Raw genomic sequence first — 72,089 nt, forward strand, 5'->3', positions numbered from 1 at the left:
AAAATGGACTAAATGTGAAAAAGAAAGGGCTAACATGACTCAACAGTAGAACTCCCAGATGCTATAAAGAGACATTTTTGGATATAAACGTATGAATGAAATCACATTAAACAAATATTACCCCTGACATTTTTCACTCATCATTTTACACCTTTTCCTGGAATTTTCCATAGCAGCTACAATTCAATCAGTAGCGCAAGTATACCAGCAATTCAAAAAAAGTTTAAATTTTTTGGAAGTAAAATATGTTCCTGGTAAGAGTAACTAATTGCCCAATTGATTGTTTTCAGCAATTTTATTTCTTAGTAAGTAAACATTATTTTTATATGTCCAAATGTGAATTTGAAGCAAGCATTGAAAACAAAACTTCAGGAAATTCATAAAAGTTTGATATTTAAAGAACAGCCACTCCTTAGCTAGATGTTGATGAGTACTAGAAAACCTATAACTGCCAACAAAAACTATTGATACTACTTGAGAGAGAGCAGAGAATGCAAGAGATTCATTTATTCCAATAGACAAACTGCTTTCCATATGAAATGTTGACAGGATAGTCAGCACAGCAAAGAGTGCCATAGACCAGTGCATAGTAGCCTCCAATGGGAATACACAAAAAGGGCTAACACTACTTGAAAAAACACTCTGCAGCAGAAGATGCCCACACTTTTCCTAAATCAAGATATCCCAGCAGTCTGACCTGTGACAAAAGCTGCCACAGACATCACACAGACAGGGAATGTGTTTCTTTCCCCTAACCTCTGTCCTTTTTTTTTTTTTTTTTTGGTGCTGTAAGAGGATTTCTGTTTTTTTTGTAACCATCTAATTCACACGTTCCTGACCACACTGCAATTCAGAGGAGGGCTTGCCTCTAAACCAGACATCTGCACCTTTCTGCATTGAGTTCCACAGACAGGAAAGACTAACTCCACTTCCACAGGGAGTTGAAGCATTTGCTTGTTGGATTGAGAACACAAGTGACACCCTTTGGAGGCTTTGCTCTGCTTTCTTTCTATAGTTGCAGTCATAACAAGGATAACCTTATTCAGTGCCTTAGAACAAATGAAAAAACCGCGCTGCGAGCGCTTCCGTCAGCGCCCAGCAGGGACTCCGGGCCACATTCCAGCATTTGTTATTTCTGCAGAGGCAGCTCGCGGATCATTGTCTCACGCATCCTCCACAGATGCAGCACTCCAACAATTTCAGGGTTTTCTAACGCTGATGACTTTAGTAACCGGGCTTCAAGGGTGTTTCCAGAAAAATAGCCTCAATGGAAAACTACAGCAGTAGGGACACGTAGGGGTGGGAAACTGCAGCCCGTGAGGGGGGTGGAACCATGGAAGCATTTCACAATCTGCTCCTCTGAGTAACTGAAGTTACCACATCAACACAACAGGAATTTAAGAAAAATTAATCCAAGCCACTAAAAGAAGCTTCTGCAATACTTATAATTAATCTGGGTGTCACAGCATGTATCACAGTTGAGACGGCCACAAGACACAGAGTATCACCCTACAATTTCAGAAAACTTCAACCCATACAGAGTCACACCACTTCAGAAGGCTGCAAGCAGCTGCCCTTCTTGCTCTTTAGCCCAGCCTTTTAACCCCTCATGTCCATGCATTGCCCCTGTGTGCCCTCTGTTCCCTTTGTGGTTGGTCAGTGCCCCTGGGCACCCCATGGCTCATTGCTGTCAGTGCTGCTCACCTGCTTCTCACAGCTGTGCCCACTGGGGATGAGGCTCAGCCCAGCCCCACTCCCAGTTACCAAAAACTGTGCACCTACATCTGGTCACTCCAGAAATCACTTTAAAGCACCAACAATAGCACATTGTAATGTAGACTAACTATTTTAATATCGGTTTTTCACAGCACACAGCTTGTGTTTGAAGCCACGTAATATTTGAAATGAGCTTATCTGGAATTCTTGTGCCATAACAAATTATAGATAAAGGTTTTAAGCTCAATTATTCAAATGTGGTGAAGTTCCAAACACTAGTGTTAGCTAAATAAAGGTCTACTGACACAATCCTGTGCATTGTTAGCACACAGGACACATGGGGGCACCCATGTTCAACATGACACAAAATGCTCTCCTCAAAAGAGCTGCTTTGGTAGCAGGTCTTGAGTCCTTCCATCTCCCTTCCTGAGAAAAATATAATTGCTTTGTTCCATTTTATAATTTTATCCCCTCTTTGAAGGCTTTATACTTAAGCAAAGCCACTACAAGAAGTTTTTCTATAAACCATAATATTGTCACAATGTCATACTAAAAAGATTTTAGATGCAAATTTAAAAGCAACTTAAATAGTCATAAAAATAAGAGCTGAGATTGTCAGCAGCAACCATGTAAATTCACCTGTTCACCTGCTTTTCACAGCTGTAGCCCATTCCCAATTACCATAAACTGTGTACCTACACATGTGAACAACTAGAACTAACACAACCTCTGCATTTGCTGGGGGCTTTCATGTTTAGTCTAAAAACATATTTTGTGATAAAATATGACAAGTGTTCTCAAAGAATGAACACTACAAGAAAAATTGAGGTTGGATTTATTCCTACACAGATACCTTTTAATTTGGTTGGTTTTGGAAAAGCTTTTAAGAAAGTCTGCAGCCAGCAGAGCCACGGCTACGTACAAGCTGTCAGAGTGATTAAAGCTCTGTGCTCAAAGGGCACCATATAACACCTACACATGGATAATCCTTTTTACAGTGTCACAGGCATATTTGCACTGACTTGCTCAAGCAAGCTACACCCAAACTCAAACATTGCTTCCTGACACGCTGACAACTCATTGCTCTCTTCTATGGAACAGTTCTGCTTTCACATATCACAGAAGGAAATACTTTGCCTGTCCAATAAGCAGCAGAAACAAGGTGAGTACTCTGGGCATGGCCTGTAGACATGCACCACATTCAAGAGTGCATAGCTTACCACTTTTATTAATCTTGAGATTAGCTTTCTAATTGCTGGAAAAATTCATAGAGGAAGTGTAGTTTTGTTGGGTTCTTCTAGAATTTATGTTCAATTCACAAGATCTACTCCATAGAAGTGTTTAGAATAGTGATTAAAGTCCCTTTAGCTCACCATGAATAGAGAATATGCCATTGAAAGAGGAAGTAATACCAAATTAGAACTGATACATTCTGCAGTTTCCCCTTTTCTTGCAGGCTGTACAGCACATTGAAAAGCTTGAGTCTTTTACTTCTGAAGCAGATCTTTCCCTGTGCTTTTCATCTGTTCTGCTTCAAGTGAGGGACTTGAGCTCCATTTTCTTTTAATCACATGCACAAAGGACAAACAAGACTTTATACAGTGTACTCACGGTTGGAAAAGCAATTGAAGCTTGTTTGTTGTTGTAGTGTTTTTTAAGACAAACTATAACTTGAGTATTTAAACAGAAGTTGCCACCTTTTATTTCCTTAGTGTTGCACATGGTCTAACAAGGGAACAGATTATGCAATAACTGTTTGGAAGTCAGTCAAGCAAAGGACTGCTGGTTACTACATTATCAAATGATAGGGCCCGTTGTAGGAATTGAAAGCAGCAATTTCCTGTTCTATATTTGTTTCCTTCTAGACTTGCTATGTGAGTTAAATCATCTTTAACTCAGCAGATACTTCTTGTGACCCTGGTTGCTCAAGAAGTCACAGAGGAGTCAGCTAAATAACTGGGATAGCACATCCCTAAGCAGCAGCTGTCAGCTGAAGGCACTGTTAGCAGCATCCACAGGCATTTTGGTTTGAAAGACAGGCATCTGCCAAGGAAGGCAGGAACTTTCCTTGCCAAAGAAAATATGACCCACCTTCCCTCTGAATTATTATAACTTCAAAATTACAGGGCTTTCAGGCAAAGATATGGGAAAAGGAATAACAGCTTTTTACTTGTGCGTGTATATATATGTATAACAAGGCAAACAAACAACAACAAACAGAACCAGAAACCCAGTAACAGCCTTCTCTCGGCCGCTGGCACCTTCCCCTTTGGAGTAGTAATATGAAATAAAAGATGGGCTTATAGACTGCTACTGTCTGCTTTGTTTTCAATTGTAAAACAAGCAGTATCAAGTAACAAAGATCATGTATTTGTGCTGCCAAGTGACGTTTCTAATTGTGGTGAGGAGTTCAAACAAGAAAAACTCTAGTGTCTTCCTTTGATTTAACAGTGGTACCTGTGCACTGCTAGGGTTTCTTTTTGTTTGTTTGTTTTATTTGTGGTACAAATAATCAACAAAGAGTGCCCCAATTTTCATCCAAGTTCCATTTTAGTCCAGTAACTCAGACTGACAGTATTGCATTTGGAGTAATTTCTGATTTTAAGTTGATCATGAAGTGTTCATTTTGAAATCCAACATTTAACTGAAAAGTTGGCCCAGACTAGGATGATGACACCTGAATTCTGTTTCCTGAGGAGTTCAACAATTTCTGTGAACTATCTCCAAAAAATACATAGATGTCAGAGATCAGGTACCTGAATGCAGTAGGTTTGCAGTTGGAATCTCTTTGTAAGTGTTTGACATGGCTTTGATGATGCCAGTGTACAAAATGATTTGGTCATTTGGGGTTGAAGCATGTCTAATTCTTTAGTTACAAAGGTGAGATCAATTTCCTGGCTAAACCTTAAAGCAAAAGAAATGTCAACATCAACAGAAGGTCAACCTTGCTAAAATATGTGAACTTTTTCTTTTGTGCATCTTATCTGTAGGACTATCGACTTCTAAATATTTTTTTTTCTAAGTTGCCTTCTCTGCTTCTTAGAAGATTTCCCACTGTATGCCCAATTTAAAGACATTATTGAGTTTCCCTAAAAATACTGACAAGCAAGTTGCAGTACCCAGGATTTGATTGTGGGCATATAGTTAGTAATGACATTCTAATTAGATTTTGATACTTAAGCCTGGTGTGAGGAGGGTCAGTCTCTTTAATCGTGTTAGACTTTGAAGAGATTATGAGTGACTTTTTCCTCCTCACAGACTCTGCTCTAAAAGCTGCCTCTCTTTAACTGGATTGCAACACTAAATGTAACTTGATAAAACATTGGCACATTGCTGTATTAGCAAAAAAATCATACAGGCATATTTAGTCGTTTCATAACCCCACAACACTGAATTGCAATATGAAAAGACACCCCACACATAGTCCTGCTGAAATAAACTTGGCATAATCACAGACGTCCAGTTGAACAACTACTGTGAATTCTAACAGGATTTGTTCTCTCTGCAGACTTCATTGACAGAGGTGAATTAACCCAGAGATAAGACTAACTTCAGTCTCCCAACAAGTTTTCTGTAACTTGTTCCTTCTGTGTAAGTAAGAAATAATAGTAAAGAGCATCTCTGTCACTTCCACTGTCATTTTTGTTCTGACTTGGTGCAAAATTGGTGTTTCAGGAAAACAAAGGCCACTCTTAATATCAGAGGAAAGCTAAAGAGGAGGGGAAAGTGGGGAGACATAAATGCAATGTTTTGAGTGCACATGGTCTAGAACTTAGGACTTGGTATTCTTATATCACATACCTATCCTTCTTCCCCTTCCTCTCCAGAAGTACTCATCTTTACAGACACATTTCAAGTAACTAGATCTGAAAGTCAGAAGGTTTTCTGCATGAGACGGCAGAAGATGCAAACATCAGAATTGGACTTTGCCACTTAAGGCTGTACTGAGTTCCAAGACAATGTTTTCCACTCTCACTGTGCTTTCCTAGGATGTATAGCCTGACATTGAAGTAAAATACTTCTGTTTTGTCCAGAAACGATGTGGGGCTTATGCCAGTTTTCATTAATTACTGACACAACAGATGGCAGAAAGAATCAACTAGATGAAAGGTGGGTTCTGTCTCCAAACACAAGATGTAAATCAGGCCTGTTTGAAGTAGCTGCTTTTAAAATCTGAGAATAATAAAAAAAAAAAAAAACAGCATTGTAGAAATGATGCAGTACTCTGATACTAACATACCTGCTAAGATTTAAGATTTGCTCACAGCAGAGTCTTACACAGCTTTAACTTTAGTGTGTTAAAAACTGGGCATGAGAGATAAACAGTATCACCTAAGAGACAGGCTAGAAACAAGCCAGTCTCTCTCTCTTTTTCTCTCTGCTTTTTATTTTCAGTTTGTTCATTTAGTTTACTGACCACATTTTAGTTCACTGACCACTTCAATAGGCTCTTTTGAGGTGAGAAATATCTCCATAAATGCAAGCAATTTGTTGAAAATGGTAATGAGTAGAACCCATCTAAACACACTGTCATGAAAAACAGAGCTGAAGCCACTCTGACAAGAGTTGTGCTAGTTTAAAGTCCATAAACAATCAGCAGGGCCACACTTCACCCCAGCACAGCTGGCCTCTGAGGAGGCTGATTGTACTTGTCCTTGAAAGAGAAAAGAGCAGATAAGCCACAAAGAGTTATATTGTGGGGACAGCTTGTGTGGATCCTGGTGAAGGACATGAAAGCAGCCAAATAAAAATATATTCAGTCCTGACTGCAGCTAGCTTATTTTAATGGGAACTATTTACATATTCCACTTAGATCTATAATATCTCTGTAGTGAATTTCTTTTTTTTTTTTTTTTAAGCCTCAGAAATTGATTTCTTATTAACCAGTCTGGGGAGAAGGGACTGTTCGTTTAAGAGAAAACAAATCAAAATTTTAATCATAACTGTAAATTTTAAAGCAGGATCAAATTAATTGCTACATTTAGCAAATTGTTTCAAACATGTAACAGGAAAATCCTATGTCTTTGGATAAGTAGTATTTGGATAAATACTGCATTTATATGACTTGCTACCTTGTTCCCTGTAAAAAGCTTTGAATTTTGAATTTATGTCTCTTGGTTTTAAGCTGTGATTTTTATAATCCTTGTTGATTGGAGATTGAGAGTGGGTCTTCTACAGAAGTAACTGCCTGACCCAAGCAAAACTGAACTCTCAAAAACCAATTATGAGAAACTGAGGAGCAATAACAAGAGTGGTCCATAAGCTTCTTGACTTTGGGTTCTTTCTTTTTTAATTTCTACAAACTATTTTATATTCATGTACTCTGCTGGCTACTTGTTTACACACAGTGTGGAGGACTGAATTGTCAGAGAGGAACTGCTCATCTTTAGCATGACAACATCAAATACATCATAAGCATGTGTGATATAAATCACAGTCTGTAAAATACGGGCACTCTTGTATGAAGGCACATGGAAATCAGCATTTGTTAATGGAAGCTCACCTCAACTACTAAATAATATTTCAGTTTGCTGAAGAGAAGAGCTTTTCAAAGGTACTGCTTTTTGAAACTCCGATGTCTGGATTGTGTTGGACTTTCAGTCAGATTCACTGCCCTGACCTCCTGCAGACATATCAAGGACAGGTCAATCCCATCTTAGAGAAAATGAAGCTGGAGTTTCCCTTGCATCCTCCCTCTGAGAGTGATCCGTCCCCTGCACTATGACATCTATGGTTCAAATCTCTCCAATACTTTGCTGTGTTTGAACCATGGAGAGTTCTTTATGTCTGGAGGTGTATGGACAATATTGGCTTCTCCTAGCAGTAGTATTTTATTGGCAAGAGAAGAAGGTACATTAAAAGGACATGCCCCAGCTTGGAACTGGCAGGCAAAATATGTGCTGGATTGTCTGCTTTGGTTCTTAAAAAGCATCAGTTCATGAGGACTGACTTTGCCAGACATTTTAGTTCTATCTCATATCCAGTGCTGCAGTTTAAATAGGCAACACTTGACCCTGCTGCTAAGAAGCATGGCCTCATCCATCGCTTCATGGCTGGACAGCTGTTTGTGCCAGCAAAAAACGGGCAGGGGTTTAGAGGATGAGATGTGCCCATAATGGTGCTGGTCCTACCTGCACTATTTCAAGAGTAGAGAGAGAATTTTGGACAGACATTGCCGACCACAGACTCTGTTTTAGTCAACTGTCCACGAGCAGCGTGTATTCTGTTCAGAGAGCTTGGAATACAGACTGAGACTCAGATGGGGAATTTTCTTCCAAAAGCCACCACCTGCTGTGGGTCTGCCTATGCTGTCTGACACGGGAAATCCAGAGCGAGGGGGAACCACTTCCCAGGGAAAAGCAGCACTTTGTAGTGGCAGCATCTGCCTATAGAGGCCCTATCTGACCCGAGCCAGCGGCTGTACAGGGGGATAATTACCCCAGAATGGAATGAGAACCTAAGACCTCCCGAGCACAGCATGAGGCAGTTTTTCCCTTCCCAGGGGAACTACTGAAGAAGCAAACGTTATTACGGATGACGCAGATGAGAAAATGAGAAACGGGGACGGGGGAGGAGGAAAGTGGAATTGGAACTCTTAATCTCGCACGTTTCGTTGGCTATCCTCACATGCGGAGCACAGGGAAGCGCTCTGGAGCGGCGCGGGGCTGTCCGCGCACGCGGAACACGCGGAGCGCTCCCCGGAGCGGCGCGGGGCTGTCCGCGCACGCGGAACACGCGGAGCGCTCCCCGGAGCGGCGCGGGGCTGTCCGCGCACGCGGAACACGCGGAGCGCTCCCCGGAGCGGCGCGGGGCTGTCCGCGCACGCGGAACACGCGGAGCGCTCCCCGGAGCGGCGCGGGGCTGTCCGCGCACGCGGAACACGCGGAGCGCTCCCCGGAGCGGCGCGGGGCTGTCCGCGCACGCGGAACACGCGGAGCGCTCCCCGGAGCGGCGCGGGGCGGGGCTGTCCGCGCACGCGGAACACGCGGAGCGCTCCCCGGAGCGGCGCGGGGCTGTCCGCGCACGCGGAACACGCGGAGCGCTCCCCGGAGCGGCGCGGGGCTGTCCGCGCACGCGGAACACGCGGAGCGCTCCCCGGAGCGGCGCGGGGCTGTCCGCGCACGCGGAACACGCGGAGCGCTCCCCGGAGCGGCGCGGGGCTGTCCGCACACGCGGAACACGCGGAGCGCTCCCCGGAGCGGCGCGGGGCTGTCCGCGCACGCGGAACACGCGGAGCGCTCCCCGGAGCGGCGCGGGGCTGTCCGCGCACGCGGAACACGCGGAGCGCTCCCCGGAGCGGCGCGGGGCTGTCCGCGCACGCGGAACACGCGGAGCGCTCCGGGCGCGCCAAGGGCGGCGGCCAGCGCCCCCTGGCGGGCCCGGCAGAGCCGCTCCGCGGGGCCGCGCGGGGTGAGCGCTCCCCGCAGGGAAACGCGCTGCAAAGCTCCGCGTGTTCCGCGTGCGCGGACAGCCCCGAGCCGCTCCGGAGCGCTTCCCCGTGCTTCCACAGGAGCGTTTGTAACGACTCACTAACTAAATATTAAAGCTGCACCGTTCATGTTTTAAGTGTAATTCCCTATACCAACGGGTGAAGAGTTTAAGTCAGCTCTGTCACACTGTATTTTAGTTGCTATGTTCTCATCTCCTTAACAGAAAAGCTCCTACCATAGGAACAAGAATGGAAGATGACCATTCAGGTACCCTCACACAAGATGACTCAGATAGAAATTACCTCTTTTTTTTTTTCAGTGATCCTTTCTTACACCAACTTTTCCATGCTTTGTTTTCAGTGCTGTGAACAAAGTCTCAGAGGAACTTCTTACGAACCTTCTTCTGGATGTAATGAAGGCTTACATAACTGGAACCTATAAAATCCTCAGGGTCCCCACAATCCTGAATTAGTGTGGAGATTTTTAGTCCCTGACAGGGACTAATCACCTCTGAAAACCCAGACTACTGTATTTGTAAAGAGATTCACTTGGTTGCTTTGATGTTAAAACACAATGAGCCACAAACAGATTACTTGGGTCAGGTAACAGATGGCACTGAAATCCTTTTGCAAGGTAGAGTCATCATCCAATTGCGAAAAATTTCATAAGGAGAAGGTGTATCTATTTCTCAGAGTGCTTTAATGAGATCACATTTGGTAAAAGTCAGAGAACAAAAGATTTCATATTATTACTTCTATAAAAGAATGTTTGCAAATAGGTATTAACTATGAAAATTGCTGTACACTTGCACTCCATTACTCAGTGCTCTGAAGATGTAAAAATAATCTGTACAAATAGCACATAGTATTTGCAAAAACAAAAGCTTTATTTTCATTGGTTTGAAAGCATGACATTAATTTTGGCTTTCAAAATCAAAAAAGCAAAGACTTGTTAAGATGATAAAATACCCAATAGAGAGCACGCCCCAGAGGTATTTCCTGGCTGTTGTCTCAAAGGGATCCTGGCACAGATCAGTACCATCCTGATCCCGTCAGGTATGTCCTTTACAGAGAGAGCAGGCTTTAACTATAAAACTCCTATGAACAGCATTTTTATTAAGTTATTCAAGATAAAAGCCTGTATAGTTTCTCAGATTTGCATCTCTCAGACAAATTGGTCATGCTGTGATCAGTGAAACACCCAGGAGTACCACCTAGGCAGAGCCCATGGGTCAGAAATGGGTCAATCCCTACCTTTCTTCCAGGTCCCTGGGATGTTAGTTCACACCTGCCCCTGGTTTGGCTCACCACTCTCCCAGGCACAGAAATTTTGAGGGGGCACCAGCTTGTGAGTGTTCAATAGTCTACAGGTGCAGAGTTCTGCGTGGCTGGGGGCTCTGGCAGTGCCCCAGAGGCTTCACTCCCCAGACACACACCCAGCTGCTCTGAAGACTAAGCTGGCAGCTCCCCTGTGCAGGACTTGTGCCATCTGGGCGAGCACCAACACGGCCCCAGTCCCTTGGCCCTCACCTGGTGGGTCCAGCAGTGCCAGAGCTGGACCAGGGCAGGAAGGACCAGGGCAGGGCAGAGGCTCCCCCTGCACAATCCACCCCACACACAGAACAGAGAGCACGTTCAAAGTGTATGCAACGTTTTATTGAAAAAATACGAATGTTCTGTACATAAAGTACAACTTAATGGGTTTGATAAAATCTCCAGAGACTTATTGGTTAATATAGGTCTTCTTTTCTTCTTTTCCCTCTAAGGGCATAAAGCATACAATGAAGCAGCAGGTCCCTGTACTTGTGCAAGTGCAATCCCATCGCTGTGCGTGCAGCTTAGCACCTGGCTCTACACGGGACTCCAACATGCCCAATGTACTTTTGATGGATGGTCTGCAAGAAATTTAAAGCCTGGAAGAACTGCACAGGACTGGTCCTTCAACCCACTGGTGATTCAGAATTTATTGTGAGATCTCTGTTCTCCTAAACAGTCTGCATCTGCATATCCAATATTTCTGACAAATAAATACAAAAATAAATAGGGATCTGGCCTCACAGAACCTGAAGTCTCAGAAGCAACAAAACTTATAGCAAGCTACATACATAATTTCAACTATGTCAACATAATTTATTTAAATCTCTATCAATAAATGTATTAAAAGTATAAATTCTTACCCAATACTGAGAGTTTAGTTCTGGAAATAAACCCAGAAAAGGAAAGCTTTTTCAGTCCTCTCTTACTTCAGTGTGCTCTTAGAAAATGCTTTATAGCTGAACTTCAGCAGAAACTAGCTGCTATATAATGCACTTCTATCCCCCAAACCTAATATAAAAAGCTTTTTAGATCTTTTTACAGTAACTGGCTTTCATGTCCTAACTTTACATACAGTTACTAAAAATACTGCACATAGCAGTGCTGACTAAAAATAGGTTTAGTGTTAAAACTACATGCACAAATGCTGGGGTACCAAAGCAGAAACTGAATAATGTGGCAGCTTCACAAATTATGTTGCTAATTGGAGGGTGTAACAAATACTGCAATCCCAAAAGATATGTATGTTGCAAATGGAAAAACAATGAACAGGACTGGATGAGGAGAAAGTTAGACAAAAAACCTTTTCTTCTTCTCTGTTTAAAACTGGAATGTCCGTAATGGCCAAGAAAGTAAACGTAGACCAGGGTTAGAAGCTCCTAAATCAGGAGTAAATGGTGATGACTTCTCGGCCGCCGCCTCTCACAAGTAGTACCCTCTCCAGACCCTCAGTCAAGACTTCGAGAAACTCCATGTCTGTTTCAGTAAAGTCAAGGACAAAAAGCATCAAAAGCAAAATACACAGGGGTTAGACCAGGGCCAGCTCACAGCCCTCAGCTCTGGTCTCACTTAGTACAAGTACCCCTCTAAGGACCAAAACACTGTGAGTTTGTGGCACTTTTTCCTTTAAGCAATTACTACCTTACAGCCACAAGCCAGTACCCTCCACTCAGGGAACACTTTGTCACATATTACAGCTCAACAGCACTAGTGGCCAAATGAATTCAAGAGAACAGATTAAAGAAAAAGCTTCTGTGTGGCCCAGGCCTTGCCTGAAAGGATACAGTTTTCATCTCCATCAGTATTCTTTGGAGGACCAGGCATGTTGAGAAGCACAAGTCTGGCATCATGGGATCTATTTACAATGACTTCATTGAGCTTCACTGCTGTGTGCATCCTTCGGACATTAGACTGGTTCCTGCAGAAGAAGCACATTCAGACTTACTGTTAGAAACAGGCCTCTGAACACTGAATTATTAAAAAGGTCCTTAAAAAGCATACTCAAATCTCCTAAGTACCCTGTTAAATGACAACTCAACACAGTGATTTTCTTCAAACTTTATGATGAAGACACAAAAGACATTTCCCAGACTTACTCAGGTACAGGTAGTCCACTGGTTTTAAGATCTCTGGAGTCAAGTCTCCAGTTTAGAAAGTTACACTGCTCTTCAAGAAGCACACTTGATATAGATGATTTAGTGTTGCATAAGAAATTAGAGCACAGCTGCATGAGGGGATGTGCTCTTCAACCAGGCACACTTGTGACTGCAGGGCTTCCATGCAGGCAACCCTGCCAGGACCCCTCACGCCCACAGCAGCACCAGACTCCACTCCAGACCCAGCAGCACCAAACTCTCCCAGTGGCCTGGGAACCAAGCAGGAGCCTGGCACCATCGTGCTCAGCCACACTTGCCAGGAGCTCACTTCCCTCTTGATGCTGAACAGCAGTTGGCATCTCCAGAGAAAGGCTGGGCCACTACAGATTGCAGTCACATAATGGGGAAATAGAGGATGGCAGCCTAGAACAGGCTGGATGTAAGGGGCTTTTCTGGAGGGTTATGTTAAGCTCCCCTTCAGGACACTAATCAACCTCTCTGCCTGGCTGTTTACAGGAAACACTTTTACCCAGGTGTCTCTAAAAATCTCAATCACACTTTCAAACTTGAGTAGCCACTTAGTTCAAAAGTTAGGGGAGAAAAGGGAAATAGGTGCAGCATAATTTTATACACCTCTGCTCCATAAGAATCCAGGCTAAGAGAAGTAAAAGCATTGATTATTTGGAATATATTAACACAAAATAACATCAATTCATGCAGGAACAAAACTCAAAAGTAACCTTTGGGGATTTCAAGCCAGGGAATACTTCCTTCTTACAGGAAATCAACCATTATTTTGATAACACAAAAGGAATACAGAAATAAATAAACTTATCAAAGTTCATATATTAGAATATATTTATACTTTTGAGACTTTTCCACTTGAGTTTTTGTCTAAATTTTAATGAAGTAAAAATAAGCATTAGTAGAAACAAATAAAATATGAATCTGTGCTTTCATTGATTCAGCTTTGCACGATGAGATAAACTCTTTAGTAACCTTGCTGCTCTTCTTAATATTCAGATTTGCAAAAAAAATAATTTATATGCAAGAAAGAAGAAGATGTGGTGGGAAGAACCATGTTTATTATGCTAACAGAATAATTTACCCACTGTGAATAACCTTCATAACATGAATGTTACTTCATGTTCTTATTTAATTTGGAGCAAGGACACCCTCTGTCTTCACCACCTCAGCTTCAGAAAGCCAGGGACAACACTGAGGCCAGATTATGTTTACAGGAAATGAGGAAAAAACAGCAGCAGGAACGTAACAGTTGTTAGCTATGTATAGTTTTGGAAAGGAAGCTGAAAACTAAAAGTTTGGTTTTCTCTAAAGTGATATTTAAAACTGGCATCTCCCCAGTGATTTGAAGGTGTAGGCTACAAGAAAGGGCTTGTTTAGTGCCCAGCAACTGCCAGAACTAACATCCTAGCAGTGTTGTGCAATGAGAGCTTCTCTAAATGAGTAATGTTTCCTCCTGCTTGTGTCATACTCCACTTAGGAAAATAGGTTCAGACTGGAATTGTTATCTAACCTTAGTTCTCGTCAGGACAACTCTTGTAGTTTGTTACATCCTACTTATAATGATACTTAGCTTAAGTAGCTAGTCCTGCTCCCTTTAAAACATTGCTAAGACTGCTCAACTCTAGTGCCTTTTCTTCCATCAGTACACATAGTTTTCCTGCTTTTAGCTGAGAAAATTAAGTCTTTCCTCTCAACCATCTTAATGTACTTCTAGTTTAAATAACAAACTTACAAGTTTTCCCACCCTCTGAAAGCATGGAAGAGGAAAAAGTACAGGTAGTTAACACCAAATTCAGCAGAATTTCTACAGTATGATTCAGCCTAAAACAGATTTGAATTCTGATTTATTGGGGGGGGGGGGTGGAATCTGGAATTTTGCCAAGTATGCAAAACTGACTGAGCTTTTCATGTGAGATGTAGGACATCAAAGAAGTCACAGGAGATTCACACAATTTTACACAAAGCCAAAATAGACCTTTACTTCTCACTCTTCTGGGGGCACACAGGTGGTTGTTACATGCCAGTGCTCCTGCAGCAGCAAGTCTCAGAGGCTTTATCACACACAGATGCTGTTCCAAGTCATTCATCACCATCTCCACAGCTTCTTCCTTCATGCGTTAAACATCCACACTACATGCTAGACAGTGAAATTATCATCTTTTCTTTTAAATTCTGATTAGATCTGTGAAATTATCAGTGTTTTTTATTGAGGGATCTGGGAGACAGTAGGGAAGTTGTCACAGGATTTAACAGTTCCAATTTAGCATTTGGCTATACCAAGTGAAATATTGAGCGATGTGTGCACATTTACATGGTTAGAGGTTTCTGAGGAGGCTAACTGCTGTCTTTTCATAGCCAGGTCTCAATGTTTATAGCACAAGTCCAAACCAAGAATTAGGAAACAAAAGATAATTAAAAGCACAGCACATGTAGAGCTTCAAGAGATGCAAAGTGCAGACTTAGACAAGACTCACGGCTTAATGCTGATGAGATCTCTAAAGCTTCCCACAGCACTGCCTCGGTTCCGCTTCTCAGCATCACATTTCTCTTTTGTCCAGGTCATCTGGATATTCTCAGGAACAGGGTCTCCCTCATCTTCCTCGTCTGAGTAGAGGCTCTCCAGACGTGCTATTGAATGTCTGTCCTTTACGAGCTGAGCCTGGAGGGCACATGAGTGACAAGGTGAACTCAGAGACTTTGTTTTATATTCTGGTGCTCTTTAAATAATTATAGACATTTTGTTCCATTGTATCTTTTATTTTGCTCACTCAATTTAGCCTTTAGGAGAGTTCTGATACCAGGCATCTGCCCTAGCCAAAAGTCTTACAAACCAAACTGACTTTTAACAGTTTTGATGGGTGTAAGCCAAGCAGAATTTGGACTGACAGAAGCCTGTATCTATACAAGAAAATATGTCAGTCTAGCTCACATTATGACATGGTCATAATGCAACCCCAGAAACAACAGACAAGACCAGCCCAAAATTGACAACTGAGAAAAAAAACATGCAGGAAAGATGGATCATCTTTCACAGACATCACAGTCACGTGTCCTATAAGTCCAAACTGGAAAGACATCACTGGAAAACAGGATATGCTATAAATTGAGACAAATCCCGGATATCCCATATAAAGAAAAAAAACAAGAACTACATGCAATTTTGGGAAACAAAAAAAGCTACATTAAAAGTATTTCCTTACATCTTTAGAGCACAGGAGTTAAATTTAAGAAGCAGGTACATAACACACTACTAGGAAGGCACTTTGTGTCATCCCCCTCAGCAGCCCATAGAGAATAACCACAAATGACATACCTCCCTTTCCCTCTCAGTTTTTGTCAGCCTCATTTGCCTCAGCATCTGAGATCTCTGCTCCATCATAAGAGTTCTCTCATAAGTATATGCTGAGATATCACTATTGTGCTGCAGAAATAAGGACAAATACTGTGTTTGTGATCAAGTCATAACCAAACATGATCATGTGCATGATAACGTGAAAAATGGGCTCAATTCTCTTACCATTTCTACCACTTCTACCTCTGCCTCTATTCGGAGCTGATAGAGGAAAGTAGCCAAATCTTTCTTCATCTGGATGCTGTTATCATCCATCTGAGCAACAGTAAAAATTCTCATTTTGCATTTTCTCCAAACCTAGTGAGGGAACACCAGCTCTCAGTTATTTGAACCAATAATAATTTGCTCTACAAAACAGAAAATTAGCAACACGTCCACTCTCATTTATCAATACAGGCTCTACAACTGGACCATGTTTCTTTAAAGAATGCAGAAATAGGTGGGGGACATTCTCTGTGTAGCTGCTTACTTTGTGCTGTTTGAGAAGAAAAGGAAGCAACATCAACATGCCTCCATCATGCACAATCCACCACACATCAATGTTGCCTTCGTTGTAACGCTCGTGGTTGCTGGGGTAGAAAGACACATTTTTGGGAACCAGCAGAGCCAGATGAGCCGCAGTTGTGCAGCGAACAGTACCTGCCCAGGAGGGGAAGAACACACTTACTTCCAATTCTGCAAGAGTCATTTATGGTTAGAAAAACACTACTCACTGAACAAGTGTCAGCAAAGCATAAAAGTCATCACTTAAATAAAGAAAAGTATGTACAGCAAGGCTTGCACAGACAGGTCAAAGTGACAAAGGCAGGATAAAGCAGACTCACAGGAACACAAGCCTTATTTCACACTGGAAAGTAAAGCAGCAACCTTCAAAGCTAAGCATGAGGAGACAGCATGTGCTCTGGTCTAATTTGATTAAGTAACTAGACCACAGTAGAAGAAGAGAGATAGAGGCAAGAAGAGTGTTATCCATAAGAGAAGGATAGGTTAGAACCACTGACAAAACAGAGATTAGCTAGGAAACGAATTATAGTTTGCCACAAAACCAGCATGTCTCCAGCACATCATTTTTTAACCAGACACGTGAGTTTTGGCTGCTAGATTAATCTTTGAAGATCTTTCTTAGGTCTTTTACCTAAAGGAATTGGTATTTCAAACAGAGCAGTTTTGTGAGAAAATACTGGCTTCTCCATCAATACTAGATAAAAAGACAAACTCAAAACCAATCTCACAAGGGTTCTATTAAAATCGCATGGGTGTAATAAACACCTCTGTTCACAACGTCTGATCACACTAAACCTTTAAAGCTCACCTATAAATGTCTTCCAAGACCTTGGATCTTCACTCTGTCTCCAGCCATAGGGCCACCCCAAAACCACAGTGTTGTGCTTCATGCCACCAAGTCCACAGGACTGGATCAAGTGAGCAATTCCTTCTCGAACTTTATTGGCTACAACTACTTGACAAAATCCTTTAACCTTCTCAATTTCCATCATATTCTTAATAGTCTGAAAGACAGACAAGGGAAAATCTCAGTTTTCCTTTCCAAAAGGAACTCCTTTATAGACAGAATATTTCTCAGCCATGAGATTACAATGTAAATTCCTGGTTCACATGTCCATAGGTAAAGCATATTACAATACAAAGTTCTGCTCATTGGATTTCCTTTATAAAACAAAAGAGAAAAAGAGAAAACACCCACTTGTTTAAAACACAGTTTCTTTCCAAACATCAGCGTTTCTAACAGATTAAAGTAAGGATTTTTTGTTTGTGGTATCATCTCTTATTCATAGTAGTAGATAGTGATATCTGTGTTACTATTTTACTTCCCATTTTCTAATTCTGTAACGCTCACCTTTTTAAACCGAAGGCCAATTGACTTCATTTGGATTTCCAGTTTCAGATTCCCATGTAACATGCTGTGCGATACTAAATTTACAAATACAAACACCAAATTCCACACACCAGCATGTATACCTTTTATCTGTTTAGTAATTAGTTTTCATTTTGTAACAATTTTCCTACAGAAAAGGCCTCTGGGGAAGAAGCAAATACACTGAAGCTATACAGATGTAAACAGGGCTATGATGTCATGTTTACGCAATGAGGAAGATTAAGTAATTTATTAAAAAATTTTCAGGACCATCCTTCAATGCTTTTTGTAATAAATTTATCAACACACTGAAAAAGAACACATTTGCTAAGTTTAACAGTTACTGAAATCACAGAATCACTATTTTGGAAGAGACTTTTAAGATCATCGAGTCCAACCCATGTTCTAACACCACCTCAAGTAAACCATGGCACTGAGTGCCACATCCAATCTTTTCTTACACACATCCAGGGATGGTGACTCCACCACCTCCCTGGGCAGACGATTCCAGTACTTTTGCATTACCTGCCCACTCACCCCTTTCTACTTCAGGATTTAGGACACTGACCTGCTCAGCAGCCTGGGCTTCTCCATAAGTTTCTAAGAAATTCCCTTGGATGACTGATCCTATGATAGTCAAACCTTTACCAGCTTTCAGCTGGGATGCAAATGTTAACAGTCTGGGGTATTTTACATGCAAATCTTCATCAAGTTTCAGAAGTACCAGCAACTGAGGCCTGGAGAAAATAAAAAAGACAATGTATTTTTTAACTAAAGTTTTAACAATAAACCATGCAAAAAACTGCCTCTCATCACTTATATTGTACTTAAATATTAACTCTGAAACATTCTTTCTGTCTCTCACACATTCAAGGGACTTTACTTAATATTTTGTTTCTCTTGGTTAAAAGTAGATGTGAAACTGTGGGAATTCTGCTGCTGCATTGTGCTGACAGTAATAAAACCTGCTAATATACTCAGCTTGAGAGGTTTGCAGTAGTGTTTTATTTACAGGCATGATTTTCAAGGCTCTTTTAAGTACTGTTGGAGCACACATAGTGCTCATACTACAAGGCTGCTCTCCCAGATCTATCTGAATACTTGCGCCAAGAAAATACCTGTTTTCTTTCTCCAGAAACCTGGCACATGGAAAACACAAACATTTTCATCTAAACACAGATCCCACCAGCCTGCTGTTCCTTAAGGTATCACTACACAATCAACTTGCTGTCTGTCTGGCTGAGCAAGTATAAAAATATTTATAAAACTCTGATAGATTCCTATTGCTCTTGTTCAGAGCCCAAGGGTTGTGCAATGCCCAACCAAAAAGAGGGTTCTTGCCCACTCTACTTTCAACACCAAAAAGGGATGACATCAGAAGGAATAATGTTGGCCACTGCTCATTTCCTGGCCTCTACACCTCTGTACTCACAGACCTCCAGTTTCCCCAGGTTCCACTTCTGAATTCACCAATTTGGAGTCCAGCTAAAGATCCAAAGGGCACTAAAGGTCTGCCCATACAGGGTCCACACAGTGACAGCTTGGCAGCGACAGGACAGCTTACTGCAAACTCAACACTTTTTTTGGCATTTAAATTCATTCACACATCTTGTTTAGAGTCCAGTTTAATTCCCTTAGTGTAAGCAGAGAGCCATGCCAGCCATTTCATTAGTCCAGGGTGAGTACCTCCAGTTCTTGGTGTGTGGAGGGCCCTCCTCCAGTCTGAGCAAGGCGTATCTGGCTGCGCTGAGCGACAGGCCCCGGATGCCATCACCCCACTCCTTCTCTGCACTGTGAAGAACAAACACTTCAGCCAACACATGGCTCCACAAGCACTCACCTGTACACTTACATCAGGCTATAGTGATCTGAGCACCTTACAGTGAGTTTAATAACATGACATGTATGGCATCTACATTCATCATTTGTGCATGAATGTCTGTGATATCACATAAGAAAAGTGAAAATGTTTCAGTAAAATAAATATGATGATTCTGGGCTTCATTTGTAATCAACACTACAGAGAACACTTCCCAAGCATATACAAACATCTGGAATTTCAACACCCAATTTAGTTAATAGGTCAAATTAAGTTATAAAGCCACACTATAGCCTGACTCCATACAATGCTGATCTCCAGCAACCCAAGCAGCCAATTCAACTTTTCAAGGACTGTTCTAGACAGACCTTTGCACCAGATAAATTGGAATATAATGGTTGGCATCAGCTATTCTGGGCCTGAAGTAATCATGTGCAGTACATAGTTGATAGATTCCAACCAGCTTTCTGTTTCTTGTGATTCATGTTTCACCTAACACCTTTAGAGGTGTTAACAACAAAATACTTAACAAAATGCTTTGGGGGCTTTTGCGTAGCAGTGACACAATAAAATAGTGAAAACAAAAATTAACAATAAGAAAAGCCCTCCAAGTTATGTCCTGGACAGTTCCTTTTCCAAATGTGAAGACTCTAGAGATAATTCATTAAAGAGATCTAGCCTCCTTCTTACCCTTTCTTATCCAGTTAATACTTACCCTTGGTATTCAATGTACTTGTAAATCATGCCTGCAATAAGCATAGCTACCAAAGCATAGTACCAAGATGAAATGAACATCAGTGCCAGGCAAATACTCATGCCTAAAAATGAGAGGGCCCTAAAACAAAAAGCAAAGGTATTAATAAGTAGTGGGGCAGAAAAGCTTAAAAAACAAGCAAATTACATTCTTGCTCTTTTTTCTTTAAACTGTCTGCTGAACTAGCAGTGCAAGTAAAGCCTCCAATGGATCTCCCCAGTCCCACCAATTTTAGTGTCCTCTTGTTAAAATGAAACTCTTGTGCCATGACATATCTGAGTCTGGCTCTTGTGTACAACTGATACACAGAGAAATAAAAGATGCTCCCTGCCCTGCTGGAGAAGGTTCTCAGGTGCAGACTTCAGGCTCAGTGAGGTGCCAGCCCTTCACTCACCAGTGGTAGTATTTAAAGCGGGGCCGCCAGTTTGGGGTTCGCAGAAGTGTCTGGACTGCACAAGCAAGATTAACAAAGAGGTAACACATCAAGAAAAACCTGCAAAACAGAAGTGCAAAACCTTTTACCATGCACATTTATAGATCCTGGCATATATTATGATTACATGATTGATTTCAAGTCAAAATCCCACTGCCCTGTCACATGCCCTATTCCCCATCCCCTCTGATTTTTATTAGCTTGAACTATCAGCATAAAGTAGCCAGAACAATTTTTTAATTGAATCAAGTTAGATCTGTTCACAACATAATGCTGTCTTTGTTCTGTGATTAAAATGTTTTTCCAAACCAAATAAAAATGTAATAAAAACTTGCTTATTCACAAAATACTCCAGAGAAGAAACCAATAGATTTATATGTAGAGTCAGAGGATTCATAAAGATCACAGAAGTGGAACTCAGGCTCTGAGAATTTGCTTTACTGGTTTAAGATATAGTTCTGAAAGACAATCAAACTAGCAAAACTCAAGAGTATTTCTATCCCTGCCCCAAGATAGCAACCAGGCTCTTTCTTACATTGAGAGAATTGGAGCCACCATGTCAAGTGAAGCAATAAGGATTCCCAGCTCAGCAATTAATGCTGTTAACAGAAGAGCCCACGTTGGTTCACCATTCGCTTTTCCATGACCAAAGATCTGAAGAAACAGAACCATTAAGCATATCTTCCAAGTATTTCATAAGGTTGTAATGGGAAAAAAGAAAACTATATTTTTTAAAATCAACAGTAAGTCTCCTACATACTTCTTCCTCTAGAGCAAGGAGTCAAATTATTATAATGGCTTGCCATGCTTCACAGAATCAGATGTTTGACTTCTTGATAAAATTACCCCGTAAGTCTAGTTAAAAATCCTTAAAAGTATTCTTTATTTTCAACAAAAGAAAAAAACCATTAAAAAAAATACTGCCCCTCACTTCAGCGCTGGGCATACTGGGGAGCATAAATCTGATTTTAAGAGCATGAAGTCGGACAGCTGTGAGGCAGCAGGAGCAGAAAGGCTTTCCAAGGTACGAACCCAGAGGAAAGGGATGATGTTGTCCTTGGCGATGGCCTGCAGCAGCCGGGGGGCCCCGGTGAGGCTCTGCAGACCTGCCCCACAGGTGGAGAAGAAGGAGCCTATGACGATGACCCAGGGCGAGGGCCACGACAGGGTGCCCACCACCAAGTTCTTGTTCACCGCGTCGCCGAACCTGCAGGCACGAACATACTCAGGCATTCGTACCCTAAGGACTATTTTCAGACTCATGCTTGGGGTGTTCAGCTCACTTTTGACATGTCATTTAAATACTATTATTAACAACAACATATTTTTAATATGCTATACTGTATTATTAGTAATACTATATTATTCTCTTAACTAGAAAACACAGAGCAAATAATACGAGTTATTTCTGATATACAGATTGGAAGTGTCTGCAGCTTGATTTCAACATTTCTTTTCATTATACATATTTTTAAATTCTTGTATTATCATCACAACATTACTTTTTACAATTACAAAAAAAAAAAAAAAAAAAAGCAAGAACTAAGACACAGGATGGAAAATCTGAGGGCCAAAAAATACCAAACGGAATACAAGAATATTCCAAGAACTGTGCTTATGATTTACATACAAATGTGGTTTAAAAGGCACCCAGAAGTAAAAATTTTTAAAAAATTAAAAAAAAAAAAGAAAAAAACAAGGAGAGGAGTGGGGCATGCAAAGAAAATAGGCAAGAACATACCTACACTACAAAAAAAAAGTAAAACAAAGGAGAGCATTAAAGCAGTAACACTTACTTATCTCTCAGGACAACACCTTCTATGCAGGCTCCAAATAATAACACACAACTGAAGTCTGGAGGACAGAGTGTGCTAAGGAAGCAGAATTTATTTAGACAAGGCAGATGAAAGTATTGTGGAAAGGACAGTATGTGCCTCCATCCCGTGGCACTTGCACTCCAGCTTCTCCACAAGTACATGGTAAAGCTGGCAAGGACATGAATGTCTCACTGCTCACATACACCTCCTAATATTACAGAGAAAGCTTCTTCTAAGTTTCAGTTTTTAAAAAGAACAGGTCTAAATGTTATAATAAAGGAGAAAAATCAAATGAGGCATTTTTATACTAAAATATCAATTTAATCTTCTGCTAATAGAGAAGCTGATATTAAAATCTTCCTTTTCTCTCTCCTTCTCCTGTGTCTGATATTTTGAACATACAGCAAACCATTACCTTGCACATTCTTTTTTTGTATCTCTGCTGGCATTCACATCACCAGTAAGTCTTTGGCTATCAGGTTTGTTATTAACTGTACTGCTTCTGCATTGGGGAGTACAAAACACCTCACGCTTTTTGGATCTGGCATTTCAGGAATGTTTTTGACCTTGTGAATTAAGTTCACACAAATGGTTAAATCTTGAATTCTACCCCAAAATGCAACCGTAAGTTACAAACTACAATCAAAGGCAAAACATTGCTCCTGAAAGTGACAGTGTGAGCCTCCCCCAGGTGTGGCATGAACACATCCAGTCACCCACTGGGTGAGGCCAGAGCTGCCAGCAGAGCTGGGGGTTAAGGCTGGGACATCTTTTAATATTCATTATGTCCACTGGAAATGTTGACTTCTTGGTACAGGGTCAGTTCTCAAAGTGACAGCAGGGAAAGGCTGCACTCCCTAAACAGCTGGGATAAGCAAGCTGCATCCTGATTTACAGCTTGGCAAGTTTTGGCAAAAAAACAGGAATGAAACAGCAGAATTTCCAGGAGAGTCACCGTCTCAGCCAGCTGCCCTTTGGTGAGACTGGCTCAGAAAGCTCTTTTAACTTATTTTTTCTCAGTTTTCTATGTTGATAAATTGTCCTTTAGGACACAAAGAGTTAGATAAAGTTGGAAGATCTTGGCTCATCTCTTCTTGAGCAGGAGAACAGAGATGAAGGCAAATCTTTCCTAAGCAAAGCTCTTGTTGTCCTAAGCCCTGAAGAGCTGAAAAAACACTTGGGAACATTGTCTAATTTCTGAATCCAGTTAATCTTGTTCTAAAATGTTCAAGAAAACCTATACGCCTTAAAGTCACTCCAAAGAAAAGGTTTTTTTTTTTAGAAAAGGGAACTGAAATTTATGAATTCTCCCATTAAAGCCTCCCCTCATCTTAATGTTTCATTGCAACCTAAAAAAAAATAAAATCTCCAAGTACACCACCAGCATAAAAAGCTAGAGATCACTGTGTAGCAAAGAACAGCAACAGGAATGCAAAAGAAAAGAACTCACCACAAAAAAGGGGATGGAAAGTAATGGGATAATAATTACAATTCTTTCAGCTCAAGGATTAATGTTCTGTTGTTTTGGGTTTTTTCCCCCACTGGCCAATCATACTTGCACTGACAATTTGGTGAGCTGAAAGCAGTTCCAGAAATCAGACAGAATGTACCAGCACTCCAGTAATTTGAAAAGGATACAGACTAGTGATGTGGTGACAATGGCAAGAATTGTTCCAACAGGGATGGATTTCTGCGCATCTTTGAGATCCCCTGACCTGTTTGAACCAGCCATGATACCTGAAAGTACATTTTGGTAAGATCACAGGGCAGGAGGAAGCTCAGAGCCCCAGAAGGCCCCTCATGCCAGCATTCTCACCAGTCACTGAAGGGAAGAAGATGCCAACCAGCACCATGAAGGACGTGGTGATATCTGAGAGCACGTACAGGTGCAGGTTGTTCTTCTGGCCTGCTACATCCACAGAGGGCTGATGTGCTCTCTCCAGTATCTCTCCTTTCTCCAAATAATTGCTCCATAAGTTGTCTTCAAGGTTATTATCAGACCACAGAAAAGAAAAGCATGTTTCAGTTCAAACCTGTTCTCATTATAATGGGTTTACAACTGAGGATTACAAATGCAATTCAGTAATCAACAAAGGAAAACCACAAACACGTATCAATAGACTACAGAAGTCTAAGCAACTTAAACTTTATTATTACTAAATGTAACATTCTCTTAACCTCATACCTACTTCAACCAAAGGAAATACACTGAATATTTTTATGAGCCACCACACAACACAGTAGCTCAGAGAACGCAAAGCAATATCAATCAGTTTTCTAGACAGAAACGGGTTCGTTCTTCAGTCAGTGGAAGGATTACAGAATTATATGTTTGGCATTTGAAATTTCACTAACAAATCCTGAGTCTTCTTGTAATCTTAGAAATTAGACTGCTGGTTCCTGTGAAAATGGGAACCTTTGGCACTCAGCACCTGCACTCAGCACCTGCTCTCTGGTGTTCATTTCAATAATGAACACTTTTCAATTATACTTTATTCAGGAGTGGGCAAAGAAGGAGACACACTTTTTCTATACAAGTACTCTTATCTTTCAGGGCATAATCTTAACCTGACTAAAGAAGAGAGCTGTTACTATAGAGTTCTATATAAATTTTAATAACTTATTCATGTTAGTATAACTTTAAATTACAGCTGACTTCATGCTGAAATTATGAGATGAACAAGGGAAATTTAATCAATTTTACAGGAGACAAGTACTGTATCAGGACAAAGGTTATAAGACTTTCTTTATTGAAGATCATTTTCTTCACTGTAATTACATTTTTTCATTCCTTTTTTTCTTAACCAGCAGGGAAGAGTTTGACCCATTTCAGCTGCTCAGCATGCCTCCTCTTTAAGGGAAAAAAAAATGTTCTACCATACCTATTAAAATGCCACTAGCAGCTCCTGGAATTCCTGCTATCTCCGAGACATTGTTCATTAGGAAATACTCATCACAGTGTTCGGTGGTTAAGTTTGAGCTGTGGCAGAAGAGTTCCCAAAGCTTAGAGGCCACAGTCATGTTATCCTTAACCACTGTTTTGGCACAAACATCAAATTGATCTCTTGACAGAGTCCTGTTGCCCAACATGCAAATCCTGGAAGGAAAACATGAACACCAGGGTTATTGGATGTTAATGGGAAAATGAAATCCATGCTTACCCATACTTATTCTTTTATATCATGTGAAACTTCAAGTGGCTCTACTGTGCTACATCATTTCTCGCCTTCAAAAGGATGGCTGTAGCATGACAAAGATTCTATCTGTTCCCTTTAAGGGCCAGAAATATAAAGCTACTTTTTTGATTTATGGAATTTGATTGATTTATCTTAAACAATAAAAGGGAACAATTAGGACAATTTTGGGGTTTTTTGTTGTTTGGGATTGCTGGTTTTTTTTTTAATTAAACAGAACTACTGGAGTGGAATATAATGTGAAAAGTACTAGAATTCAAATTACTAGACATTTAGAATATCTAAAGATATTTGGAATCTCATTAGCCCAGTTTCTACACTGCAGCACTTCAATTGCAATATGGACATTTTAGATTCAGAATTAGGAATATATATTAAAATCACAATAAGCAAAGTTTCTTCTTGTCAGCAGATACTGTAATTAATTGCTAAAATCCTCCACTGCCTGTTGAGTTTTATCTAACCACAAACATAATTTATTTCAGCACTGAAAAAATTTTAATCCATGTGCCTATAGACAATTCCACAAGAACAAGACAGTGATATAATGTAACAGCTTCCTGCTTCTAAAAGCTCATTCAGCTTTTCTTCCCACCATCAGAAAACACCCACGGGAAAATAAAGCTTCTTCCATTTTAATTAATTTTAATTCCATTTTAATTATTTCAAGGTCCTATTGATCACTGAAGACAGGAAAATGGGAAAACACAGGGCTGCTCTTGCATGGTTTGCAAGCCTGTGAACTGTAACTTCCAAGAAGCTTTCCCCTACAAAATTAAAAATACACTATCTTGTTACTTTGGGGGAAAAAAAAAAAGGAATACACTCCAAGAAGAAAGATAGGGAAAACATTCAAGAACAATCTAACAGATAATGAGGGGGATATAGAGACAATGTTTTACTTTTACTGCTGTAAACCTTCACTGTTGTAAAACACTATAATCATTGGGCCTTAAATATCCAAAGGGAACACTTGAGGGCTGCAAGTACTTAGTTATGGTCAAAGCATTTCAAAATGTGAATAATTACGCAGATCCAACTCCTCTATTTCCATTCCATTCTTCTCTTGTCAGCAGTATCAGAAAACATTGTTTGCATTCCTGGTAAAACGCATACATCCACATTACTGCTGCTCCAGCTCCGAGCTGAAGAAGCTGATTCCATGTTTGGCTGCCAGCATCCCAAGGAGCTCCTGCTGGGTGCAGGGCAGGCTCCTCACAGAGCAGGGAAAGCTTCTGTAGAGCCTCACACAGCCCCACATCACCCTCCCAAGAGGTGCCCAGTTTCTCAGCAAGGAGGTGACCACACCACAAATTTCCAACCACAAGGGCAGCGTGTGGTGTCTGACTGGCCTGGGCAAAAGGGACCTGCCCAACTGCTCCCTAAGAACTCCCAAATAACCCAGCACTCAAATCCCAACAGCTGCAGGCCAAGACACTGGATTGGCTTTGCAGGAAGCAGAGCAGTGTCAGCCTCCATCAGCTTCACCACGAGACTTCTTTCTACCAAAGCAGTTTAAAAAGTGTAATAAGATGTTCATTTTAGCCTAAGAAAATTCAGTTCCATGAGCTCTGCACACTGTCATTACACACAGCTAAAAGCATTGGAAGTAATTCACAAAAAAAGATAGCTTCAACAATGTATCAGGCACAAGTTTGAAGAAACCTACATTAAAGCCCAATTTCCAGACCCACAAGCAAAGCTACAACCCCCATCCAGGAAAGTTACTCACGGAAATTCAGGTGGATCAAAGATGGACTTGATAGCTCCAGCATAAATGGACAGGATGGATATTACTACACAGGCCAAGAAGAGAGAAGCAAATTTGTTCACATACTTCACACCTACAAACACCACCACTGCCATCAGGATGAGGAACACCGTGCCGTAGACCCTCATGTTGTTCAGCATGGCACTGGATGCATCGTGGGCACCAGAGGGATGAAAAATTGCTGCTTGTGGCACAATATATGTCTGAAACAAGAGAAAGCAAAAGTGAGCTGGAGGAACACCAGCACAGAACTCTGTCTGGGATCGTGTACCTGTACTAGAAATGTAAATCACTTTGCATTCTGCAGCATGCTCTTCACTGGGAATCTTTTACAGGAAAAGTCAAGAGGTAACAGCCCTTTCTATGTCAGCAGTACAACTGAGCCACCTTTATCAAAAGTGAGCATGAGTCTTGGGTTAAGTCACACTTTCATCTGTCTTGTCAGAAGAGCTCCCAGTATGCACACTCAGAGACTGCAGCTTCCAAAGGGAAGCACTAGAGGTAAAGAACTGGACACCAAGGAACTGGAGACCTTCCAGTCTCTTCCTGCAAATGTATATGCAAATATGGGACAAGAGTACTGGGGCACTTTCTATATGTTATTTGTCTTTAAAGCAGGATTACTCTGGTACTACTCACCAATAAAATCTCAATGGCACCAAGGATATACATGGCTCCTGCAAATGTTGTTCCCAAATAAAAACACAGCCCTACAGCTCCACCAAACTCTGGGCCCAATGACCTAGATATCATGAAATAGGAGCCACCAGCTGTGAAACAAGAAAAGTGAGAGCAAAATTATAATTTATTGCTATAAATGTTTAAATATTTCACAAAAAGAATACAAGAGACATATACAGTGTATCTGCTATTCTGAGGTTCAACTGAAGTATCTTTTTTGCTAGCACATGGGTAAAAAACAAATAAATTGATGTTTAGCTTGATTGATAACAAAAAGAAATACTAGATATTAATTCAGACTTTGTATTCTGGATGAAGTAAATTTCTCCAGAATAAAACCATGTTCACAGCTTACAGAAATTTAGGTTTTGGTGCTTTTTTTTACCTTTTTAACACAACTGAGATGCTTGCTAACTACACTTACCTGGAACAACACCGTTTGTGGCAATTGCACTCATTGATATGGTTGTCAACATAGTCTGGGGAAAACAGGGAAAAGGAAGCAATTGAGTCAACAACATTTTTTTTAAAACATAACTTTATTTCTTGATAAAATAAAGCTGCCACTGCATATACAATACAGCATTTCTATTTATTCTGCCTCTCATTATCTAAAAGAAAACAAGGGCAGCAGGAATTTAATCACTGAGCTGTTGAGACTTCTGTTTGAGAGATGGCCCCTGCTGTATCAGGTCAAACAGTGGGTGTCTGCAGACAAAGCAAGATATGGGAATGCAGGTGTTCCTCCATCTGCAGAGATGTGATTCTAACCAAGGCTGGTCCAGCAAAGCAGGCAGCCCTCACCTGGGGCAGGCATGGAAAACAGGTATTTGCTGAACAAACACTGTCTATAAGACTGTATTTACACCACAGTTAGCCAGTTTAGAAATAACAGTTAAAAAAAAAAAATTAAAAATCCTGCAGCTACGAACGTGGCAAAGGTGCCTGGCTTAAATCTGACTTTTCTTTACACAAGCACCTACAATGCTGCCTCCCCAAGTTTCCCAGTAGTTTCACAGAGGTTTTGTCACACACATTATTGTACCCAAGTACTTACACAACAGCAGCAAAGCAATACAATCAGGAAGGACTGAAGAACTCCAGCCATTCCCACCATCCAAGTCAGCCGAAGGAAGAGAATAACCCCGAAGATATTCTGCATGCATGGCAAGTACACCCCCATCAGGGTGCCCATGCTGGGTGACTGGAAAAAAAAAATAGTTGATATTTATTAACTGAAATTATTCAAAGCAGAGGTAACCAAAAAGGGCTCCAAGTTCATTTTTTAAATGGGTAGAAACCTGGGAAACCTAAGATAGAGACACTCAACTACTGTTGCGCTGGACTTCCACATAACATGACATCAACTCCAAAATCATGAATTTCTGAACAAAATGTTGACCCTGTCACATGCTGAACTAACTAACCAGTACTTAACACTGACTAGTAATAACAGGAGATATTTGGTTTTTTGGTTTTTTGTAGACCCATAGAATTTTTAGTATGAAACATGTCAAGTGCTGCAGATCCCAAGACAGATCCCTGCCCAACTGTCCAGAGTTCACAAATTAGTTTCAAGGAAAACATACTTTTGTCATGTTACAACTAGAAAAGATTTGGAAGCAATCTGGACACATGAATAATGTATTTTCTTCCATTTTATATATTTCATATAAAACTAATGGTTCTACCAGTCCTTAAGTCCAATGTCAGCATCGGACTCTGAATTACTTTTGTCAGTGACTGAGAAAACACAAGTTACATGACTTCACAGGAACTGCACATGACTGGCCTTCAACATAGCATCCTGCAGAATAATCATCCAAAATAATGGCAACAAAATGCCACTGGCAAGGGCTTTATTCCAAGGAATATAAAAATGTTTGTTGCATTGGTACACCTGGCACCAGCAGCATTTCAGAGTCCCAAATCTCTGTGGTTTCCTGCCAAGGCATTTCATTGCTTCTGCTTTTTACAGTTTCTTTTTGCACTTAAAATTATACTGAATTCTAAAACACAGGGGGGATAGAGAGTCACTTCTGAAAGGCTCATCCCTTTTCATACTCCCTTCTATAAATAAATATGAATTCCAAAACACATTAGATAGACAGCATTTAAAGACGCCCTTGAACAATCATTCAAATGAGAAGGATATTAAAGGGAGTTGACAAAACTTGTTCAAATTTGACTCCACACAGCATTAACTAGATGCAAAAATAAATAGCACCTTTACAGACAAATGAAGTCATGAACCCAAAGCAACAGTATGTAAGACAAGCAATAAAATGTGTGCCAAAAACTTTACATAAGGTAATTCAAGAGTGTATTTCATTACGCAAAGCAAAACCCTTAAAGAATCACATGTTTATAAGATCACCAGGTCAAAAGCAATCAAGGAATTTAGTGCTTCAGCTTGCAATTACATGTTACAATCCAGAATTTCCTCATCTGCACTAGAAACCTGCCCTGCCAGACATGAAACAAACTGTGCCCAAGAACATGATCTGAACTGTTCTTCGTCAGAAGTGCCAGGAGCTGCTGACTGCATTTTTTGAAGTCACCTTTGAATTCCTTGACTAAAGCTGAAACAGATCAACCAGACTTTTCTCATACACACCACAGCTCAGGTGAACCTCCTGAAGTAAACTGGATGACAGAATCATGTGCTGAGGGCTTGCAGTGGAGTTACCCTAAGAGACCTGCAAGCACAGGGCCAGAGCTGTTTCTCAGCTGTTCCAGTACCACAATACCAAAAAAATTAGTTCACTAAACCATCACCTACCATTTTATAAAAATTACCATCCTAAATATCTAACCTGATCAGCTTTGCCAGGACTATGTAGGAGGACAAAATGAATTGTTGTCTGATAGTAACAGAAATGACACTTGTTACGTAAATGTCCTGATCAGGGCAAGGTAAGGATTTTTTCTACTGAGTTATTCCAGTGCTATAATTGAGAAGGATCTTCATGGAGTATTATTTACAGTCTACTTGTTTCCTCAAGGAAGGGAAGGTGTAGATACTTTTGATTCCAACACTTTCATCTGATGCACACTTTGTCTTTAACCCCATAAACTCAGAAAGGACTACATAATGTTGCCAGGCACTGGGCAGATATTGCCCAGCACAGGGGCTTCCCACTGTCACATTAATGCACACTTCGCCTCTCAGGGACACATTCCACTTAATTTATCATCATCTATCTGACCATTCATCCATCAGTCCCTCCCTCACAACATCTCTGAGCCCATCAAGTGAATTTATCAGACGTGGGTATCTCAGGATAAAGGAGTTAAAGAGTCTGTCAAAATGGCATCTGGGAAAAGAAGCCCATCCTGTTGCTCCTACACAGGAGAAGTAAATGGACCATGGTTATTGTGTTTTCTACGTGACAATCCTCCACACACTGTGAGAGCAGGTGAGACTTCAGCCTGCCCTTTACACACCTCCCAACACCTGCTTCCTTTGCATAAGAATCCACTTTAGCTCAGCTCTCTCCTATCTTCTGCCCTATGTAGTCCCTGCAGCTTTGCTCCACTATTCCATTATCTTCTCCCCCACCCTCCTAAATGGCCTCTTAAACCTATCAGGTTACAAGCTCACTTTCACCACAGAGGAAGAGAAATTGTGCATTAGTTGTACACTTGTGAGACCACTGCAGAGCAGAGAAGCTTAGGAAATGCCCAAGTGTCTGCCCAGTCAAGTATTACTAAGTGTATCTCAGGCATAAGAGTTAAGTCTGGATTGTCTTACCCTGTGGAAAAAAAAAATTACTCATAAGAACAAAAGATTTACAAATATTACTTGAACCAGCTTGTTCACAGAAATATTTAACACCAGTAATCTGCAGTGACTTGATCCTTTTTTTTCATCACTAAGTGATACTAAACCAGTGCTGAAGTTTGAACAGAACGTGACCTTAAACAAGAGTATTATTAGGTTCAGCCTCAACAGCAACCACATGAAGAAATGTAACACCCCATGCTGCATAAAGGAAATAAAAGAGACATTTTGAACACCATTTTATAACAACCAAGAAGGGACAGAAAAATCTCGAAAACAGTCTCAATTTCAGTGATGTAGATCATGTTTCTGTTCACTCTCATCAGCTGCAGACACATAATTTATGTAAATATTGATCTGAGTCTGAAGGACACTGTTTCCATTGTGCCAGTGTGATGGGTTATTAAAGCACTTGGCTGCAGGGCTGAGGGACATTGATCAGCAATGACAGCTCTCACGGTTGCTGTGCAGCATGAGGACAGACAGCAGAACAAAAATTAACTGCCTTGTTAAAGATACATGAACCAAAAACTGTTTATCTAATTTTTCCATCATGAGAAGGGGATATTTCTACAGCACTGTGACTGTTAAGTGCGTTATTGCAAGACTGTGTTTAGAAAAGAAAAAGCAACCCAATTTCCACCTTATGACATTGGAGTTGTGTCAACTTTACCTGATGTGTACCTTAAGAGGGAATGCTACTACCAACAGTATTTAGTGGGGTTGCTGAAACAAGATAATATGTTCATATCAAGATGTCTTTCACTGAAATGAAATTGATTTGAAAGGATGAGATTTGGCAGGCAGGGCTGTGCTAGGTCCCAAAAGGTCCTCCTTACCTGCTCAGAGAATTACAGTCACTTACTGAAAGGATTGCTTTCCTCAGATCATTTTTAAATATCAGATCTAGGGCCTGCTCATCTGCCTTGCTCCAGCTCTTGCCTATGAGATGCCAATTCCAGCAAGTGACAGACAGGTCACTCTTTGTCACACCAGCTGAGCACACCCAGTGCAGCACTCACCAACGGGAGGGTTAACAATGATTTATCCACTTAAAATAGACCTGCTGGTGCTGGAATGGACTGCCAGACTTCTGTTCTCATGCTCAAATGGGAAGGGTAACAGCAGCACAGTGATTTATACTTCAAAGATGACTAAAAAGAAGCATGTGGAAGAATCCTGTTTGCACTATTTCTGAATACCTTCAATCCATACCCCTGTCCAGTTACTGCTATTAAATTTCCTGGGTTTAATGGTTATAATTATTGGCCAGGGTTTTCAGTCATCTTATATTCTGCATGATGTTTAAAATTTTATATTACTCATGGCAAGAGAGGGAGAAGAAATTCAAGCTGCAGTTATGATATTGCAGCTGATGTAATTTATCCCAGAGACAGACATGCAGACAAAGGTTGGCCTAAGGAAACTGCAGTGTTTACACAGAAAACACTGAGATATTAATACAGCATGATACTGTCACTTTTGGAAAGGTCACCAAACCCATCCTACAAAAAACATCTGAGAAGTCTGTGAACACGTTTCTGGGACATGGGAAAGCATAATTCAGGAAAACACAGTTATTAAACCTGAACTCCATTTTGCCATAGAAGCAAAGCTTTAATAAATATAATAGTCCTTTTTAATGGCAGTAAACAGCTTGAAAATATGCAAGCATGAATCATACCTAAATGTAGAAATATTAACACCATACCATGCATGGTACTCTACCAGGGATTGAAAACAAGTTCTCAGTTTTCTAGTATTTGACCCATTTTTACCTTGTGAAGTTTTATATACATTTGCTTTAAACAACTGTATACTACAGTCCCATTGCCAAATTCTCCCAATCCTTTTTCCATCAGGGAAGCAAGGGACTAGCTTCTAGATTGCTCTGCATCTTACCCTGGTATTCTGGTCAGATAATTAATAAGGAAATAAAGAGCAAAAGTGATCAGAACTTCCTCAAAATCACAACAACTGTATCTATTGTATCCTCCACCATTCTACTTTTGTCAGGGAAATAATCAATCTGCGTCTGATAGCAAGAGGATGAAAATTATTTTAGATTATGCAATAATACCAAATTAGCAGCTGATGCATGACATTATTCCCACCAAAAGCATGCTAGAACAGAGATGCAGCTGACATTCCTTATTAGTACTGTGAAGGTAAACACTTTGGACAATACTCAGCCATTAGTACAATAGCAAGTACCAGACAAAAGAAAATCATAATTAAAATGTTTAAATTACTTTGTTAATGTCAGCTTATAGGACCAGAATGCAGCTACTTCACCCAGGTGACCTTAGCTCCGTCCTGTCATGATGTAAAATTAACCACAATACTGCAGCACTTTTAGCAGATGTGCTCTCAAATAAAATGACAAAACAATTTTGTTATCCCCAGTGTAAAACTGCATAGTAAGGAACTGGAGTGTGAGTAAGGGCATTCAGCACGGGGTAACATGCATGCTCCTTGAGAGAACTATTGGTTTGCAACATTATCACTGTCATCTCTTTCTGAAATGGCTCTAGCTTTGTTTTGCTAGAAAACCTGCAGAATTCAAGTGTTATCTTCGCTTTTTTGGAAACCTTTTTTTTGACAGAACTTGTAAGCAAACTGACAAGCCTGCAAGCCATAAAATGCAAGCACTCCACTTGCAGGTGCAGCAGTAACCAAAGCACCTGCGGCTCTGCCAGAGGAGAGAGGAACAGTTAAACACTGCCCTCCAGATAGAAATCAACTACCAACAACCCAACCTCACCTGCTACAGTCATTCCAGGGCCAGCCCCACGGGCCAACCATCTAAATGCAGATGCTTTGGGGCAGAATTCAGTTGCCTAAGTGCCTGACACCAGAATGCCTCCTGAGCTGCCTCAGGGTGTCCAATCTGACCTCCACCCTCCACTCTAGATGGGTGTTGTCTCCTGCAAACCCTGTGTCATTACCTACCAGCCTTGTAGAGATGTGTCAGATACCACTGGGCAGCTAAAACAGCACTAGGAAAAAGCTGGGGGGTTGTTTAGTTTTTATTTGTAAAAAGCCTTCTTATCTAAATCCACACCAAGCATAAGGAATTCCACTGCAGTGCACAGTTTTAACCATCACATCTGCCCCAATTCTCTGGTAACAGCTGGTTCCCTACAGCTCCCCTGTCATTTCTTTGCAACATTGTCATGGCTCCTGAGAGAGGTGAACAACAAGCAGAAGGGAGGCCAGTTCCCCAAAAATCACACATGGTATCATCCCATTCATCAGTTTTGGCCATGGAGAAAATCTTTACTTACTTTTGATACTTTCTTCTTTGATCCATCAGTATTTTCTGCTTCTTCATGCTCCTTGACACCTTGAGTAAGATTTGTGTAGTTGACCAACTTGCCAAGCAGAGATGACACTTTTGGTCGTATATCAAGCTCTTCCTGTGGAAGAAGACAAGAAGTCAACTTCTGCAGTTCACAGCATTTCTGAAGAGTGGCTGGGATCACGCCTTCCTGGGCATGCCTGAGGCTACCAGGGAACACACCAGAAAAATCATCCAGGAAATGACAGAGTATTACACTGTGCCTGAACCACTAGTGAGAGGTTTTAATTTTCTGAAAAGAGAACAATTCTGATAGGAAAAGGCCAAAATGTCTGTACCATGTGAATCATTCTCCTTAGGTGCTGAAAAGCTTAATTACAGCAATGAAGACGTCTGAGAACTGTGAGAAAATGAATGTGTACCTTACATGTATGTCTAATGTCAACTTACATCAACAGATATACTTTTTAAAAGGTTAAGCTGCCAAACAAATCAGAGATTTAGTGATTAAACTCTGCTTATTGTAGATATGTATGCACTCTGATGATTTTATTACATTTTCCAAACTATGTTATCTAATTCATGTGGATCTAGACAAAATTTCCAAAAGCCACATGTATGGAGGGCCTCCTACCTTTATACTCATCCCATCCAATTTCTGTTTCTGGTTTGGGGGCAGGAGGGGATGAAAAAAGCCCCAGAACAAAATCATTCCCTTTCCCTTTCTCTTTGAAACTAAAGTCTTACATGTCTGGTAGGACAATAAGGAATTGCATGGTAAAGAGAAACAACTTTCCACACAGGAAATAAAAACCAATTGAGAAAGATTTCACTGTCTGCAGCTTTATCATGTCTTTAGGTATCACCTTTAACAGGTGGGATCGGTAGCATTATGTGCTTTGTACATGATGCAGAAACTGAGCCCAAATGGGGTCATCCCTAAAGGGATGACATCAGCCAAGCACCCTTTTGCTTATTCCTTCCTGTGATCTGACCTGCAGCTGACATGTTTAAAAACCTGATTACAATTCCTTCCAGAAAGGGGCTGAGACGACATGTACCTCCTCTTCAGAGAGCAGCATGGCCTTTGGGATCCTGATGGATCCTCCCTCTACTTAATCCCAGGGAAGAGCCTGCACACCTGGCGTGGTCCTGTGCCCATAGAAAAGGCCTCCAGCAGGAGTGTCTGCCCCTCCTTAATTCCAGATGTTTACAGTTATGCAGTTGTAACTCTGCCTCACAGAGCCAGCTGTCACCAAAACTGAGCTCTGTCACCACACAGGATCTCTCTGCCTACTGGTGCCCCTGACAACAGATGGACACCCACAAAAAGGCATGTGGGGGAGAAAGATGTGCTCAATCCCTCCCATCATGGAAGATCACAAATCACATTAGAAGTACAAAAACCAGCTAGAAATTACCTCAAACAATGCCAGATTTCTGTCATAGTAATCACCTCCCTTGCCAGCTTCTGAACTGTTCAGGAAAGGACTGTTTTCTTTATGGTTGCCATGACCTGCGAAGAAAAAAAGAAGCAAGTTTTGATAAGCAGAGAATGAGACTGTAACCTTGAAGAATCCATAGGGAATAAACTCCTTTGGTTAATTGAATATGTTTCTTTTTAGTTTCTCAAGTCATACAATGTTAACAATATGAAAAGTGTTACAATCAAGGTAGAGTTATTTCTATTTCTACTCCTCTGCTTCATTAAAATAGAATAAAAATTCATCTCAAAGTAAAATTTACAAGTAGGGTCACAGGTCCAATACTATATGCGCCTTTACTCTCTAGTGCTCACTTTTGTAACTGTTTTTATATAGAACAGTGACAAGCACTAGAACTTGCATTTAGAAATGACTGCTAAAGATAACAGCAACCTTTGAGCTGTGTGTCCAACCCACTTAGATACATTTAGTAAGACTGAACTTAGACTAGATTCTATAATGACAATACAAAACGGCCCCCAAAGCACCTTTTGAGTTCTTAAATGCTGGTTGTTATTCACTAAGCCCACTAATTCCAGGCATTCAGCACCCTTACTGTGTTTTCAACATTTAAGCTGTGCATTCTTCAGGCTCCTCTTATACTCCTATATTAAAACCTACCATCATATACATTAAAACCAGAGCATTCCCATATGCAATGAACAATGTTTAAAAAAAAAAAAGTATGGAAGATGAGTAGAGCTTTCTGTGACAAGTAGTAAAAAAAAAAACAAAAAACCAAAAAACAAAGCAAACAAAAAAAATCCAAGGGCACTATAGCTTAAAACAGCCTCTGAGGGGAAAAAAATCTTGGACATATGTACCTATGTCTCCCATTACCCTCTGCTCAGCAAACAAAAATTCTTCTTTTTCGCCTGTACTTCTTCCCTCCCTGCTCTTCCAGCCAATACAAATGTATTATTTCCAAGAGCATCTCCTTAAGAAAGGATTAATCCAAGGAATACCTTTTTCTATTTACAAAAGATGTAACCACTACAGAAAGTGAAAGAAAAAGAGATTATTACCTCAAATGAAAATACTACAGGTTAAAATATTGTACACTGAATACACCAAAAGCAAGAGATTAAACAGCTGGAATTTTGGATGCATCTTTTCAATGATTACAGTAATCAATTCAACAAGGCTACACTAAATTATTGTAATATAATTCAAGTGAAAATCTCTCTGCATTTTGAAATTTGAATCAACTTACAAAATTAACTTAACAGGCAAAGAGAAGAGTCCTCCCCTACACCATAGTGATCAGCACAAACCACACTGTTACAAAAGTAATTGTTATAAGCCAAAAAAATTATGAGAACATTCAGTCCTAGTCTTACTAAGGGGAAGGCATGCATGGAAAGCAGCACAATTTTCTGGAAATTGCTGACAGGTGCTTTGAACAAAACTGTTGGAAAAACAATATTGACAAACAGAGGGATTTTTAAGGAAATACTTAGCTAACCAAAAATATATGAAAAGAGCAGCCTATTGTGTTTATGTGCCTAGTGCCTTTCTCACAGCTCTGACAACTAACCCCAAAATGTTAATGAGCAGCTGCCTTGAACAAGGGGGCTCAGCTTATTTGCTGACATAAGAGATGCTCACTTTGCTATAATTGTAGAATTTTTACACTACTAGAAAAACATCAGTAAGCTTAACAACACAGCATCAAAATCAAACAGTTATCAACTTTAGCAAAGGTTAAAATCTGCAAAACCTGCTTTACTTGCTATATTTGTTATGCCTATACTGGAATATACCAGATCAATTTTGCTGCAGTGTGTGCTGCAGTCTCCCCATCCTGTTGTGGTTAAAGTACATTTACAATTTTTGCTGAGGAAATGGAGTTGTATGCCATACACCTTTTATGCATTAAATTGGACACAAATGATGGTGCAAATTATGACATCAACAGAAATATTGTCTGCTTAATTCTTCAAGACTCTGGTCTCTGCAGTATCTTTTCCATTACACTTATGAAACACAGCAAGGTCATGAGCAACTTTGGTTTGTTTCATCAATTCCTATATACACTACATAGGAAATCCTATATACTGGCTCTGATGACAGAATGTTTGAAATATCAGCCTGGTTTGTTTGGTTTTTTTAATCACTTAGTGATTTTTAAAGCAATTCTTTGCTGCCTTAATTTTCCTTCTTCCATTGGGAACCCTGCCTTATCACTGTCTCAAGTCAGCATAATGGGTGTTCTTTTACTTATAATACTTGGAGAAACTCTCAACCATCTTATGTACAAAATCCCACTGTTCCCAAGATACATTCATACATTCAATCTCAGTTTTCTAAACAAGATGATAATTCTTTTGCTCTTTCAAAATGCCCTTGTTACCATAATCCACATAACCTCTCCTCAGTTAACCAAGATTACTTCATACCATCTCCTTGAGCCTGACAAAGACCAGTGACTTAAAATGAATCTTCAACTTGACTGTTATTATTTTTTAGATGCATCTTCATTTTACTAACAGTGAATTTTTCACAACTGGTCTGTTCAGAAGACCTCTCTCTCTCTCTCTCTCTAAAGAGCTTCCATCTTCTCTCTCATTCTCCATTTATATGTTCAATCATCACTCAGACCCTTCTCATTAGACTGTCTTTCCAAATTTGACCCCTTGGCATGCTGGCTTTATACACCATCCTGCACAGGAAGCCCAAACTCAATAGAAAATTCCGTAGAACTAGTGACTGGAAATATAGTATTGATTTTGCAATTGCTAGGGCACATTTTCTTCTCGATGGTTCAGATAATAGAGAAGTACAACTGGCTTTTTACCACATTCACAGCACTAGCTCCATTGTCCTGAAATAACATACATATGAATTACTGCAGACAATGCAAAAATAAAAGTGAACTTTCCTGCTGATGTAATGAAGTGCCACTTTAAAGTCCCTCTCAAACACTGCACCCTTTCCACAGGAAGTGAAGGAGTGCAAGTTTATATGCAAGTTCTTTCCAATGACATCCTAGCTCCACATCACCAATAAGCAGAACTGGAGCTGCAGAGATGTGTGCTAATTCAAGACTACTACATTGCTAACTTCAATACAGCTAATAAATGACAGCCAAAAATCACCTTCACCACAGCTGCATGTTCAATGCAATCTCTTCTTCATAGACATGTTCTAAATCAAAGCATTCCTCTCACTTTCTCTCTTCGCATATTATGTTTTCCATTTCAGGAGTAAAACCTCCAGCAAATGACCATTTCCTCAACAACAATCACAACTGTACTTTGACAAAACACACCCGACTGCAGCACAGTGCAGAAACCACACTGCAAGGAAAAAAATTGTCCAATGTATTCTCTCTGCCAGCGAGCAACAGCAGCAGCTTCAAAGAGACTTACTTGCATGGGAAGAGCGCGTTATCTCCATCAGTTTTGGAAGGGAGCGGATGTGACCTCGGAAAGCTACCCTGGGGAATTCTTGCCCCAGCTTCACCCGAGGACAGTTTACATCCTGAAGCACGAAGTCTCCTGGGCAAGCACCATCCTGTGACATGCGCACAGTTTTCCACATCCTTAGTTATCAAGTCTTTGGTTCTGGCCAGTAGCTATGTGGTGTTAGTTTTCATCATGCAAGATTGATTTGCAAGGAACATTTCTCAAAGAGGGAGCTAAATACTCTGCAACAGAGAATAATTTATTTGCCTTAGTCCCTAATTAATCTCAAATTTTGAGGTATTTAAGCTGTATTCCAAGTAGGCTAATGTTTCCTCTTCGTTTGTTTCATTTCTTCTCAGTCTTCATTATCTTTTGATAATTAAGGCATTTTATTTCTGAATGCTACCAGTTCTCTTCCAAACCAGATAATTCTATTGCAAGCACCACTTCAACTATACAGTTTATCTATAGCACAGATAACATCTCCAGCATAGTTCCCTGAACATTCTACTCCCCTACTCGGATATGGGCACAGGTCCAGAGAAAAAGTTCCTCATCCTGTGGATCACCTGAGTTCCTTAAAACATCAGAGATGATCCATGGAACAAAACCTAAAACACTCAAGTGTGCATGCTCCCACACATGCAAACACACCAGCTCAGGAAACAGAATAAAAGCAATAAATGGATGTCCAAACTTTTGTGTCACAGCCAAGAAAAAACACTGTGACTAAACTGTAGCAGATATTCTACTGACTGGTTTTACTTTGTTCTTCTCCAAAAGGTTAATGTTGTCATTACTAAAAAAAAAAAAATTAAAAGTATTAAGAACACGGAGGACACTATTCATGCTACTGCTTTCCTTCTGGAAGAGGATTAGGCCAGACAGACACAGTTTCCCTGCTTGAGCATGCTGAATGCAAGCCTTTTGTGCAAGCCATTGTGTGTTCTCAGGTCACTGAGGGATGAAATCCAGAATTTAGAGAGAATTACAAACAAAAGACACATATGAAAGTAACTAAAACACAGATTAGTGAGGATAAATGAAAGCTGAACAATTACACACAGTGATACATACTTTACACACTATTGTAAAGAAAAGACCAGGAAGCTTCACAATGATAAGGCCTATTCTGCCAGACTAAAATAATCATTGAGAAGGTGGCAAGAGCAGTTGCATGACTTGACCTGTCAAGGTTTTATTTGTTTTACTGCTAGTTTCTAAACTCCCTTACAAAAAACCACCACTCCCCTACTTCATCACATTCAGATAAAGAAGTGGAAATTAGTACATCTTAAAAAAACTACAGATTCTTTCGTCAGGACATGACTAAACCAGACATGCACACCTACTTATGGAAACTTGATCCACCTGGCAAGTTAAGATGTGCTGAAGGCACAGATGGACAGAGCCTGACCAGCTTTAGTCTGACCACACAGATAACAAAGTAAACAGAGCAATGCCAATTAAGCTACAGCAAGGTTAAAACATCAAAGAAAAAGCAAATTCTGAAGAGGGCTGAACTTTGATAAGAAGCTTCTTACCACTTTGCCTCTCCAGGCACATCAGAGCTGAGCTAATGCAAGTGGCAGAGGCACGCACAGCCTGCTCCCAGCACCTCAGGAGGAACTCAGCCTCCAACACGCTCTGGAGGCACGAAAGCTGCACAAAGCTCCAGACACTGCTGTGACCTGTGAGGGTGGCATGCAGGGCTGCCAGAATCCTCTCTGCCTCAAGTACCAGGTCTTGAGTGAGGGACTAAATTTCTTCAGATAATTTCAGTGCGAATCAGGGTTCAAGTCAGAGCTGGAACTGAAATGCTCAGCTTGACCAAGAAACACATTGGTTTATTTACCCCATTATAACCAACAAACAGCAGGTATTTCCTAGAAAACCAGGTCAAAGGATAGCCCAACACTCCTGACCTCAATGTAATTTAATTTCTGGAGCAGTGCAAGAGTTAGTATCTCACTTGTAATTGTACTGTGCATGTACAGGCTCCTTTGTGTCCACCACAGTAACAAACACTGTGATGAAATAGCCTGTCTAGCAGCTAACACCACATCTTGCTGTTATTCAGACACTATTTCACAAGTATTACTGGCTACAAAACCTGTGATAAAGTTAAGGGCACAAACTGAGCCATTTTCATGCACAGGGAACACTACTTGATCTGACAATTACAACAAAAAATATTCATACTTATAATATTTCATCTAGCAGTAACACAGGAATCTGAGTTAGAAATCAGAGTTGATACCCAAGTAGTTGCTGCAGGTTTCCCTTAATATGAGCAATCCAACAGCAGGCTGTTATTGCCAACTAATCCCACAGGCTCACTTCTCACTCAGGAGGAGATGGCTCAATTAGCTGACCCCTGGAGTGCCTCTCCCCATGCATCTTGACACGCTGCAAATTACCTCTAAAGAGAGCCTAACCTAAATAAAACCCTGATTTATAGGTATTTTAAGACAAGCAAAATGTATCCCACTTTGGGAAGCAAGTTAGTTCTGTGTGATTTATTTGTGTTGTCTCAGATTTTCATGCATCAGTATGTTCTGCAAATTTCTACACAAGTGGTAATTAAGACACAATTTACTTTGATTTTTGACCACAAAATCAAAATAGGTTTGCTACACTTAACTGTTCTCACAAGACCTAGAAGCAAATGAATACACCCAAGGTAAGTATTTTACTGGGGGAAAAAAAAAAAAAAAAAAAAAAAAGGAGAAACAATGGGATTGCTCCAAACAGAAATTATTGCATAATCAGGTTTTATTAGTCATATTATTTTGAGGGCATTTGTTCACAGCCTTATGGATAAAGTTTTAATATAAAAAGCTTTGTCCATGTCCATTTTTATCACACTTTGGGGGTTTGGTTTGTTTTTAACAGTTCTTGAGGCACCATTTCCCAGATGTCAATAAGGATCATGCTCACACTGTTCCTCCCAAAGGCTATGTGATGTTCAGAGTGTTCTTTCTGCTCATCACTTACAGGCCACCAAGACATGCAGGTCTGAGTATTGCTGAGAAACAAAAACTTCAACAATCTTGCTGGACTTTGCCAGCAGTCCAAGAACCCTGGTATCTCCACATTTCAGCAGCCAAGCACTCAAGAGTACTGCTGAAGTAAACCAAGAGACTGTCACTTTAGGATAACCTAAGAAACATGCAGACAACAATTTGATTTCAAATACATTCCAAGTCTGCTTCTATTCATGTGGTTCCTCACATGTGGCAGGACTAAACAAAACTCATTCATTCTCAGAATGGATGTAATGGAACATTTTTATTGGTTCATTCATGAGACTATATGAAATAATTCAATGTACAATTATGCTTTTGCAGATATCACTACCTTGACATTTCATTAACAGAAATCAGACATTGCTTCTTTTATTAAATTACTCACTTTCAACAATTTAGCAAAAATCCTAATCCAACATCAGCAGCAGATGAAAGTTATAAAGATAACTTTAATCAATAATAAAAAAACATCCTATCAGAAATATTTGTTTCTCCATGGACAACACACAACTAGCCAGAAACACAAAGAATTTCCAAAATGAAAATTCTGGTTACAAACTCATTTATGGCAGAACAGGCAGCTGACATCATGGGATCTGATAACAAGGAATACTTATTTTCCCTTTAGCTAAAGTAGTCAGTACTACCCAAAGCACTTTTTTTCATGAAAAAACAGAAAGTCATGATTTAACTTTTATATTTTTAAAAACTGAAAAAAATACCTTTCATATTTTTAAAAACTTCTTTATTTTGCAGTAGGAAAAGGACAAAAGTAGCAAAGTGACAGTCCAAGCTCAGAAAAAAAACATCTCTCAAAATGTTTTGAAAACTCCACTAAGTTCCTGCTTTGAGGCTGGGCTGGTTTAGGTGTGTGGGGGGTTTTAACAGAATTATTGTATTTACACCAGAAATAGGAGAAACAGGAAATAACCACTATTGCATCTAGTTAGACAAAACTCATTCACACTACAAACTAGGCATTGCTAATGAAATAACTAACTGCAATCTGTTAATGCCAGTTCACACAAGAACTTGGGCTACCAGGTCTTTGTCACTGAAGGTGGCAGAAAGCACAGCTGACCCAGTATTTTATGAAAATAAAGGCCAAAGTCACACTAGATAAGAACCCATGCAACAATGAGGCTTATGAGAGGAAAGTACAGCAGAATGAAAGGACAGATCTTTCCCTGGAGAGCTTTGAGATCCTCTGTACTTGAAACACAGGCTCACACAATCAGTTTCACTGGCAACACTGAATGCTCAGATGTCTGCTCCAGACACACATTTCCATCAGAAACTGCAGCTTAAACACCAAACTATTGACATTCCTGCTCATTTTAATAATGTATGTTGTTCATTCACTATTATAACATTATTATGCTATATAATAACATTATTTACTTCACTGTTAATTGACCCTGTCAATATAGTTTGAGTTTACTGGATTTTACCCAACTAGTAAAGCTGTGATTCTTAAAACTTATTACATACTACATTGCAGTACACATTTACCATCAATGATGGCACCTATAAAAGTGACACAAACAAAGCATAATTGTACCCAAAAAATAAAATTGGGTAAAATTAAATCCATGGATTAATGATAATTATAGTCATTCATCTGAACTAGTTCAGAGCTCAAAGGATGGCTCTTGCTTGTGCTCTGCTTGAAAGGAACAGCCAAAACTTTCCCAGACAACAATCTGTGCAACAGATAGGCTGGAGCAGAGTACAAAATTAAGTATACCATTAAGTACAGATCTTGGATTTATCCCTAGATAAACATGTGTGAAGACTTCTGCTGTACTTTGAAAAAATAGATTAGAGAACAGCCTTACCCATCAAGTTGTCTGACCTTACAAAACTCGAAGGATTTAACAATTTAATAACCCTGTGTTTCAGAAAGCATTATGACTTTATTTTTCAGTTAAGATACAATGAGAGTTTCAGAACACTTACAATTCTTTGTAGGTGCTAATATCAACATAAAATACTTACCCTTTAGCAATAGTTCTTTGACATTTTCAGTAACTTGGTTTACCATTATTCTTCTTCCAGCTCTTAGCACATGCTTTAGTAAATGCTTCCTCTGTGAAGTCCTGAGGATTGGACAACTTTAATAATATTGTATTTCCAAAAGAACTGTTTCTACCTGCTCTGACAAAGTGCTGGCTGCAATGTTGAATTGGACTGATCTCTTCCAAGAAGCAAGAGCTCCTTACAGAAAGTTAAGCCGACACTGATATAATCCTGGCATTATAATCCTTTCAGCACCAAGAAAATATACAAATATCAGGATCTTAGAGAAACTGCTACTTGTGAAATCTGAGCCCAGCCACATTTAAGAGGCACATTGCAGTTTGCACACTTACTCAGAAAAGCGTGCCACAGATCTGCTGCTTGCTGAGTGTGGACTCAGACAGGGTTTTAAACCTGCTAGTGCCACGAAAAGTGTAGCGCTGTGACGTTTGCCCTGCAGGCATTTCAGCTTTCAAGTGAAAACAGTGATCAGTATCTTTCCATCTTCAATACATTACAAGAGGATGACCCATTAATGGATGAACCACATGTGAGATCACAAAAAAAAAAAAAAAAAACAAACTAGCAACAGCAGGATGCAATGGGAGGTTTATATAAGATAAACAAGAAATACTAAATGATTCTAAGCACTTCATAATTACCAAAGCTCCCACCATTCTGCCCATTCACAAGGAGGTTTCTCTGGATACCAGCACACACCTCACTAAGACTTATCTACATGATGAGGTAGGTGCAGTCACCAGGAATACCTAGGCAATTAAAGATGCCAAGTCACTTTTGAGAAATTGGATTTAACAACTCACATCACTTGGGAGCTTTCATAATATAACCTGTCACTGCCAGATGAAAAAAAAACCATTATAAAAACAATCTTTACTTCACTGCAATCCACTTCAGAGGTTCTTTCATGGGGAACAACTCCAAAACCATTTCTTACAATGATCCTCCCCGAAACTCCATCACTTCACATGCATGAGGGCACCTCAGATACAGCACACCTATCAAAAAAATATAGGGAGCACAATTTTGGTATTTTCCCTGTCTCAGGAAAAACCTCTTATCTTGCTATGAAATGTTCTCACCTTCTCTGAAAGACTGCAACACACGTCTATGAGACCAGTATGCAGATTCCATGCAATATTCAATTCAAATTCACCTTTCTTTCTGATCAAATACAGAAAATTCTTTTCAGCCCCATCCATGTTCAACTGACCACGGCTTTATAGCACAAAAGAGAGAACAACAGGAAAAAAAAGTCCAAAAAATACACATTTGGACATACCTGTTCCCTCCTCCAGCTCAACACAGGCCAAAGAAACAATTGTACAGGCACAAACCTTGGAGTGAGAGAAAGCAGATGGGAACAGTGACCACTAAAAGCCAGTATTGCCACCAGCTCAAAAAACTTCCTACAGGGAAGAAGTGGAAAGAAATAAGGTAAGAGCCAGGATGCTAAATATGCTCCAGACATGCAGAAAATGACAGAAGAAAGGAGATTTAATTATTTTGAACATTTCAATGTATGTACATTCTGTACATTGCATACTACACAATGTGCATTTACAGACATCTATCTACTATCCATTCCTGGAGGACAGCAGAAAGACATTGGTAACCACTTACAAGCTGATTGTGAAACCCTGAATGTCATTCGTTTTCAGTCAGTTAACTCATACAGAAAGTGCTGAACATCAGATATTTCTTACATTTGAGAAGTACCGTGTTCCATGTGGAAACAAAGCTCATGAGAATTTTTTTAAGCTGAGGAAAAAGGAAAGGGGGAGGGAGTTTCAAGGAGGAGGAAAAACAAAAAAAAAAAGTTAAGCAAATCCAAGGATGACCTTTCAGCATGAAGTGCTACAAACAGCCAAAACTCACTCTAACTCTGGTCATAATACTCAGAGAAATTACAAGTCAGCATGATACTTCTCCAAGCAAAGGGAGCCACTCCTTCCCACTGAACATCTCAGAGGGTGGAGAGGGCTCTGACATTGCACATGATAAAGAGAAAACCACTGTTCTTCTAAAATACAAATATTTTGACACACATTTACAAAGAGCCCACAAGTCTCCCAAAACAGCAGAACATATTTCCCACAGTACAGACCAAGAGGAAGTCAGATATCTGGAGAAGCCACAGTGGCTTTTACCATCACTTTACAGAAAGTTCATGTGTTTGCAAGAGCATCAGAGCAAAGTAGGAATAACACAACAGCTTAGAGAAACTCTTCAAAGAGCAATTGGCAACATTAGATCACTTTTTTGCTTCACCAGTCAGGAATTAGGCAGCTGGAACACAATCTAAGTCAGAAAACACTCCAAGATGTATAACAGTGAGTTTGCTCCTGCTAAATATATGTTTCTACCAAAAAGTCTACAATACAGTGTCTTAACAGGGCAAAGGCAAAATACTGCAATTAAATAATTCTCTATGTTGCCTTGAGTTACAGCTTTAAAGCTCCTTGCATGTATGCTAAAAGGCATCTTAACACAAGGCAGATCATCATCCCAGTGTCTAGTTACATAGGATTGGGATTTACCAAACATGGCTCAACCATACCTCCTTTCATGACTGGCTACCATGTGGCAGAAATTAACCCCTGACATTGTCACCACATTTCCTGGAAGACAGAAACACATCAAGAGTGAGTGATTTGTGTTGGCCTAGACAAAAAAGACAAGGTAAAAGTTCCATGCAGGAGCTAAAGCAAGGGTTGGCTTGTAATGCTCTCAAGAGAGCCATGCCCCAGCACAGGGTGCAGAACACAAACAGGAATAAAGAGAAAAGAAGGGATGCTGTTGAGGGGATGGGAGTGGTCAAGTGGTACTACTACCAAACACTTCACATTGTGAAATCACAGGCTGGACAGTTAAAACCTTAGCAGAACAAAGCCAAAAAGACACAGGAGCAGAAGGTTCTAAAATCAGATCTGCAAGACAATTAACAAACTTCTACCTTTGTGTCAGCTCTGGACACAAATACACACTACAGCAAGTAGTAGAAAAAGTAAGATCAATTATTATTTAGAAGAGGATCAGCAAGACAAAGCTTCTGAATGCAAAAGTAGAAGGCAGAGGAGAAACAGTAATGTGCTGTCCTCCATCAGAGACAGCAGCAGCTATGCCATCCTCTTGAATTACTCCTAGTCCTGACTCAGATCTGACCTCCTACATGGAAATCCAGAGATGGACTTTGCACACAGTGACTAAGCTCAGGGCTATTCAGCTTGCAAGCAGAGACAGGGTCATAAAACAAAGTAGCATTGCTATAGATAATTTTATGGAAAACAACTATACTCCAGGGCATAAAAACTGTGCTTAACTGCAGCAATCAGCAATGTAAAGTATGCAAGAGCAAGTCTTAACAAGTTTACCCTTCTTAACTCAGCAAATGAGCAGCTTTGAATGGCACACCATAAAAATCCTCTTTTCCCTTTGACATGGAAGTGAAAGTCAGAAGGTTGAATGGTCTGCTTCATGATAAGAGGGTAAATGCAGCGATTGAATGATGTTCTAAATCCCTTAGATAAACAGAAGAAATTGCTGGCTACTGGCAGGAGATGAAACTGAAGGTTGGTAATTAGAATGCAGGGAAAAAAACCCATGTAGTCTTGTTGAAGCATAATTACCTTGAACCTATGCATAGCACAGTGTGCCTCTGCCCTACACATAGCTCTGCATCACCACTCCTCTGCCAGGGTCTGTTACACAATCCCTGCCAGGCAGCCTCCAACAGCAGCTCACAGCTCTGAGTCTCATTTCTAAAGCAATCGATGGATTGCATCCTCATGACAGTACAGACCATGTGCCAATCAATGAAAGAGCTGGGCTTCTAGGACAATGCAGGTCACTTGGGTGGAGAGAAAGGGGCAAATTAACCATTCTGCATTCAAGAGGATGGACCTGTTGGCCAAAAACCCAGGAGACATTAGGCAAACACAAAATGTGAATACCTGTGGCAAAAATGCTGGCATGGCATGCCTTACACAAAGGAGCTTCCTGGAGCAGCACTGTGACCATCAATACAGAGGTGGGATGATGACCACCCCTCCACCAGTCCCAGCCACCTCCTCCCTCACCCCTTGCCCAGCCATGCCTGGCACTGGCCTCATCTTCTGCTCAGCAAAATGTCATTTGATTTATATTTCCAATAAGTCTAAAGCTGCGTCCAGTCAGCAGAGCATAACTGCCAAGTTATCAAACTTCCCCATTCGTCCATAAGCTAATTGAGTAAAAGCTTTTTTGGGGCAATTAGCACTTTATTCTGCATGTCAAATTCCATCTCTCTGTCCTGCAGAGCACAAAGAAGATCAAAAGATGATTAAGAAAGAATTCCACCTGGTACCTTTAACTGCAACAAAAAATTGAGAAAATGTATTCCCAGAACTGTTCTGACCTGTACCTCTGCTGCTCAGACATGATTTAAGACTGGTGGAAAGCCAACAACCTTCTTTTCCAAGCCATACCTAGAACCCACCACAAAATCTAAAGCCCTGTTAAAAGCCTATTAGGAAAAAATGCTACTCCATTCGCTCCAGGAACTTCTTTCTATGGTTCAGAAGTGACATTTTGAAACTTGTGAAACACTGTTTAAAACAAAAGCTATAGGGAACAAATAGGCAGAAAACAGGCTACAAAATAACCTCTGCACACAGTTACAGATACATATACATATATGCAGTTACAGTATACAAAATGTTGTCATATTCAAATTCCAGAGAGGTTTACCCTACATGCACTTTAAGGGCTATTTTTCTGTGTAGGCCTTTTAAATTTAAAGACAGGCATACTAAATGTCACGTATTTGACTCTGTGAAAAGACTAATATTTTTTGTGTATTTTGTTATTTTGCTTGCATAAAACAGAGATATTGTTCGCTTGGCAACTGCTACAGCAGCCACTGTGAAAGATGCTCAGTCCTCCATGACAAAAATCCAAGTATGCTGAAAGAAATCATCCAAAGCAGCTCAACTGAAAGAACAAGAACAGTACTACTCATTGCTAAGGGATCACTTGGCAGTATTTAAACAGTTGCCTATTGAAAACTAATAATTAAGAAAGAGGTTTTACTAAATCAAACAAAAAAAAAACCAAAAAACTGTGAAACTTTATTATCTGAGAATAAAATTCAGCTTAGTACAATTAAGAGATGCAAAATTTCCAATTCAGGGCTTACTGAATACAAAGGAAACACCCCTAAAATGTAATTCAAATAGGCTTTAAACCATGTCTTAAAATGGTGCATTTTTTTTCTCTGTAATGCAGGTCACAGAAAAAAGTATTTAAAGAGCAACCTTGAACCAACAAGTTGAAGACATGGACGTTTTGATCAAAGAACTCTTGCTCCATGTATTGGTGCTAATAGCAATTTTTCTATAATTTAAAGCAGTCTGCACATTAATTGTTGCACCACAATCAAAAATAGATGTAAATCCTTAACTTGGTCTTGGAAGGCGAAACTCACCAAATGCAGCTTTCCTCTCCTGTGGCACTGGGTACCCCCACCCTGTTTCTGGCACTTCCAAACAAGGCAGTGATCACTAACTCTGATCTTTCTCAAGGTGGTTGTTCCAACCTCAGCCAATGGCATTTATTAGGTTTGGCTACATTTCCTAATCAATGAGACTGCAAACTACCTTAGTCTTCATTCTACAGAGAACTTTAGGCAAAAGCCAAAATTAAATTTTACATTGAAAAGCACATAAAAACTTATGCTTTACTTTTGTTGCAGCAGGGAAAAGAAAGCAGATGTCGCTATTTTCTTTGAGGAAGTGAAACACTGAAGAAATTTGTAAGGGGAGATTGAATAACACACACAGATCAATTTTATACATGGGAGAGAGCTGTAATACAAATACAAGGCACCCAAAAATGTACCTAAAGTGCTTTATAAAAGTTCAGAGATTGCATAGGAAATATCACCCCAGCATTATTAAAATATTCCCAAACTTAGACTCAACTCAAGTTTGGAATGGCAGCTTAGCAAGCACAGGCAGAGAGAATTAGGTAGAAAATCCATGTCTTTTCATGTACAACTGCTTAGTCTTCTAATGCAGGTGTTCTCCAAAACACCAAAAACCTGCAGCTGCAAAAGACCAACAATGTTGTTTGGGTTTTTTCAACAATCTCCTCCTAGTTTTTTGCACCATGCAGACCCACGCACTCACGGGTACGGGAGCTGCTTTCACAGCACTCAGACATATCACAAAGATTCTTCCCAGAGCTTTTTCAAATAACTGAAATACCAGAGAACCCACAGAAAGGCCCATGTTTTCCTATATTTAGCTAAGTCTCCTGTTCACCAGCAGCTGGCACCAAGATCCCCTTGGTACTGGACAGCTGCAGCCTCCCCAGCTCCGTCCTAATCACTGCACAAATTAGAAGAAGTGTGAGACATGCTTAGCAAAAGTAGCAGTTTATACAGCAACAAGAACTTTTTTGTTTTCCTAGACAAGCATTTTAACAAATTAAACCTTACTACACTACAAGTCAATAAAATAGAGTTATCGACCACAGGCTCCAGGAAAATTAGTTCCTCAGAAAAATTCCTTTGATTACAGGGTATGAAGAAGTATACACCACCTCCTTCACCCACCTAGCTATTATAAACAGTTAATTATGTCACAAAGCACTTTTCCACTCTCATTTTTCACATGCCAAACTCTTATCTTTCCTTATCTGAAGCAAGAGTCCACTCCTCTATGCACCTGTATTGCTGAGAAAAGCATTCTGGAATTCAGTACTGCAATCATTGCTGTGCTAATTGCTGATTGCTCAAACAGAAAGAAAAAGAATTGGGGAAAAAAAAAAAAAAAAGAAAAAAGGAAAGACAAGGAAAGAAGCCCTAACAACAAAAAACCAAAAATCTTCCAGGACTTCTGAAGTATGACCCTGCTGCTAAGACCCCTTTCAGCATCTGCAGTGAAAACCATAACTATTGCTGTGGATCCCACAAGTACTCTTTCTGAAAAGAAATAAATATTGACATATTTAGCACTGACAGGACACCTTTAATATCTCCAAATTTACACATCATACTTTTCAGAGACGGGAAACCAGATGCCAGCAGAACAGGAAAAAAAAAAAAAAAAAACAAAAACAAACACAACAACAAAAAAAACACCTTCCCATCAAAATGCCACTACACTGAAAAAGATGCAGTCCCCATTCCATTTTCAGTAAGAGAGTTAACAAATCACCAGAAAAGACAGTTCACTGACATCAGTTTTGCTATTCTCAGATTACTTTCTTTTCTCTGAAACAATTCAGAGGTTCTGCCTCAACTCCACCCTAGGCTGCCTCCTCTATGACCTCTTTCTGCAGCTTTTAGGCAACACAAAAAAATGCTGAAGACACTTGTGCTACAGAGGTCATGCAGAACTATCCACAGTGACCACCATAACAGTGCCATTTAGCCACACTGCTGCCAGTGGAAGTTCTTAAGACAACTTAAATGTTATCTGGACATGTTTCTGTTGTCCTACGTACCCCTACTGTCTAATTTATTACATGACTAATTTTATCTTATCTCTGAACTTGGCCAAAACACCTACATGTAAGAATTAAGCACTTTGAAGAAGAATTTTTGAAAGATTTATGGGTCCCCATTAGAAGTATCTTCAGATATTTTCATGTGAGCTTAGTTCCAAGTCTTGCAAAAGACTGAAAATCTTTACCAGTAACTTACCACACATTAAAGCAGTGAACCAGGAAGTTTAAAGTAAAAGCATGCTGCTATCACAGCAGAACTTTACCCACATTTTCCAAAGCAGCTCACTGCAAATGAGCAGCACAATCTGCTGCTGCACAAGAACACTGAACACAGTGACACAGAGTGTAAGCTCAAGGTAAAGGTCGCAAGTCTGGTTAGAGAACTCAGGGCTTGGAGGAAGCCATGTGATAACTGGAACATGAGCAGAGCAATTCCTTGGCAAAACCAAGGGTGGCAGCTGACCAAAGCTTGTTAGTGACACCAAGCTGATTAGTGTCTCGTTTCCACACAAAAGTCAAGGGAAGATAAATAACTTCCCACAGGACACATGACATTGCCACACTTTGGTTAACTGGGTGCACAATGACTGTGGAGCTGAGATTTCTATTAAAGCAAAGTGGATTTGGTTTTTTAAACACTATTCAGACCCCACTGTCCCTCTTTTTGCCCTGTGTACCCAACCTAATATGCTGGCTTTATTTCAAAGACAGAGGGGATGCCAAATTCACATTTCTCATCCCTGACGATCCATAAAGAAGGGCTCACGTGTTTATCATAGGATCACAGGATAATTCTTTGTACTTCTTTTTCTAAATGAAAGATGTCAAAGTCTATTACAAGCCGTGGCAGTCAGTGGAACCTACTTAGAAATAAAAGGCTGATTTTATTCACAAGCAAGCACTGGAACTATCTGACAAGGCTAAATTATTGCACACTGACTAATGTCTCCTTATGGAAATGGTTGACAAGAAATTCTTTTGCAGAACAGTTTCACATCTGCAGATGAGAAACCCTATCATTTGATGTCCTAAAAAAAGCAAAATTCAGGAAAAAAAAACCTTCAAACCCAGAGATATGACAAATGAAGGCAGCAGTAAAAAGATCAAACCTAAAAAAGAATCCATCAGAATCATAAGCAAAAGCCTAAGATATTGTGCAAGGAGTACTGCACAACACAGCCACTGCCCTGCAGACTGTTACAGAGCAGCCATGAACAGTTACAGTGCCATGGCCACACTCTGGAAGGGCCATGTCCTTACTGAGTCACCTCAACCAATCCAATCTAACTGAGCAATCCAAACAAGTCTTGAAATCGGGTTCTAAATAGCAAGCTGACAAAATAAAATCTTCCAAGCAGAAGGTTCACCAGAACAACTACAAACAGTTTCTCACACTGCCTGTGGTGGAGCTGCTTGATGGCACAGGAAGTCTGGACCATGGGCACTGCTCAGGCAGCTCTGTGTGCATCCATGTGTCAGTATCAACTGTGTGCACTTTGATAAGGCCACAACCTACAACTTGAACTCTGCACTCAAGTCAGTTTATCTTATCTTGAATCAGTGGCATCCCCAACACCAACAAATCCTTCCATGAGCCCTGTAATCAGCTGCCACAGAAGGCTCTGCAGGGTCACCCTCTTGCCTCCAGTCTGCAGGCTCCAGCCAGTGCTGAACAGCTCTGAGATATTCTGCCTTCAACAGGAGCTTCCACCTCTGCTGTGTCATACCATCAACACCCGCTGTGTGAGAGGCCAGAGTAGCTGCACAGGATGTAGAAACCAGCACCAAAACCAAAAGGAATAACAAAAGATTGAGTCCAGATTCCCCTCTACAGAGCTACAAACCCAAGAAACCTAGGGAAAAACAGAAAAGGCTAGTGGGGAGACAGAAAAGGCTTGTCAGGACAGGTAGGCAAGACACATATCTTTATACACACACCCTGAGGATATGAAACAATACTTAATTACTGTGAAAGTAAATTAAAAAATGGAAGGCAGTTAGAGTTCAAACAAAAACAGAACTAGCTACCATATATTAGTAGAGAAATTACTAGATATTCATCAGCTTTAAAATAGAGAGACTCAGCTAACTTCCAGCAGCATGGTTGTGCACTGCAGTTGGGACAGCAGCACGTTAGAGGCCACAGCCTGCCAGTGACTGATGGACTGTGACAGGAGCCGAGTGGCTATCCTGAAGTGTGCTGGTTGCACACATCCTATAGGCAGCCTCATACCCAAATAAGAAGTGGTTTGAGTTGGCCTTCCTTTATCCGCCATGGCTGCAGCTCCCACAAGCCACACTTACCAACCCATGGCCAAAGCTAGCTACTGGAAAAAGCATTCCACGAGGTGTCCACCCTGACCTGCCGAGACGGGTAAAAAACACCTGCTACTTTCATACACACAGGGACTATAAGGTAAGTAGCCTGAGAGTAAAACAGTCCTATTTTACAAAACAAATTAAAGGCCCTGCACAGCCTTTAGGGCTAGTGCCTCAAACTGTCTGTGGTAATAGACAGCTTGGGAAAAGCACCTCCCTTTCATCATCCTAAAACACCCACACTGGGCATGGAAAGAACGGGCATTGGGGCTATGTAAGCAACTTGGTATTCTAAATCTAAAATTTCCTTGAAAATGATACAAAGGAAAGAAACTCCCAATGCACACATATTGGAGATTGAAAAGCATATTCTCAGAGAAATGAGCAAGTTAACATGGCAGGAACTGAACTTTGCTCTTATGACAGTTGAGTATCACTCAGCAAAATAACCGTTGTCTTCCTTAAGCACAGGCCTGAGCAGTGCAGGCTCCCTTCAGGGATTACTGTACATTCAGTAACATTTGCAGTCTGAGAAGTTTGACTGCACGGGCAAGGAAGATCAGGTCAGGTGTTTACTGCTTTTTCTTCTGTTGCCTAGAGTCACTCATGATTCACAGAGGGTAAGTCAGATTCACCAAATGAGCCCATGGGAAGATCCTCTTCCTAAAGGTTACAGAAAGCTAAACATAACCAAGGCAGAAAAAAAAAGGAACAGATTGCACAAAGAGCTAAAACAACCTTGTACCAGGACTACACTACTGCCCAAATCTAAGTGTCCTTCACATTCCCACTAGAAACACTCACTGTATTTAAAGTGATTTATAGCTAAAAGTCACAGCAAAACACCAAGACAGGCTGAGCACTGATACCAGCTGCCTAGTTAAAGAATGTACTTCTCACCACCCAAAATCCCCTCCTACTTACGTGATCTTCTTCAGTAATTGGAATAAATTAACCCCTAAGAAAAAGCAGCTCTGCCTGGCAGGAGCAGTTGAGAGAGCCAGACAGGCACAAAGCACTTGCTGTAGTATTCAAGGGCCCGGTTTGCAGAAGAGAGACCTTGCTGGGCAGCCGCGTTTTTTAAGATGATATAAACAAGTAAAGCAGACACCGTTAAATTCGGCTAGTTTAACTGAATTCTCTATCACCCGTTTATTTTGGCAGTGGAGCGCTAAAAACATCTGAGTCTATCTCCACGTACTCTTATCACCTCTGGAGAAGGCAGCTTGTGGGAGCACCGATAAGAGCTATACCCCGCTCCCCGCCGCACCCCGGGCTATCACCAAGCGGCTGGGGGGGGGGGCGGAGGGAGCCCCGGGCTGGCTCCTGTGCGCTCCGGGGAACCCCGCGTCCAGGGCATCCCCGGGTGCGCCGGGCGGGCTGCGCTGCCACCGCCCGCCCCGACCCGGCCCGGCCCGGCGGGCTGACACGGGCGGCAGCGCTGCCCCGGCGCGCCGGGCTCCGCGTCCCGGCCGTGGCAACATCGGAGCCGCCGCCCGCCCGGAGCATCCGGGGGCTTCTCCCGCGGGCGCCGCACCCCGAGCAGCCCGGCAGCCACCGCCAGCGCCCCCGCCTTTGTCTGTGCCGCAGCCGGCGGCAGCGGGGCGGGGAGCCGGGCTCGCCCGAGCCCCCGGAGCGTGGGCACCGCCGCCCCCCGCCCCGGCCGTGCCCGCTCACCGTCGGAGCTGACGGTGTCGTAGGAGTCGCCGGGGGCGGGCGCCGCGGCCGGTTCCCGGTAGTCCACCCAGCTGAGCCCTTCTACGCTGTCGTACTCGGCGCGGGGCTTGTCCTCCACCGGCACCACGGTGAAGTGCGGCATGGCTGGCGGGGCGGAGAGGGCTCCCCGCGGCACCGCGGCGAGGCAGGCGGGACGCGGCGCGGAGCCGGCGGCGCATTCCTGCCCCGTGCGGTCACTTCCTCTCAGGAAACCGCGCTCCTCAACTCCACCCATTCCAGTGCGAGCGCCGGGGCGGTGCGGATCCCGCCGCCCCCGGGGCCGCCGGGCGAGCACCGGGCGCGGGGGCGGGGGTCGCTCCGCCGGGCGGCCGCGCTCAGCAGCGGGGGCGCGGAGGAGGGGCCGGAGGCGGCGAGGCCAGCGAGGGGAAGGGGGAGCCTTCCTCCCGCATTCATCGTGACAGGAGCCGGGCCCGGGGGCGGCGGGAGCGGGGCGGGGCGGGGCGAGCGCCCTCCGCCCGCCGCCCTCCCTTGCGGGCGCTGCCGGGCTGCCTCGGGGAGGAAACTTCCCTTCTGCCGTGGCCCCGGCTCCCTCCTCCGCCGCCGCTGCCGCCGCCGCCGCCATTTGCTAGGCGGGAGCGATGCGCGGAGAGCGGCGGTGGGGATGGAGAGCCGGGTGGTCCCGGAACGCCCGGAGGGACAGGGTGGTGCGGGAAAGCATCAGCAAGTGAGCCGCGGGCAGGGGACCCGAGAGCCCCGCCGGGCCGGGCAGCGAGAGCACTTAATTAGGGGTATCACGGCTCCCAGCAGCCGGTTGCAGCCCGGCGTGGGGCTGGCGGAACAGGCGGAAGGCGCAGGGGTGTGCAGGGTGCCGGTGCCGGGCGATGTGCAGCTGTCCCCGCTTCCTGTGCCTGCGGTGGCAGCGCCGCGCTTTCCCTTGTGCTCGCTCTGGCGCCGGCGACGAGAAACCCTGGCAGGGACGTGGCAAGCGGAGCGAGCCCAGGGGAAACGGGGAACATGGCAGCGCTGAGGGCGTGCGGGGAGCGCGGGCAGGGCGCTGCCTGCGGAGATTTGCATGCGGGCCGGGGCCGAGGGTGTTGGTAGCTGTACGCAAAGCAGCCAGTTGCTAAGGCAGCAGACGATGGACTGTGGCCCTGCCGCTCAGACAGGGGCTGCGGAGCCGGGGGACACCATTGTTCGGTCCCACTCTGGAGGCAGAGCGGTGACATCCCCCCCGTAAAGCTCAGGGCACGCCAGCCACCCAACCTCTTCCCCTCGAGTGAGCAAAATTAGATATTGCCTTCACGTTTGTAGAAGCTGGCGCCAACAGTGGGTATCTTGGCCTTCATATCGTATATGGTAGCCTTCACATGAAGTTTAAACGTGAATTAGTAGTTGATAATGCCATTTATTGTCTGCATTTGAAAGCTGGCCTTGATAGTAGAAGGACAGTAGAAGGATCATTAGGGAAAAAAAAAAAAAAAAAAAAAAAAAAAAACTCCGGAAAACAATTTCTGTGTTTTACTGTGGATTCTCAATTCAAACTAATTCTGCAGATTTCTGTAGAGTAAAATATTCCCTAATCAAGAAATGGATGTACAGTGACAAGACATTCCAGCACAGATGTAAGATTTGTCTTTGGATCACACAGGAGTCACAGGAGGATACAAAGCTTAGAGCAGAGGAAGGGGCTAAGGCTGGACCAGGGAGCGACCTGGACCTTACCCCCAGCTTTCTGAACATGTCCTGCCTTTCTCACAAAGCACCCCCCCAGGTCACTGAGAGGAAGAAAAAATTGTAATGAGCAGGAGAGAGACAAATGCAAGGGAGAATGCTTTGTTCATGAGAACTGACTAATAAGTCTACTTTTAATTAGTTGGGGTTTGAAATGAACATGAAGATCCATGCTGTGGAGCGACTGCTGCCAAGGGGGTACAGGTCTCTCAGTTCACTTAGCACAAGGTTGCTGGTGGACCACCTCTGGGGCAAGTCAGAGTAATTCCACCTCTTGGTATTGATCAGACAGGTGGAAAGACTTCTAAGACTCCTGTGCTTTCATATAACCTACATTTTACTTTTGACACTCAGCTCCGTTGGGGGACACAACAAGGATCTTCATGTGGCCGTGCGTATCTCTGTATGCCTTATCAGTTTTGGAGGAGATTGAAAAAAAAACCAGAATTTCCTCTTTTGAAAACTCCTAGTTTCTTGAAGACTTAGGGTGAGATTTTTTTTTTTCCAGTAACCCTAAAATGAGCATGTTTGTAAATGTGGTCCCCTGAGATCTATGAAGTTTTACTAGGAATTTCTCTGATCAAGCAATAATTTTATTGCCCAAAGGAAAGTAGAACAATGGCCCAAAAAGTAGAATTTTCTGGTGTACCCTCTATGGTTGAATTATGTTTCATTGGTGTTCATTAAACGTTTGACACAACAAGCTAAACCCCACCAAGAAAACAGGAAAATTAATTGATAGCGGACAAATAATTTTGTATAGAAAAGGGGCAAGATGCTAATTCACCATTCAGCATGTTTCTTCATGTTCAGTCTTCTTTCCTCTTTTCATCTTTATAAAGCTTTTGAGTGAAAGTGTCTGTTCTAAGTAAGCTGGCCTAGAAAAAGGAGGCAGGGACTGCCTCCTCCATTCACTTTGGAGAAATAAGTCTCCAAAGTTAATGTTTTTGAAGTCATGCTTGTTCAGGAAGAAGCATTAAAGTGGGTGCTTCCTTCTCATGGCACTTTAGAAAGCAGATGAGGCAAGGAGACACCACTCTTTAGGCACCAAAACTGCATCTGTGCCATCACAAAACATTTTAGTATCATAGAATCAGTGGTACTGAAATTGTAACCCGTGAGCAGAAAAAGTTAAAAAAAAATTTAGACTCCTGCACGTATACCAGCAACTCCCTTCTCTGGAATGGAAGCTATATCCAAATGCCTTAGGAGGGAATTGAGCCCTAGGAAACCATTCAAGTCTATTGATGCAAAAATATTTCTTTTGTGTAAGGACAAGGGTTCTTTACTGATTTGCAGAAAGACCGTATGTAGAGCTGAGAAATTGTCTACCCAGATCAATTTTGTTTAGCATCTGGTTTATAAGTGAACACAATTTCAACCTGGATGATTATTTTTTTTTTTTTCTGATGATAATAAGTGACTGTTACTTGGAATGGTATGAGTGGCCATCATAAGCTCAGAAGTTATCTGATATGAATATGATGCTGCAATGAAACTGGATGATCTACAATACTACAGTATTTACCTGAAACAACATTACTATCTTTTCATTAAATAAAAGGGATTAAAATTACCTGTTTTTTACAAAGCTAAATAGAATTTTTAGGGATTATGGTTTCATATCAGTACAGACTGGTCAGTGAAGACAAAAAGCAGAGAAAATAATTTCCATTTTCTCTCTTTTTTTTTTAATCTTTCTACACACCCCACTCCAATATCAACAGAGAAAAACTGCACTTCTAAGAAAAAAGGCTGGTGGTTTCACAGAAAAAAAAAAAAAAGTTCATCTCTGCAGAATCTTATTAGATTCTTAGAAGGCTTACTAGAAGAGAAAAGTATTTTCTGTATTTTCAATAGTCTAGTTTACACTAGACTATTCAATAGTCTAGTTTCACTGATTTACAGCATCAGTGAAATCAGCAGCCTAAAGATCAGCACATCCATCATCTCCCCTCTGATACACAACCAGGAACTGCTTTTAAATTGGTACTAACTACTAATCATGCAATCAAAGGCACAGTTCAGTTCTTCATCAGTAAGCCGCTGGATGTTTGTGAACCACCTTAAGCAGGTAAAGCTTCCAGCTGAAAGGTCAGTGCCCCTCCACAGTAGAAAACTGTGTTTTCAACTCAAAGGCTGTGTGAGAAACTGTGAGTCCTCCAGAAGGGTAGTTTAGTCAACTGCTGTGGAGCCTGATAGAAATCCTCAGGGCAGGCAAGTGAGGTCAAGTTTGCCTTGAACACTTCTTCCTGCAGGTGCCCACCTCTGAAGCACTAAAAGGGAGCTTGGCTTTCAGAGCCCAGCGTGAGACAGGGACTGCACACATCCCCAGCTGCCAGACAGGCTTGGCTCCCGTGTGCAGGGGGTTTCATCCCTTCCCTGGCAGGCAGCCCTCGGAGGTTCCCCCAGGAGAGAATTACCATCAGGATTTGTTAGCCCTTCCAAGGGTTCAGCCCTCACAAGGGACATGGTGCACATGAAGGCCGTGGTGCACGAGCTCTGGAGCATTGTTAACTTCCAGACTTGCAACGTGATGTTAACCTCAATCAAACAACAAAAAAGCATCATCATTTCAATTCCTTCTCAAAGCAAGTGATTTCCCATTTGTTTAAAGGATAGACACAGCATCTGAAACTGTTTGAGAACAGCTTTTCTTATCTTTTATTCTTCCCAAATTTCATGGAGAAATATCTAATTTTAAGTAGTTTCTTTTTTTCTAACTAGGAAGATCAAGGCCAAATGAAAAGTATCATCTGTAGAAATAAATCATTACATTGCAATTCTGATATTTTTTTTAATTCATCTCTAAAATTATGTTGCCCCTAACACAGCAGGGAATCTGTAACTGTTATTTATAGGTTCAGAAGATTTTTCCCACTAGAGTGGAACGTGGGTGACAAATGGCCAAGAGCTGACCATCAGAAATAAAATAACAAAACAAAATTCACCTCTGCCAAGGCACAGTTTCCCAGGACATCAGGCTTGGCAGGAATTCTGCCAGTTCATGGCCAGCATTTCACCAGAGTGAACTTTGGTTTTCAGCACATTCCTGCTTCTCCACATGCGAGGATCACACCAGCCTTGTGGACAAAGCAGGCTGGAACTGCCAACCTGGCTGTGAGGGTTTGTCACTCATAAAGAGCAGGATCCAGTGCCCATGGCAAGGACAGGCAGTGGCTGGAAGAGATCCTTTGGAGAGGACCACGACAGGAACATCCATGTGATAAATGCTTGTAGGAGATGCAATGTGCAATCCTCCACAGGCCATTTCCAGGAGAAAAGTAAGGCAAGGAAAGGCCACACTGTAACAAGACAGAAGCTCTTCTGCTAAAGACAACTGGAAATTTTGCTATTCTGCTAGAAAACATATCACAGCTTAAACATTAAAAGACCACAAGAGGACACTATAGTGCCACTTACCTTCAAAGTTTATTTACTTTAAGGAACTTCTGCTTCACTTGTAAAATTATTTATAACTGTATTTGATGCACAGAATAGCCATTTCTACAAAGAAACTTTGTAGAAAATTCATCTTTAGAAACTGAAAAGTTGCTTAGTCTTTGAGGTACCATTTCTTTCCTACTCACCCAGGTTCTGCACATTCAAATAAGAACAACTATATCAAGGTTTTCTACAACAAACTTGTTAAACATGGCAGTAATTTTCAGTGTAGAATTAAGATGGTGGAAAAAATACTACTCTGTGGATCAATTTTCAGATCAGTTACATTTTTAGCATGGGTAGATTTGTCATGGTCTATTTATTTTTTAATAAAGGGCTCAGAGAGGAAACTGAGCCCAGGCCTGGACAAGATTCTTGAGATGCTGAGTTTATCTACAGGAGGAAACTCAGAAAGATTAATCCACATCCAAAGCTGTATTAAATTTTTTTTCAAATATTTGTATTCCAGACTAAAGGGACCTTCTTTTGATTTGTGTGATGAAACTTGTATTAGCTTCAGTTTTAATCTCACTTAGTTTGATCTTTATTTTCTTTCTCAGCAGCAACCCTCAGGGGAACTTGAATTCTTGTTTCCTGGGTTTTATATTTTCCTTTAATTGCAGAACTGACAAAAGAAATGTTTTATAAAAACAGATAGACCAGGTGCTGAGAAAGGGATTCAGAGGAAAATATCCATTATACAGAGGAAAGAATCATCTTAATGGAGTTTAAAAAACAGTCTGGGGAGAAGCAACAGCAAAAGAGCAGAATTAAGTGTCTCTCATTTGAGTTCTGATTGTTAGGGCCAGAGCCTTAATTAGAAGCAGCAACATTTTTCCGTTGTAAGATAAATGCTGAGCTTTGTTTACTTAGCTTGTTTGTTTTTTTTTCCCTCCACTATTTGTTGTCTCATGACAGAGAAGCAACTGAACCAAGTCCAATACCTCTCTGAGGTCAGAGTTTTTGGAAAGAGGGTTTTGTTGTTGCTTTTGTTTGCAAAAAAATAAAAAAGTCATAATGCAGTTATAAATAAACATAAAGGTTAGTGAGGAGCTTTTTCCATTTCTCTGGTGTCAGAAGATTTTTAAAAAAAGATACTTATAATAGCATCAAATAACCATTCCCATGTCAAGTTGTTGTTCTATGTAGATGTAAGGCTTCTAGGTAAGATAGCAAGACAAAAAATGAAGACCAGATTAACAAAGGAAGAAAAAAAAAAGAAGAAAATGATAATTCTTGAACCACTAAACCAAGCCTTCCAGAACAGTCCAAGTAGGGTTATCCAGGATCACAGTCTGTCCTGGAGACGGTTCAGAAGATCAACTAAAATACTGCTCTTGGTCTGCAAATTAAATCCAACAAATCTTAAGAGCAAATAAAAGTCACTATTAGTGGGAAGAATCTTCTGGTTATTTATTTCCTTTGCAGTTTAAACATGTTATGTTTTCAGAATTCGAAGCAATTTGATAATTTCTGTATGTATAAATCCAGAAAGAGCAAACAGAACTGCTGCTTTCAATAGCAAATGGAAGAAATCCAAGTTGTTGCAGTCTCGCTCTGCTTTTTCACTCCTCCCCTCCCTGAACAATGAGCATGGTTAACCCAATCACTGACACCATCAGCAGGAAACTCATCCCTTGAAGGAGGAAAAGTTTTCTGCAAGACCAGCTCGCTGAACCAGCTTAGACAAACACCAGTGCTGTCTCCAGACAACCTGCAACCAAGGACAGAGCAGTGCAGCAGCCACAGCTGGCTCTGGCATGAGCTGCTGGGCACTGCTCCTCACCCCACAGCAGGACGGGATGCAACAGCTGGCTTGGCAAAGTTGGTTCTGTGGTACAGATGCCCACTGAACCTTAGGTGTAAAATCAAACAAAGTTAATGAGCTCACATGCATATAGGTGGTTAGACTTAATGCACAATGTTTGCTGACCTTGAAACAGAAATATGCTGGCATGTTGCTTGAGCAACTCAATGACAGGCAAGAAAGAACATAGGTGTTAAGCAGAGCTGAGTAGTTTGTATCCGATGTAAAACATGCAGGAGTCCTTCCATGGCCCAGACAAGTCACCTGCTGGGTGGAAGTTTGGTACAGGGGCTGAACTACTCAGATTTTAGGTGACAGAACTGTCACGTGTGTCAGACCAGCAGCAGACTTTGGAGGTTTGGTTTCTAGCATCACCACTTGCCCGGATGAGACAGCTCAGAACTGAAGTTATTTATTTCTGTGGATGCTACAGTCCATTAGTCAGGAAAAGGATAGTACTGGGGGAACGGTCCTGGCACCAACCTTTTAGAACCAAATCAATAGTCTGCATCAATATTATGCCTGTAGTTCTTGGCTGCTCATATCACATATGTTAAAGTATGAGCCTTTGATTGTTTAAGATGCCTTCAACTTTGGGTCTTTTGAAAATCAGCCTAAGGTGATAGATTTTGAGATTTACAGAAATATTAATAAATATTTTCAGAATTCATGTTAGCACAACTCATTATTTAGAAGAGGTAAGTCATGACTTGCATTCTTTCGTTTGGCAGCCAGCAGAGCTTATTACAGTTTGTATCTCTGGTATATCTGGTACATCACTGATACCAGCAGCCATAATAGAACCTGTCAGCTGAACTTGAATGCCTTTGAATTACCAATGCAAATGGCTGTTATTAATTGGGGCAGGGCAAAGGCATTCAATTGCAGCATGAATCATCCTCCCATTGGGAAGCAGAAAACAGAGTACAATCATTTTATGCTTGAGTTCTTACAAATGCAGAGTTGTGAATACTACAAGTTGCTGTCAGGGCTGGAGGCATTAGCACCAGAGTGAAGGGTCACTAGTCTGAGAGCAGTCACAGCTGTATCTTACATGATTTTACTTTAGAAATTAATTTCTAATAAGATGTCTTCCTACCATGCTTCAAGTTGTGTGGTTTTGATTGTTTAAGAAAAATAAATTAGCTGCATCTATTAAATAAGCTAGATAACATGGATAATCAGTGCACAAGATTTCATCTGTTGATTTTGCCTTCTGATTTTGTTTCACACAAGCAGCTTAACTGAAGCATTCTGAATTAACATTGTAACTGGTATTAATGGAAAAGGGACTTTTAGATCACAACACATCTGGGAGAAGTGCTGTGAGGCTGAGGTTATCCTAACCCTGATGCAGGCACCCCGCCTGGTTCCCCTTTTGCCTTGTTCTCTATGCCTTAACAGCTTGAGCAGGGATTTGCTGCAGGTAACATTGTCCTCATGGATTCACTGCAGTGACTGATCCCTTCCCATGGGCACTTGCTTGGATGGGTTTAGCAGAATCTGAATTTAGATGAGGCTGACTGCCTATATCCAGGATTAAACCTACTTGAATTTCAAGCAGGGGCTTGAAGGGCAACCCTTCCCTCTGTTATCGACCCTGAGTGCTCATATTACTCTGACCTTCTTTCTGCCACAGGGGTGTGTGGTTCTTTCAGGGTCTCGTGGGCTTCTGAACATCTACACTGTTTTATGAGATTACACCAGTATCCTTACACAGTTTTAAACAATATTTTATTGAAATTTCATGCCTCTGTTTTGCCGCAACGTTACAAATTACTCGTTGCACAAACAGTCAACAAACAAGTGCAATACATTATAGATAAGAAGTCATAGAAAAGTGTTTTATGTATCTTTAAGAAAAGGAATATATATTTTTAGTGACAACGCAGTATAAGGAAAGCAGCTGGAAGGAATAAAGAAGCATCTTACATTTTGTGTAATGAAGCAAATATCAGAGCACTAGTTCTGAGAAAAGAGACCATGGATGGCAGTTTTCCAATGGCTTGTGAACCTATTATAAGAAGTACTGATGGGAATTAAATGTTTGCCCTATTGAATTAATCATTTTACCAGTAAAACATGTTCTCATTACAGTCAAACAATATCAAGGAGCCAGACTTCTGAATCAGTAATTCACCTTTCTACATGCATATCGAGGATCAGTATTTATTGAGAAACTATTCTTTTAAATTTGGCTTGTGTGCAATTAGATTGTTCAACATGATTGGTAAAGAATTTGGTAACGTACAGGAGTATAATTAGAATATATTTATCAAGGAGACCATCTTATCAAAAGAATTAATGAAGCTTAACTTTGAAGCTATAAAAGAACAGGGTCCTTCCAGAAACCCTACTTGTACACAGAGTGCAGAAATGGATGATAGGAACAGTCTCAAATTCCTCTAGAAAAAAGCTCATGTGCTGTTTTTTCATCCTGTTCATGCCCAGCCTTCTCTTTCAATTGTTAAATACTTTGTGTGTTTACAAATGCTTTCCTGAGATCACTTACAGGACTTTTATTCTACACTAAGGCTAAATTCTGTAGATGTCATATCAGTAAATAAAAATTGGTATCATAAATCACCATTAACAGCAAGTATCATGGGAAAGCATTTACTAGCAAGCACTGGGAACTGACCATACAAAGATGTGGTGCTGCCATCTTATAATTTCATAATAAATCTCAGTATATTTGACTAAAATGTCTGGTTTGAGCCTACAAAGAGCAGGCCTATGTCAATATATGCTCTTCTCTGCAACAGGAGCTTCTAACCCCGCATACCTCGTGTATTTCAAAACATATTCCAAAGGCCAAAACAACAGATTTATAATAAAAATATCTCTGTCTAATCTCATGTCTGTGAATCCACTGGCCATGGTCTGATTTTAGCCAGCTAGAATAAAAATGAAATAATAAAACATGTTATTGATAAGGATAATTGTTTAAATGTCAAAAAGATTTCCACAACCCTCTTGTTGTTCTTGTTCCCATCATCATGAAAATGCTGCAAACAACTGTCCTCAAATTATAGAAAAGGACCTACAATGCTGCCTGCACCTAAATGTAAGAGATCTACCTCCACCCTTCAGTAATTGTCCAGTTGCCCACTGTCCTGGTCAGGGTTCAAAAACAAGAGTTTAGTGCTGCAGGATGGTCTCTAAAGCTAGCTGTAGGCATGCAGTTCAAACTGGAACAGGCTTGTCACTCATCTTGTCATCTTAAAAAACAAAGCAAAACCCCAAGCAAACCAAAAAAGCACTCTTCTCCATATGGCAGGGGATGGTCTTCTCTGAGTAAGCCTTCAACTATTGATGGAAGTTGTATGATTTAACAAGAAGTAATATTTGAAAACTACTTGGCACAGGTGTCTTATTTGTAATCTCTAGCTCCTGTGTGGAACTGCTGGTTCTGGACTCCAGTATTTATTCCACAATGTGGGTACCAAAACCATGCATCAAGTATTGCAGAATTTATTCTTTAAATGTGAATATTTTCCATTAACAATGTTGGTCCTGGTCCAGCCAAGGTCATACAGAATTTATCACTTCAAATTCTAAACACTTTTGCTACATCATATATAATTTACATGATTTTTCAAGCATGCAGATGAATTTATAGTAATTATGTTTAAAATGTATTATAGTTTTCAATTAACAAATCACAGAAAGATAAGTAGTTGCATTGCAGAGTATTCCATAAATCTCTCTCTGAGACTCCATAGATCTTATGATACATAATACAGCATTAAACATGATACAAGTGTCAGACTAAAAGGTGGTGCCACAGAAGGAATTCCAAAGGATGTGGATCGCAGTGGCTGAGGCTTACGTAGTTCTAGGCGACAGGAATTTTGTACTTCTTGCAGAATTTCACTTTCACCTACGTCCATTACTCCAAAAGTGTTCCGCACCTACAAAAATTCAAAAGGTTGTCCCTGAAAGCCAGACTGGCATAACAGCAAAAATCTTTAAGCAGCTAGCAAATTCAATGCTATTTCAAGTTACCCAACTCAGACTGTATTGCAAAACCACATCTGAATGTGAGGAAATCAGTATTATTATTCTGCTGTTTGCATTCCTGTGAAGCACTTCCCAGAATTCAGCACAGATACATTACAGGCAAGAGTCACAGGTCTGGCTGTTCTTTGTCTTGGCTCTCTCCACATATGGAGCAAACAAACTCATGAACTTTCTTCCCTGAATGGAGCTCACACTCTCAAGACAGAGCTTCAACATCTCTAATTTAGAAGGGAAAAACACTGCTAGGTCCCACAAATTGGTTAGGAGTGGTGAATTTGAGCCTCTTCATAATGTCAGTCTGCCACACAATGAAGTCAGCATTACGTAGATATTTTGGCAGGTTAACTGGAGTAGTACAATTTTCCCTAATTTCTGTTCATCCGACATGCCCAAAAAGACAAGTGGAAGAAAGGTCACCGTGAAATATCTGCTGTCTATAAGGCTTTGTGTGTATATCTACTCACCTATCCCTGTCAATAAAAGCAGGAGGCAAGCAGTCTGGAAGTTTCAGCAGAGGCATTTGGAAAAGTTACCACTGAGGGGGCCCTACTCTTATCCAGTCTCCTTCCCGCCTCTCCTCCTTCATCCTTCTGGATTAATTCCCACCGTTTATACTTAAAGCTCATTGTGATCTGGTTGTTATGTTTATGGCTTGGTGATCTGGCCATGGCAGAAGCCTTTTGAACAGCAGCCCAATCCCATGACAAGAATTAAATTGATTTGCAGGAGTCAACATTCCTTCCTGCCCCAGCGAACACAGCCAGACTGTGATGCTGGTACATCCGCACTTTCTCCAAACCATGGAGTGATTCCATTTAGAAGTCACTGATGTGTACTTATCAGATTACTGCAGAGAGAAAAACTTCCAAAGAGCTTTGTCTGCTCTCTCTCATTTTCCTTTATGCTGCTAACACTCTCTTGCCATCTTGGTTTCTTTCCCAGCGTTTGGATTTACTGAATTAGGTGCTTACATTCCCTCATATCTCTCTCATTGAACAAAAAAACCCCTCCAAAACAAAACACATAAAATGGAAAAAAAAAAAAAAAAAAAAAAAAAGAGAAAACCCACCCAAAAAAATAAAGAACAAACACCAGCAGTTCCTCTTTCACTCTTGGTAAGAATCAAGATTCAGTTTGGATTTTAATCTTACATTTTCTACTTCCTTGAAGACACGGAGAAAGTTCTCCCTTAAGACTCCTTTCAGTTCAGTTTCATTCCATCCTCTTCTAAGAAGTTCCTCTATCAAAGAAGGGTATTTAGAGACATCTTCCAATCCCTTGGGAAAGCTGTTGGCAAGAGTGACACAAGAAAATTCAACACACATCACTGACAAATTGGAGAGAAAGGATTTTAATTAGCCTTTTGCACATATTGACTTTTGAAGTGAGCTGACTTTGGACCCAATTCTTCCTCTGAGAATTCAGCTGACAAACAGAAACAGGACTGGGACACAACAAGAGGTTTTTTCTTCACATAGGACCCAATAAACAGAAAACAACTGGAATGAAGATGCACTTCTACAGAGGCAAAACAACAGCATGGGAGGATATAAGAACAAAAGGGGAAAAAATAACCAGAAATTCATGTATATGGTAATCCACAGTTTCCATCTGGCCTTTAGAGTAAGAGGAAACAGCTGCATCACAGATGAAGTTGGGGCAATCCACTAATGTAACTGAGAACAAAAGGAAACCTATAAGCACATGATGAGCTCTGGAGTTGGAGGCAATTTTATGAACTCTGTTGTTTACAGAGTATTTACAAAAAAAAAAAAACAAACAAACAATTAGAATTATAACATTGGCTTGAATTAAGCCAATTGTTTAGGCAGTGGAAAGAAACCTATTCAGAGTCCTCTACTAAAGAAATTACAAAAGCAAAACTGATCTATGCCTTGTGCTAATTCTTGTCAGAATAAAAAGCATTTAGAAATAAAAAGCTGCAAAACCTACATTCAACAGCTGTTTTAAGTTGTATTTCCATTATATTTTGACATGGTTTTGAGATAACTAATATTTTTGTTACTTTTCTGTTCCATGAAGGCATGGTGATAAGCATATCTCAAAAAAATCTGTGGCATTACTAGCAGAAATTAGGACCTTAACAACTCCACCACCAGTTTAACTGATGGTCTTTGAGAAAATGCATGATAAAATGTGTCCTTTTGTTGTAAACCGTATTTTTATTTTGAAAATTATCGTTTCAGATCTATGATATCACGGGTGCTGACACAATGAGTTTGTGTTTACAGACAGGAGCCTGACTCTGACTTTCATTCCCAAGCAGGCCTGACTCCAGGAGAAAAAGAAAAAAGAAAAAGGAGATAATGATTTAACGGAAAGATAAAAAGCAAAAAAAAGTTTAAGGTTACAGCAGCAAATGCCACCCAATGTGCATTTGTTTCCTGTGCTGTAACTGCAGTAGTCCAGGAGTGAAGAGAGGTTTTTGTGGTAGGCTGCTCACCAGGCTCTGCTTGCCTCAAACGCTTCCCAAAAGCAGGAGTGGTTTCACAGCACCCAAACTCTGTGGCTTTCCCCAAGGATAGTGGAGGAAAGAGTTTTGCAGCATCTCTCTATTCTGAACCATTTACCATATAACGGTTGAGGCAGCTTTTCTGTCATTCATCAGTGGCTTTTGGAGAAAAACAACCCCTGGTTTTGTATGCACAAACCTAGAACACACTGCTTCAGAGTTCACAGGGCATGAGGATCCATTTCTACATTTGTAGCACTGCTTCATGCAGTTCTAAAAAGAAATTATTGTGCCTCTCTTTCATAAAACTTGGGTTAGTCTCATTACAAGATCATCTGATACTAGTTTTTTAAGTCTGCCTTCTTTTTCCCCCCCTTAAAAGAATCAAACCCCATATAATTTGAGGAGCAGATGTCAATGTTTGTACAACTTTACTCACCGTTCCACTCCATCATAGTCACCACCAATTCCTATAGATTCTGAGCCTGCAATTTCCTTTATATGGTCAAAATGATCTGAAAGAGAATATCAAGAAAACAACATCAAAGCACCTAGCAAAAAAGAAATATTACAGTTCACACATATTGGCATTAGGTAACAGCTCTCCTTAATCATGGGTTCTTGATCAAACCCTTTTAAAAAAAGTCAAAAGACACCCCATCAGGCAGGAACCTTCAAAATAACTACACTGATTAAATGCAAATAAGGAAAGAGACATGATCATCACAGTACATTCATCCCTAACAAGTAGCTCAATTATACCAATAGAATTTTCATTATCCATCACATACCTATGTTTCCCACTCTTAATTACATAGGCTTAAGGTGTTTTCCAGAAAGTAACAACTACTTTGGGATTAATGGTTGTTGGCTCTGCTTGTGAGCATCGTGTCCTGCAGCTACACACACATCTTGTACATCTTATTATTGTTTAGTGAGTATTAGCTCAAAAAGTACTAGAGCTGGGCTAAGGTGTGGATGGAATAAACAAGCAGTCTAATTTACATGGCCTTGATGCATGCCCCAGGACATTCATAGAATTTATACAAATTCACAGAATCCACAAAAACTACAGTATATTAACATCAAACCTGCAAGGGTAGAAATATTAACAACTTCTCTGCCACAGGCCAGTACATCTGCATTGAAAGAGACCATGATAATTCCCTTGTTCTTTTTCTGAAAGATATGAAGAGACAGTTGATTAGTGAGCTCTTATGCCCTGCAAACTTCATGGGCATCTTATGTAGAATCTTCTACACCCATTCACCAGTGAGAACAGCAACACTAAGTCAAAGTTCAGATGGCAACACAAGGCTTTGCCTCCCTGTCCTTTCCCCTGGATTCATTTTACTTTCATGCAGACTGAATCAGCAGAAGTGCAGTGACTACATGAAAAAAACTCAACCATAATTTCAAAGTATTTGCAAACACTTCATTTTTGTAGTCAAAGGCTAAACACAACCCAAAGAAAATGCCTCAGAAGCAACTGTAAGTTGCTGCTCAAGGATCTGCCTCTAAATCAAATTCAGGGATGAAGAGGGGGAAAGTAAACATCATTATTTGAATGCACGTTTGCTGCAGCCCATGCAAACATTGCCATTAAAACAAAAAACAAAACCCCCAAGAAGCAAAACCAACAAATTCCTTCCTCCAAAAACAAACCCAAGAACCATATCACTCACCAGTTGCTGGAGGATATCATCAGGAACATTTCTTGAGTGATTACAAACAGAAAATGCTGCCGAGTGGCTGAAAATTACTGGTGCTTTTGAGATATTGAGTGCAGCCTTTACAGTGGAG

The 72,089-nt window shown here is 41.0% G+C and overlaps 2 protein-coding genes and 1 long non-coding RNA gene across 7 annotated transcripts in view; 1 reads left to right on the forward strand and 2 right to left on the reverse strand.

Annotated features, from left to right (window-relative positions):
* Positions 1–9,181: 9,181 nt before the first annotated feature.
* On the forward strand, positions 9,182–11,206 carry LOC128793559 (uncharacterized). The gene is made up of 3 exons (XR_008432832.1): positions 9,182–9,413; positions 9,507–9,555; positions 10,912–11,206. It is a non-coding gene; the product is annotated as an uncharacterized LOC128793559 (long non-coding RNA).
* Positions 10,780–56,998, reverse strand: SLC12A4 (solute carrier family 12 member 4). Of its 3 annotated transcripts, none has more exons than XR_008432830.1 (25): positions 56,809–56,998; positions 36,783–36,877; positions 35,348–35,479; positions 29,334–29,480; positions 28,701–28,755; positions 28,235–28,365; positions 27,557–27,798; positions 25,513–25,727; positions 24,447–24,611; positions 24,269–24,367; positions 22,610–22,667; positions 21,846–22,020; positions 21,349–21,467; positions 20,775–20,873; positions 20,342–20,461; positions 19,494–19,598; positions 18,376–18,544; positions 17,247–17,442; positions 16,404–16,573; positions 16,100–16,231; positions 15,896–16,003; positions 15,057–15,241; positions 12,244–12,377; positions 11,763–11,935; positions 10,780–11,162 (listed from the first exon to the last, which is right to left on the reverse strand). XR_008432830.1 is itself a non-coding variant. In XM_053952838.1 (25 exons), exons 2-25 carry the CDS (start codon positions 40,386–40,388, stop codon positions 11,844–11,846), a joined length of 3,315 nt encoding a protein of 1,104 aa, XP_053808813.1. In that variant the 5' UTR covers positions 40,389–40,494; positions 56,056–56,341; the 3' UTR covers positions 10,780–11,843. The 3 variants fall into 3 exon arrangements, 2 of the variants coding, with proteins under 2 accessions (XP_053808813.1, XP_053808812.1); XM_053952838.1 differs by lacking the exon at positions 56,809–56,998 and adding exons at positions 40,217–40,494; positions 56,056–56,341 and having other exon boundaries at positions 10,780–11,935; XM_053952837.1 differs by having other exon boundaries at positions 10,780–11,935.
* Positions 56,999–65,507: 8,509 nt separating this feature from the next.
* The window catches only part of LOC128793557 (dipeptidase 2-like), a 12,886-nt gene continuing 6,304 nt past the window's right edge, over positions 65,508–72,089 (reverse strand). For all 3 annotated transcript variants that reach the window (XM_053952849.1, XM_053952848.1, XM_053952847.1), the window contains exons 7-11: positions 71,972–72,089; positions 71,378–71,465; positions 70,726–70,801; positions 68,965–69,100; positions 65,508–67,704 (exon numbers count right to left, since the gene is read on the reverse strand). The exon at positions 71,972–72,089 is cut by the window's right edge and continues 59 nt beyond it. In XM_053952849.1, coding sequence (XP_053808824.1) covers positions 67,519–67,704; positions 68,965–69,100; positions 70,726–70,801; positions 71,378–71,465; positions 71,972–72,089 — 604 coding nt within the window. In that variant the 3' untranslated portion in view covers positions 65,508–67,518. The remainder of the gene's footprint in view (positions 67,705–68,964; positions 69,101–70,725; positions 70,802–71,377; positions 71,466–71,971) is intronic.

This window comes from Vidua chalybeata, chromosome 11 (assembly GCF_026979565.1).
Source record: "Vidua chalybeata isolate OUT-0048 chromosome 11, bVidCha1 merged haplotype, whole genome shotgun sequence".
NCBI lineage: Eukaryota > Metazoa > Chordata > Aves > Passeriformes > Viduidae > Vidua > Vidua chalybeata.

Excerpts from the sequence above, each read along its gene's own strand:
- SLC12A4 (XM_053952838.1), bottom strand. The coding sequence starts at position 40,388 with ATGTGGAAAACTGTGCGCATGTCACAGGATGGTGCTTGCCCAGGAGAC. Across the intron at positions 36,878-40,216 it reads AACGCGCTCTTCCCATGCAA|GTCATGGCAACCATAAAGAA; the intron begins GTAAGTCTCTTT and ends TTTTCTTCGCAG. Across the intron at positions 35,480-36,782 it reads GAAATCTGGCATTGTTTGAG|GAAGAGCTTGATATACGACC; the intron begins GTAATTTCTAGC and ends CTTCTTCCACAG.